This window comes from Camellia sinensis, chromosome 3 (genome assembly GCF_055761805.1).
Source record: "Camellia sinensis isolate YWXY chromosome 3, ASM5576180v1, whole genome shotgun sequence".
Classification (NCBI taxonomy): domain Eukaryota; kingdom Viridiplantae; phylum Streptophyta; class Magnoliopsida; order Ericales; family Theaceae; genus Camellia; species Camellia sinensis.
This window is the reverse complement of record NC_138963.1, coordinates 53,891,742-53,953,873: the sequence shown is the minus strand read 5'-3', so window position 1 is coordinate 53,953,873 and position 62,132 is coordinate 53,891,742. Positions and strand designations below refer to the sequence as shown.

At 34.2% G+C, this 62,132-nt stretch overlaps 5 protein-coding genes, 1 long non-coding RNA gene and 3 other non-coding genes across 15 annotated transcripts in view; 4 read left to right on the top strand and 5 right to left on the bottom strand.

Moving 5' to 3' along the window:
- Positions 1 to 3,279: 3,279 nt before the first annotated feature.
- On the bottom strand, positions 3,280 to 3,615 carry LOC145821527 (uncharacterized). The gene has a single exon (XM_082918048.1). The coding sequence runs from the start codon at positions 3,613 to 3,615 to the stop codon at positions 3,280 to 3,282; it is 336 nt and encodes a 111-aa protein (XP_082774174.1).
- Positions 3,616 to 12,001: 8,386 nt separating this feature from the next.
- Positions 12,002 to 19,018, bottom strand: LOC145820857 (uncharacterized). The gene is made up of 3 exons (XR_014362901.1): positions 18,574 to 19,018; positions 16,956 to 17,044; positions 12,002 to 12,298 (listed from the first exon to the last, which is right to left on the bottom strand). It is a non-coding gene; the product is annotated as an uncharacterized LOC145820857 (long non-coding RNA).
- Positions 19,019 to 21,141: 2,123 nt separating this feature from the next.
- On the bottom strand, positions 21,142 to 21,213 carry TRNAH-GUG (transfer RNA histidin (anticodon GUG)). The gene has a single exon. It is a non-coding gene; the product is annotated as a tRNA-His (tRNA).
- A 13,444-nt stretch (positions 21,214 to 34,657) lies between these two features.
- Positions 34,658 to 35,174, top strand: LOC114281320 (histone H4). Its single transcript, XM_028223775.2, has one exon. It carries the CDS (start codon positions 34,746 to 34,748, stop codon positions 35,055 to 35,057), a length of 312 nt encoding a protein of 103 aa, XP_028079576.1. The 5' UTR covers positions 34,658 to 34,745; the 3' UTR covers positions 35,058 to 35,174.
- A 1,791-nt stretch (positions 35,175 to 36,965) lies between these two features.
- On the top strand, positions 36,966 to 45,554 carry LOC114281341 (uncharacterized). 3 transcript variants are annotated; one of them, XM_082917477.1, is made up of 12 exons: positions 36,966 to 37,137; positions 37,215 to 37,293; positions 37,372 to 37,456; positions 38,751 to 38,944; positions 39,895 to 39,977; positions 41,517 to 41,562; positions 41,663 to 41,719; positions 41,826 to 41,880; positions 41,990 to 42,090; positions 42,204 to 42,267; positions 42,385 to 42,518; positions 45,189 to 45,554. In XM_082917477.1, exons 2-12 carry the CDS (start codon positions 37,216 to 37,218, stop codon positions 45,360 to 45,362), a joined length of 1,071 nt encoding a protein of 356 aa, XP_082773603.1. In that variant the 5' UTR covers positions 36,966 to 37,137; position 37,215; the 3' UTR covers positions 45,363 to 45,554. The 3 variants fall into 3 exon arrangements, with proteins under 3 accessions (XP_082773603.1, XP_082773602.1, XP_082773604.1); XM_082917476.1 differs by having other exon boundaries at positions 36,975 to 37,293; XM_082917478.1 differs by lacking the exon at positions 45,189 to 45,554 and adding an exon at positions 43,715 to 44,072 and having other exon boundaries at positions 36,975 to 37,293.
- A 3,138-nt stretch (positions 45,555 to 48,692) lies between these two features.
- On the bottom strand, positions 48,693 to 54,261 carry LOC114281319 (THO complex subunit 4A). Of its 5 annotated transcripts, none has more exons than XR_014362900.1 (4): positions 53,898 to 54,024; positions 53,626 to 53,774; positions 49,669 to 49,965; positions 48,693 to 49,499 (listed from the first exon to the last, which is right to left on the bottom strand). XR_014362900.1 is itself a non-coding variant. In XM_082917472.1 (4 exons), exons 1-3 carry the CDS (start codon positions 54,048 to 54,050, stop codon positions 49,691 to 49,693), a joined length of 447 nt encoding a protein of 148 aa, XP_082773598.1. In that variant the 5' UTR covers positions 54,051 to 54,261; the 3' UTR covers positions 48,693 to 49,499; positions 49,669 to 49,690. The 5 variants fall into 5 exon arrangements, 4 of the variants coding, with proteins under 4 accessions (XP_082773598.1, XP_082773600.1, XP_082773601.1 ...); XM_082917472.1 differs by lacking the exon at positions 53,898 to 54,024 and adding an exon at positions 54,028 to 54,261; XM_082917474.1 differs by lacking the exon at positions 53,898 to 54,024 and adding an exon at positions 54,028 to 54,247 and having other exon boundaries at positions 48,723 to 49,965; positions 53,626 to 53,782.
- A 1,211-nt stretch (positions 54,262 to 55,472) lies between these two features.
- TRNAV-AAC (transfer RNA valine (anticodon AAC)) lies at positions 55,473 to 55,546 on the top strand. Its single transcript has one exon. It is a non-coding gene; the product is annotated as a tRNA-Val (tRNA).
- A 2,191-nt stretch (positions 55,547 to 57,737) lies between these two features.
- TRNAC-GCA (transfer RNA cysteine (anticodon GCA)) lies at positions 57,738 to 57,809 on the bottom strand. The gene has a single exon. It is a non-coding gene; the product is annotated as a tRNA-Cys (tRNA).
- A 3,911-nt stretch (positions 57,810 to 61,720) lies between these two features.
- LOC145821526 (uncharacterized) overlaps positions 61,721 to 62,132 on the top strand; it is a 1,156-nt gene continuing 744 nt past the window's right edge. Inside the window, exon 1 of the mRNA XM_082918047.1 lies at positions 61,721 to 62,132. This exon is cut by the window's right edge and continues 30 nt beyond it. Coding sequence (XP_082774173.1) covers positions 61,721 to 62,132 — 412 coding nt within the window.

Sequence of the window (62,132 nt, the reverse complement as noted above, 5' to 3'; positions counted from 1 at the left end):
TGATAATAGTGGTTCTTCTAGTCTTTGGCCTAGTTGCATAAACATGCGTGACACCACACGTTTACAAACAAGGAAACAGAAGGAGAGAGAGGAACTAGTCGACGAATCTGTTGAGCTACCAGCGCTGACCACCGCCCTAGGTGACCACCGAAATACTCCCTTTGCCGTTTGCCGTCAACGTGTTTGTGTTTCTGTTCAACACCGAGATTTTTTCGAATTGAACAAGCAAGTACCCTCTTTTGTAACATGTATATACTAGCATATGCTCGTGCCTAAAGGCACGTGTAAATAATTTTAATATTAAAATGCAATTATAATTTATACATATTATGTTGAAATTTGTGTCATTTTTTAATAAAGATACTGAAAAAATATATTGAACAATTTTACTTGTATTACACGCACTACAAAACTCAAATAAAATAACAATCCCCCCTAATCTTAATGCAAATTAAGAAACAAACATATAAGATTTAAAGTTATATTGCATATCAAAATATAAAAGGCAGTAAAAAAATTGTAAACACTGAGCAAAAAACAGAAATTAAAGTTATATTGTCATACACCAAAAGAGTGGATTACATCTTTAAAAAAGGGGGGGGGTTAAAGCATTTCAAAATATGTATGTTTTACAAAAGATGTATCAATAACATGTCTTCAAATATGTGTTTGCCCAAACTTCCTCCTCATTACTTTTCAAAAAGTCTTTGTATCAATTTGTATATATCCTCAATGAGGAATATACACAACAATCTAGTAATTTGTGAAAACAAAAAAATATATAGATTAGTAAATTTATTGGAAATATACATGTCAAAATACTTTGAGATTGAAATTATCTTATTACATCCCCATCGAAGCAAGCTAGTCGTAATTCTCCTTTTAAGCTCTATAGGTTTTTCGGTCCAATCCTACAAAAGTCCAAATTTCAAATTATTATTAAATTGAAAATTTATAAAAAGTTATATAATCAATAGAAATAAATCTACATAGTTACCTTCTAATACTACAACAACACTTCAAGATAAACAATATTTGTAGTAGAATCAAAACTATCATTAGGGTGGAGAATACTTATACGATTAAAGGATGTACATCTAGACAATGCCACATATAATTGTCCATGGCTAAACACTGGTATACGCAAATCAACCCCAACAAATTTCACAGATTGTTCTTGAGATTTATTAGTGGTCAAGGCATATGCCAATCGGACTGGAAATTGACGTCTTATCATTTAGAAAGGCATTTCTGAAGAAGATGGTGTCAAAGATATCCTTGGTATGAATCCCAAATTGCCAAACTTTTCTCCAGTTAAAATTTGAGTTTCAATTATGCTAGTGCCACACCTAGTAACCATCAATCTTGTACCATTACATAGTCCATCTTTCGGTGCAATGTTTCTCAACAATATTATAGGACAACCCACTTTCAACTCTAACTTAAAAGTTGGCAGCCCAGGAGGATTCAATGAATTTAAATATTCATTAGGATATCTATTTGTAATGGTAGGATCAATTTCATTATTTTCTGACATTTTATCTGCTACAAGATAAGCATATAATCTCCCTGGAAAGATATTCAACGCAGTAGTATTAATGTCACTGACATCATCGTTACTCGCAGACAGAATTGTGCGTTCAGTTAAAAATGTTGAGGCTGACGTCTCTATCATATTCAATTGTGGATAAACTGTAGACAGTAATTCATTCAAATCTTGACATTTGTGTATTGTTGATGGAAGGTTAACGATTTCTTGAGGATTGGTCCCAATCTAAAAAAAAATGAAATCAATAAAAAAGTAAGAGTGTAAACACAATTTATTAATTTAAAATAATCTATATAATAAAGGTTAAAGTAGTGTTACCTCCATCAAGAAATTTGCAAAATTAACATTTTCATGGCCTTCATGATTCAAGCGCATATTCAAATCCAAAGTTAAGATATATACACGCTTCCATAGAACAGAGTGTCTTAATGATACATTCACAATATGCTCACGAACTCCTTTGGGTATAACTAGTAAGATTTATCGAAAGTCTCCACCAAGAATAACAGTAATACTTCCAAATGGCTTTTCACTATCACAAATATCCCTCAATGTACGATCAACCGCCTCAACACAATGTCTATGTTGCATAGGAACTTCATTCCAAATTATGAGTTTTGTTTCTCTAAATAACTCTGCTTGTAATGATTGTTTGCTAAACTCACAAAGTGAATTTTCCAAGACATCTAACGGAATGGAAAATGTTGAATGTGCAATGCGACCTCCTACTAGTAACAATGATGCAATTCCAGACGAAGCCACAGTAACAACGATATGCCTAAGGCTGCACAGTAACAACGATATGCCTAAGGCTGCAACATTATAATGCAATCGTATTGTACAGAAATGTTTTCCCTGTTCCAACACCCCATTCAGAAAGAAAACAATTCCTTTATTTTGAAAAACTGAAGAAGTGATTGTGTTATAAGCATTCCGCTGTCCATTATTGAGACAATCAATAGTAATTTGTGGATCTGCATGTTGTGCCTCGCTCTGCAGTTGTTGATGTTCGAATATCAATTGATTACCAACTACTGCACTCCAATTTGCAGTAGGTTGTGGCATGGGTGGGAAGTCAATTAAACTTTTGCCTGATTCATGAAGCATTTGATTCAAAAGATGGAGACCATAATCTACAATTTGAGCCTCAGTTGGTTTAGAAATGACAAACAATGTACGAATCTTATGTGTAAGATCATCACATATGTGCGTTGAAAATTGATTCCATAATGCACATGGATTTATAACGGGATGAGAATAATACTAAACAATCTCCTCAATTGATATCCAGTTTTTATAACTGTAGCCTCTTTCAAGCATTGTATCCATTCTTCATCATCTTCTAAAAGCCCCCTTGCAACACATGCTAATTTAAATATATCATGCACAACATTATCGATCGTGCGTAAAGACTGAAACGACTTTAGTCCTTTGACAACGGTTAGCAACAAACGCAGATAAAATCTTTTACCACAATTAGGGCTAGCAAAGTACATTCTACCAATTGCATATCCCCTTTCTCTTGATTTCCATATCTTTTCTGACTTGAGCCAAACAAAATGTTGTGGAAATTCTTGATAAATAAATGGACATTCATCTTCACTGGCAGGACAATATGCAAAGAAGCCAATAAGAGTTGACATTTGTTGACCAGCTCTAGATTGAATCGTTTCTAATGACTCTTCTGGGTTAAAAATAACGCGATGCATTCCAGGTAAATGAAGTGACAATCATACAACTGTTGGCATCTCTGCATGCAAAGGATGACCAAATATTCGCCAAGCAGCTTCTGGAGGTCCAATATACCTTGCATCGAGATATTGTTGAATCTCATTTATCATTCCTAACACCATCGTTGTACGATCATAACCCTTATAAATGTATTTATGTATATACTTGACACATCTCATTCCGGCACAAATTTCCACAGTTATATAACAGTTGAAAAGTTTTGAAAGATATGCATTGTATGGTACGACATCCCTGTTATCAACTTCTTGTCCCCTCACAATATGTACTTGACCACTATTGTGACGACGATAGATAGGGTATCCATCTTGATCCATAGTTATTGTTTCTGTGAAAGCTTGAGGGTATCTCTTAGTGCATCTACCATTTTTCATACATGGTGCTTGTGGATTTTGAGCATCACATGGTCCATGTACCATACAACATTTGATAGTTTCAAAAAGTATAGGATCATCTTTTGGGTTTGGAAATTCTGCACAGACCAATTTGTCTACTTGAGCACGTGTCCGAATTATGTCTGGACCATTGAGAAATAAAAGTGCATGCATATGAGGGAGGCCTCGTTTTTTAAATTCAATTGTAAAAACATGTGCAACTTTATTTCCAAACACTTTATTTGTTTCTATCTCCTTCATCAAACATTTTCTCTTCAACTAAAAAACACAGGCAATTAAATCATGACGATCAATAGGTTTTTGATATGGTAATATAATGCTGAAGTAATTTCTCGCCAATTGGGATTTGCAGTCATGGTAAGAAAAATATCTGGGTGTTGGTTGCATCGTGTGATAGCCATTGAATCTTGAAAGATTTCAAACATATGTCTAGGACTACTAGTACATGAAGATGGAAAAACAAACCTTTGACCAATTTGACCAGGTCACACATAATCTGGATCCATATCTGACAACTCTTGGTAAAGCTCAGCCCAAAGTTTCCCTTGATTAAGCTTATAGTATGTTAATCGATTTTGCTCAGTTGCAGCCCAAGCATCTACCAAAAACTCTTGAAATAGTTTCCCACCTCTCAAAATTGTTGAATACTCTGTGGGTCCTTCAAACAAACGATAACTATAAAAATCCATTTGAGTAAATCGATCAGCTGAAGGTCTATCATATTAAACGTTCCACAATTTCAACTCAAGTTCCCATCCAAGCTCACTATATGGAAATAATAAAACATAATGTAATGGCAAGTATGCTAGGTGACATTCATTAATTTGCATCAACTCATTATTTCCTTAAAAATGTAAGATAATATCTCTCATTTCATTTACCTTTGTTCCATCACCTGGTATTACAATTGCAATCTCATCTGTAGTTGGTAGGTTATACCGGCGTCGATCAGTTGTTGAATTGTAATGAAGATAAGCAGGTAGATTGTGTTATGCCGAGTCTAATTGATGTAAAATGGCATGAGCCTGGCGATATTTATCTACAAATGCATTGACTTGCAACCAACTATCCTGAATAGTTTTGAGAACATCCATTCTCAAGTTAGGATTTCTACGATTACGAATTTCTAAAGCTGAATAAGGATCATAGAAATACAGCTAAGCATAACTCGCATCCTGCCCTGATTGTGGTTGTAGTGATCCTGTTCGATGTCGCAACTCCCCATGAATTGTAAATGATGTAGGGCCCCTTCCACTGAGTACTCTAGGATCTAATGTAGCATCAAGACTCGTAAAAGCATTGGCTGCATTGTACACTCGAGTATAACTTCAAAAGGATTTTGATTGATCATTATTCCCATCATACAATGCCTGAAGTGGTGGAGGGGTGTAATAAGTAAAGGTAGCCTAACATTTCCTTCCAAACAGCAAGTTCCGAATAAGGGACGCTTCGTAGATGATTTTGTCAATTTTTCATCCATCCAATGTAAGGCTGAACAATAAGGACATAATACATCCATCTTGCCAAGATAATGGCGGCAAGAATCTTTACCGATTCCTTTGTGGAGCTAAAGATGTGCTTGGCATAGAAAACGAACATGTAGAATAACGGGTAACCCTTGTTCGTTTTTGTGCCGAATGAGAATCTTCAATTATTGTTTCCCACTCCAAGAGAGTGCGATCACGACGAATTGGTGTTAAAGAACATTGTCTTAGTTGAATACATTCTTCTAATCCCTCTTGTTCTCATTGTAAGCATTGAAATTCAAAGTATGACTTTTCAATTTTTTCATGCTCTCGCCGTGCACGTTAGGCCAATGCAGCTTTTGATATTACATTATCATTTTGTACCTAAAATGAAAATATTTTAGCATTGAAGCAAAATATGTGAATATTTTGTGCTTAAAATTAAACTATCTTCTTATTTCTTCCCTTTCTCTTAATTTTGTTTTCTATTTTATTTGTTTTATACTTTTAATAGTGTTATCTTTATTTCTTTCTTTCTTATTTCTTCCCTTTCCCTTTCTTTGTTTTCTATTTTATATATTAAATAAGAATTAAAAACCTATCTTATTTAGTTTCTTCTTTCTTTATATATTTTTTCTTTATTCCTTCGTTTCTTTTTTCCTATTCTCTTTATATAAGTAGCAACTTATGGATGATACATTATAAATGCACATGCATCCATGCAAAATAAAAATAAATAAATTTGAAAAACACATACAAATAATAGCAAGTTACAAGAAAATATATTGCAATCATTCTACAAAAATAACATAAAACAATAAATTCATTTTATACACTTATATCTTTTAACTATTCGAAATTTTGATTAGTTTTGCATCATATTTTTAAAAAAGAATATGTACCACTTGACATGCATTTGTTATTCTCTTGCCGGAAGGAGCCACCTTTTCTTTTCCTTTAGACATTGGGTTGACATTTTCTTTTTCTTTTGCCTAACAAATATAAATAAAATATTCAAAAAATTAAAAAAAATCTTATATAATCTTATATAAATAAAATACATACAATGTTTGACTTGATTTTGTACCTACCGTACAAACACAGATAACATTACGGTCGTGCTCATCACGGATGACCACACCAACATTTCTAGATGGGGTTGTAGGAGGAGGAGGCCTACATAAATGGATTGTGAACAAATTAAAATCTATATAATAAAGTGGTAATAGTAAGAGTATATATTTAAAGAATTAAACACAGTTGTTTGCCAATTTGGTGTTAAAGAAGGTTGTCTTGGATTAATACATTCCTTCGATTTTTCTCTTTCTCGTTCTCGTCGCAGGCGTTGTCCCAATTGATATGCAGTACATGGCTTTTGATTTTTTTCACGTTCTCGCCGTGCACGTTGGGCCAATGCAACTTTTGATAACACATTATCATTGTGTGCCTAAAATGGGAATATTATATAAGAAGGTGCATAAAATGTGAAGATTAACTAACTTTTCCTTTTCACTCGATTAAGTTGTTAGTCATATAAGAACCAATGCATGTATTGATGAAATTTAAAAAGGGAGGAAAAAATAATTTGAAAACACATTAAGCACACAAAACTGCAAACTCACTATGCACATACTTATTAGCTTAAAGACACTACCCATCTTTTTACAAAATGTATGTTGAAAAGGTAAATATTAGATCATTGGGTACGTAAAATGTGAATATTAGCGTGTAATGTTTTCTACTTTCCTTTTCACTCTTCTTGTTGTTTCTGTTATATTAAAATGCATTTTTGTCTTTTTCTTCTTTCCTTACGAACTTCTTATAAGAAAAATAAAAATTAAAAAAAATTATATTATGTAATTTCCTTTTCATCACATATTTGTTCATTCTTCTTCTTTTCCTTTTTTGTTTTCTTCTATTATATTTTTATTATGCTATGTTATAAATGCAACATGTGTTCATACAAATAGACAAACATATTAAAAATTCAAATTAATGTTCATACAAATGCATTAGCATGTTGTACAAATGCTTACTTTAACATGCTTTAGAAAAATATTTCACATCCAATAAAAAGAATTGAAAAAATATTTGAAAAAGAAACTTTTGAAAAATGTACATAAAAAATAGTATATGACACTATGCAATTCCTAAAAAAATCTATATGATATTCAAAATAAAATTTTTTTAAAAATTGTTGAGAAGCCATACAATGGGATGTGCATTTTCCTTTCCTTTGCCATAAGGAATAGCTTTTTTTGTTTCTTTTGATATTGTTTTGTCTTTTTCCTTTGTCTTTGCCTATAAAAAATAAGTAGAATATATTTATAAATTATTTTTAAAATGATAAGAAAATACATGTCCAATATTCAAGTGACTTTTAGGCTAACCTCATGAATGCGAATAGTATTAAGGTCACGCTCATCGCGAATAACAACATTAACATTTCTTTCTTAAAGAAATCGAACCTATACATATAAAAACTTTAGAGTGATAAATAAAACTTTATACATATAAATAAGAAAATTAGTAAAAGGAGGTGATATTACGGTTCGATGTAAGTCCCCATCCACCTGTAAAGTATGAGGGGGGAAAATTAGAATAGTGATATTGTCCATAATTGTTGTACTTAAATTTATAACAAAGGTACTTTAATTTATATGAAGAGAGAGAGAGAGAGAGAAAAAAAACAAAACTTACTTGACCAAAAATAGTGAAATTGTCCATAACTGTTGTACTTCAACCTAAAAATGTTTGGTTATATAATTTTAGACACCAAGAAAACAAAAAATTAGCAATAATAAAAGTTAACATGGATTTCATTGGCAATGAAGTGTTATTTCCAAATCTGTTGCTACCAAATCGAATAATAAAATTCAAAATTTTATTTAAATAAATAACTGTCATGAATAGAAAATACTTAACGGGTTACAATCAAGAGGAGAAGAAATAAATAAAAATATAAACATCTAAGAAAAAGAAAAAGGACAACCCAATGTTTAGAATAGATGTATTTTAACAATCACATGAAAATGATAAAATTAAAATCGAAGTACAACAAATGTCCAAATTTGAGCTCTTCTCTTTTCCAATTGACTTCAATTTTATAGAGATGAAATTAAAACCAAAATCAAAACCCGTTATAATCATAATCATAATCATAAATTTATGCCAAAAAAATAATTCAACAGATACCAAAGCCATTTTATAAGCAACTAAAGTAATACACACACATATACATTCACCAGAATTTTTGAAATACAACATAGAATATTATATTCCCTTAAAAAGATGCAAAAATAAATAAATAAATAAAATAAACTCCATTTCCATATTACACATAAATGTTAAAATGTCAAGTCTTCGAAATTTTTCTTTTAATTAGGAACTCTAGATGTTCAAAAAAAAATTAAATGAAAAATACAATCATTTTATTTTTAGAATCACACAACAAATATATTACATTTGAATGGTACAATTTTTTTATTAATAAAATGTGAAATACATTTTTTTGAGTGTGTGAGTTTAATTTTTTTGTTGTAAAAAGATCAACTAAATAAATCACCCTTACTTTCTTTTTAATTAGCTCCAAACAAACAATTCCTTCCCTCTCAGACTAATTTCTATAACACAAAGCACTAACCACAAACTAAGTCCCAAATAAATAAAAATATAAACATCTAAGAAAAAGAAAAAGGCTAACCCATTATTTAGAATAGATATATTTTAACAATGACATTAAAATGATAAAATTTAAATCGGAGCACAACAATTGTCGAAATTTGAACTCTTCTCTTTTCTAATTGACTTCAATTTTATAGAGATGAAATTAAAACCAAAGTCAAAATCCATTATAATCATACCCATAAATTTATGCCAAAAAAAATAATTCAACAAATTTTTTTTTTTATAACAAAATGTTAAATAAATTTTTTTGGGTTAAGTTAAATACTTGGTAAATTTGATTCAAAGCAAAACGGATTATGTTAAACACTCATAAGTTTAATACATTTTTTTTCATGAAGACAACTAAAGTAATACACACACATATACATTGACCAGAATTTTTGAAACACCACATAGAATATTATATTTCCTTAAAAAGGTGCCCAAAAAAAATAAATAAATAAATAAAAAAACATAAACTCTCCTGCCATATTACACATAAATGTTAAAATGCCAAGTCTTTCAAATTTTTCTTTTAATTGGGAACTCTAAATATTCAAAAAAAAAAAATTAAATGAAAAAAAACAGTCCCTTTCTTTTTAGAATCACACAACAAATATATTACATTTGAATGGTACAATTTTTTATTTATTTTTTTATAGTAAAATGTTAAATACATTTTTGTGGGTTAAGATAAATACTTGGTGAATTTGATTCAAAGCAAAACGGATTATGTTAAATACTTGGGTTAAGTTAAATACTTATAAGTTTAATACATTTTTTTTTTCATGAAGACAACTAAAGTAATACACACATAGATACATTCACCAGAATTTTTTGAAATACAATATAGAATACTATACTCCTTTAAAAAGGTGCCAAAATAAATAAATAAATAAACTCTCTTGCCATATTACACATAAATGTTAAAGTGCCAAGTCATTGAAATTTTTCTTTTAATTAAGAACTCTAGATATTCAAAAAAAATTGTATGAAAAATATTTATCATTTGTACATTAGAATCACACAGTAAATATATTACATTTGAATGGTACAACTAAATAAATATATTACACTGCAAATAAAATGTTAAATAATTTTTTTTGAGTGTGAATTTATTTTTTTTTGTTGCAGGAAGATCAACTAAATAAATCACCCTTACTTTCTTTTTAAATAGCTCCAAACAAACAGTTCCTTCCCTATCACACTAATTTCTACAACACAAAGCACTAACCACAAACCAAGTCCCAAATAACCTCTCTCTCTCTCTCTACATTCTTTGAGAAACCCATAATCAAACTCACATTTTCTGAGTCAACCCAGCGTTTAAAATAAATTTTTCTAACAATCACATTAAAATGATAAATTAAAACCAGAGCACAATAGTTGTCCGAATTTGAACTTTTCTCTTTCTTAAGTGACTTCAATTTTATAGAAATGAAATTAAAAACAAAATCAAAACCCATTATAATCATAAATATTTTGAAGTTCACCATTTATGACTTGGAAAGTCCAAACATAAATTTATGCCAAAAAAATAAATAAAAATCACCAGATAACAAAGCCATTTTATAAGTAATGATGAATAATTATTTAATGAAGCAACTAAAGTAATACACACATATACATTGACCAGAATTTTTGAAATACAACATAGAATATTATACTCCCTTAAAAAGGTAAAAAAAATAAATAAATAAAATAAACTCTCTTGCCATATTACACATAAATGTTAAAACGCCAAGTCTCCGAAATTTTTCTTTTAATTAGGAACTCTAGATATTCAAAAAAATATATATATGAAAAATACAGTCCCTTTACTTTTAGAATCACGCAACAAATATATTACATTTGGATGGTACAATTTTTTTATTAATAAAATGTGAAATACATTTTTTTGAGTGTGTGAGTTTAATTTTTTTGTTGTAGAAAGATCAACTAAATAACTCACTCTTACTTTCTTTTTAATTAGCTCCAAACAAACAATCACTTCCCTCTCCGACTAATTTCTACAACACAAAGCACTAACCACAAACCAAGTCCCAAATAAATAAAAATATAAACATTTAAGAAAAAGAAAAAGGCCAACCCATTGTTTAGAATAGATATATTTTAACAATGACATTAAAATGATAAAATTTAAATCGGAGCACAACAATTGTCCAAATTTGAACTCTTTTCTTTTCTAACTGACTTCAATTTTATAGAGATGAAATTAAAATTAAAATCAAAACCCGTTATAATCATAATCATAAATTTATGCCAAAAAAAATAATTCAACAATTTTTATTTTATTTTTTTATTTTTTATAACAAAATGTTAAATACATTTTTTTGGGTTAAGTTAAATATTTGGTAAATTTGATTCAAAGCAAAACAGATTGTGTTAAATACTTGTAAGTTTAATACATTTTTTTTTCATGAAGACAACTAAAGTAATACACACACATATACATTGACTAGAATTTTTGAAATACAACATAGAATATTATATTCCCTTAAAAAGGTGCCAAAAAAAAAAAAAAAACATAAAATGTGTGTGTATTACAAAAAAAAATGTATTACACTGCAAATAAAATGTTAAATAATTTTTTTTGAGTGTGAATTTATTTTCTTTGTTGCAAGAAGATCAACTAAATAAATCACCCTTACTTTCTTTTTAAATAGCTCCAAACAAACAGTTCCTTCCCTATCACACTAATTTCTACAACACAGAGCACTAACTACAAACCAAGTCCCAAATAACCTCTCTCTCTCTCTCTCTCTTCATTCTTTGAGAAACTCATAATCAAACTCACATTTTCTGAGTCAACCCAACGTTTAGAACAGATTTTTTTAACAATCACATTAAAATGATAAATTAAAACCGGAGCACAATAATTGTCCAAATTGGAACTTTTCTCTTTCTTAAGCAACTTCAATTTTATAGAAATGAAATTAAAAACAAAATCAAAACCCATTATAATCATAAATATTTTGAAGTTCACCATTTATGACTTGGAAAGTCCAAACATAAATTTATGCCAAAAAAAAAAAACAAAAATTCACCAGATAACAAAGCCATGTTATAAGCAATAATGAATAATTATTTAATGAAGCAACTAAAGTAATACACACATATACATTGACCAGAATTTTTGAAATACAACATAGAATATTATACTGTAACGCCCTCAAAATAATACATAATCAATCATTCACAAGATCCATAATTAATAAAAGAAACCTTTTAATTACATTCACCAGAGTGTTCTTTACAAAAGATGATTACATGTTATCAACAAAATAATTGCCCTACAGACTTACAACTTTCCAAGTCAGACACTTAGTTACAACAAAAGGAGAGTCATAACTCTTTTGCATATAAAGCCCTTCGCTTGAATTACATGTAATACAAAAAGGTAACAACAAAATTAAGCCTTCAACCTCTAAACCTTCCAAGCTACATCTTTGGAGGCGGCATGTCACCTGTACCTGAAAATGGTGTCTCAAATAGGGTGAGCCAAAGCCCAGTAGAGATATGCTAAACCAAATATGAGAAATAACTAAAACATTAGCATCTGATAAATGTTCAACACATGTACATCGCTTTACACCATGTCTATAACCCATCAACATTGATATTCATCTTTCAACCCAGTTTCGTTTCTATTTCCAATTCACTTTATTAACATGGCTCATTTATCCAAGTAATTCAACTGAGACTACAACTCATAAAAACAACACTTCAATTCATCGACTATTCAAAATGAGACTACAACTCATAAAAATAACAACACTTCAATTCATTGACAATTCAAAATGAGACTACAACTCATATTATCAACACTTCAATCATCAACATCATTCAGATGTATATAAGGTTTCAGGACTTTCACCCTGGACACTCCGGCCAACTTAATTATCAATGGAGTCCATCCCCTATCTCCTCCCAAACAATGGAGTACATCCCCTATCTCCTCCCAAACAAAGATACATATGCAATGTATTTAAACACTTCATCATATACAATGATCAATTAATGCACATATTCAATGTGTTATTCCAACTGTCATATTCAATGATATATTCCAATTGATTAGTTTCAGTTTGCCTAATCATCATGCCATTCTACAACAATCATATCTATTCTCCACCGATAGCCCAAAACAATTATCTCTAGACAGATAAACAAATCTATCAAACAGATAAATTATTACATTTTCCATGGGTGAGTGATTTATGAATCCAACTACACCACTTAATCACAATTTCCTACAATTTCATAATCTTCAAATCAATTTCATCAATTATACACAAATAGTTTATTTAATTTCCAACTAGGGAAAAACTTCTCCTTATCAAACATCAAGTCCCAAATACTCAATTTCATCAATTATACACAAATGGATCCAATCTCAAGACCTCTCATACACAAAGGAGCCCAAAGACATGAAAACCCTTCTTTTATAATTTCAAAACAAACCCTAACTTTACCCAAAACTCCCAAACACCACCATCTATACAAAATGACCCACATTTATGTCAAAACTCATAGTAAGGAGTAGATTATCCCTACCTCAAAGTTAGGAGCTCAAAAGAGAAGAAGAGTGAAACCCAAGATGTTCCAAATCCATAAATTTTTTGATCAATGGGAAGCCCAAGCCAAGCTCTAACTTTCTTACAAAGGGATTAGGGTAGAAAACTCCTAGAAAACATGGAGTATTTGTAGAGAGAGAGTGTATGTAGAGAGAGAGGCTGCCAGATCTAGAGTTTGAGAAGAAAAGGAGATGAAAAAGTGATGTATAAACCCGCTGCTGCAAACTGATATATACAGCGCTCGCTCGAGCGAAGAAGTGGTCGCTTGAACGGCCAGACACAACAAACATCTCGCTCGAGCACAAGAAGCCTCACCCGAGCGCACAATTCAAAGCTTCAGGTCTGCAACCCAAATGCACGCTCGAGCGTAAGAGTGCTCGCTCGAGCGAAGGAAGACAAAACATAGAGCTCGTTCGCTCGAGCGACAAAAATCTTGCTCGAGCGAAAAATACCAACCTTCAGGTTTTTCCAAGGCGTAGACGTACGCTCGAGCGCAGGAGTGCTCGCTCAAGCCAAGAGACACACCACATAAAGCTCGCTCGAGCGCAAGAACCTTCGCTCGAGCGAAGAAGCAAAAACCCAAGGCTCGCTCGAGCGCAAAAAGCCTCGCTCGAGCGAAGATGCCAAATTTTGGATAACAACCATTTGTTCCAACACCCAACCAACCTGTTCCAAACTTACCCAACACATCCCACAACTCAAATACAAAGAATTAAAGGATGGAAACAAGATATAGACAACATCAACCAACCACGGAACCTAAGTCCGAAACACATTATATGACGGGGAAAACCAGGATCGCTATATATACTCCCTTAAAAAGGTGAAATAAATAAATAAATAAATAAAATAAGCTCTCTAGCCATATTACACATAAATGTTAAAATGCTAAGTCTTCGAAATTTTTCTTTTAATTAGGAACTCTAGATATTCAAAAAAAAATTATATGAAAAATACAGTCCCTTTATTTTTAGAATCACACAACAAATATATTACATTTGAATGGTACAATTTTTTTATTAATAAAATGTGAAATACATTTTTTTGAGTGTGTGAGTTTACTTTTTTTTTTGTAGAAAGATCAACTAAATAAATCACCCTTACTTTCTTTTTAAATAGCTCCAAACAAACAGTTCCTTCCCTATCACACTAATTTCTACAACACATAGTACTAACCACAAACCAAGTCCCAAATAACCTCTCTTTCTGTCTCTCTCTCTCTCTACATTCTTTGAGAAACCCATAATAAAACTCACATTTTTTGAGTCAACCCAGCGTTTAGAATAGATTTTTTACACAAACACATTAAAATAATAAATTAAAACCGGAGCAAAATAATTGTCCAAATTTGAACTTTTCTCTTTCTTAACTGACTTCAATTTTATAGAGATGAAATTAAAAACAAAATCAAAACCCATTATAGTCATAAATATTTTGAAATTCACCATTTATGACTTGGAAAGTCAAAACATAAATTTATGCAAAAAAAAAAAACAAAACAAAAATTCACCAGATAACAAAGCCATGAAGCACATATACATTGACCAGAATTATTTCATGAATAATTATTTCATGAAGCAACTAAAGTAATACACACATATACATTGACCAGAATTTTTAAAAAACCTAGAATATTATACTCCCATGAAAAGGTGGAAAAAAAAAAACATAAACTCTCTTTTCATATTACACATAAATGTTAAAATGCCAAGCCTTTCAATTTTTTCTTTTAATTAGGAACTCTAGATATTCAAAATAAATAAATAAATAAATAAAACAGTCCCTTTCTTTTTAGAATCACACAACAAATATACTACATTTAAATGATACAATTTTATTTTATTTTTTTTATAAGAAAATGTTAAATACATTTTTTTGGATTAAGTTAAATACTTGGTGAATTTGATTCAAAGCAAAACGGATTATGTTAGAGCATCTCCAATCGTTTACCAAATTTTTCACTAAATTTGAGTTAAAAAAAACCCATTTTCTCATTTTGATACAGACTGCTCCAATGGTGGGCATCAAAACAGGGGTCGACCGATAAGGCATATTTTTTTTTATTTTTTTATTTTTTTACCTCTTTGAACCTTTTGACCTGTTTGAACCAAAATTTTTGTAAGGAATCGGTGGACCGATTGGTCAACCGGCTGGTCGACCAGTTGGTCTCCCCAATGGTCACGCACAGTGAAATGGTGAAAGTTACTGCCTGTTCTCACTTTGATGAATTTTTTGGATTTGATACCGATTTGGTGCAACCGTTGGAGCACCAAACAGTCACTTTTTCATCAAAATTCAAATTTGATGTCAAGTTTGGTGAACCGTTGGAGATTGTCTTAATTACTTGCGTTAAGTTAAATACTTGTAAGTTTAATACATTTTTTTTTTCATAAAGACAACTAAAGTAATAAAGATATATATACATTGTGCAGAATTTTTTGAAATACAACATAGAATACTATACTCCCTTAAAAAGGTGCCCAAAAAAAAAAAAACCCTAAACTCTCTTGCCATATTACACATAAATGTTAAAATGCGAAGTCTTTCAAATTTTTCATTTAATTAGGAACTTTAGATATTCAAAAAAAAAATTAAATGAAAAAAACAGTCCATTCCTTTTTAGAATCACACAACAAATATATTCTATTTGAATGGTACAATTTTTTATTTTTTATTTATAATAAAATGTTATAAAAAAAACAGATTATGTTAAATACTTGGGTTAAGTTAAATATTTGTAAGTTGAATACATTTTTTTTTTCATGAAGACAACATAGAATACTATACTCCTTAATTTCACATTGATACTATACACACATATATACTTTTATGAAGAGTGTGTTATTCCCTTAATTTCACATTGATACTACATGCCCCTATTTGAAATTCATATATTAAATCTGGTGCACTCTGTCACCCCCAAATGTGTTATTTCCTTAATTTCAACCTTCTCTTTATAATATATGAATTTAAACTGGACTCTACCATTGATACTATTCTTTATCTTCTTGGAGCAAAACGTATGAATACTATACCATAGAAACCCAAATCCTATATAGAAAAATATCAGTTTAGAGCAATCCAAATCTTGTATAGAAAAATATAGAGCAATCCAAAACATATCAGTTAGACCAATAGATATGTATAAACTATAAACTATCAGTTAGACCAATACATATAGAAATGAAAACATATTAGTTTAGAGCAATCCTAAAAATATAGAAACCCATAGCAGATATTACCAAACACAAACTCATGAATACAAATGAAAACAACCCCAGATATTAGATGAATGAATGAAAGAGAGAACCATAGTGTTAACCAATAGACTACACAACAACATGATTCCAAATTCTAACTCAAATTAGACCAACAATATATTAAACCAGATATTCTAACTCAAATTAGACCAATATGATTCCAATATATTTTAAGGGCCAAACTAAAATCAAACCCAGATCATAAAACTAAAAAAAATCCCCATCCCAACAAAGACATCAAACCCAAATCATAAAACTAAAATCACACCAAACTCATATTGTAATAAGCTTACCGGAGTGGTCAAAGTGAGTTCTGATTTTGCAACCGAGCTGCTGGAGTGAACGACAATCAAAGTGAACCGAGCTGTCGGAGAGAATTGAGCTGGGTTTTAGAGCAACATAAATAAATATCTATGTAAAAAAACAAATAAATAAACAGTAAACCAAATAGAAAAACATATAGAAATGAATATAGAAACCCATATCAGTTTAGAGTAAAACATATCAGTTTAGAGCAATCCAAATCCTATATAGAAAAATATAGACCAATACATAATGAAAACATATCAGTTTAGAGCAAACACAAATGAATACAAACACAAACACAAACTTGTGAATACAAATGAATACAAACTCCATAGCAGATATTACCACCAAATGAATACAAACCCAGACATAAGACTACACAACAACATGATTCCAATATATTAAACCAACGTGATTCCAAATTCTAACTCAAATTAGACCAATCCATAAACCCAGATATGTACCAACATGATTCCAATATATTTTGAGGTCCAAACTAAAATCAAACCCAGATTACATCAAACCCAAATCATAAAACTAAAATCACACCAAGCTTGCAGGAGTGGTCGAAATGAGCTCTAATTTTGCAACCAAGCTGCTAGAGTGAACGACGATCGGAATGAACCGAGCTGCCGGAGAGAACCAAGCTGCAGGTCGGAGTGATTTTGAACAACGGTCGGAGTAAGCTCTGATGAAGCCAGAGAGAAATGCGGAGGCAAAAGCTGAGAGAGAAATGGGTAGATAAAGAGTTTAAAATTTGAAATCAAGAAGAAGAGAGGGAGAAGAGGTAGGTGGGAAACAGACATTTGAGAGACAGAAGAAGAGGAGTGTTTGATACACTTGGGCAGGAATGAAAGGAATGTCTGAGAGACAGAAGAAGAGTGTTTGAGAGACAACCGTTAGATACAGAAGAAGAGTGTTTGAGAGACAACCGTTAGATGTTGATCAGGAAAGATCTCAACCATTGATACAAATGTATCTCTGATATATTTTCACACATCTTCAAAAACCTTTGTGCCTTATTATATAGATGTATATATATATATATATATGTGTGTGTGTGCATATTTGGATGTTGATGACGACAATAAATGATTGAGATTTTGGCTGCAATGCATGTGTAAATTTTTGCTAGGAATCTTGTAAATTTTTGGGGTTTTGTCAGGTATGTTGTAAATTTCTGGGGTTTAGTGGATTGCAAAAATTCTTGTACTATGTGATTCGGCAATGATTCAATTTATTGAAATATGAGGTTTTGCTTGTGATATACTATGTGATTTCTGATGATCCAAAATTTGATATACTTTGTGGTTCATAATCCCCAAAAAAAAAATTCATAGAATCCAGTTATACAATCCTAAATTCATAGAATGTAGATTCATAGAATCCAAGTCTCAAATCAAACTAATAATCCTTAATTTATAAGCCCCAAATTTTTTCCAAATAAATTGTAATATAATCTTGAAGGCAAAACACAAATTGATAGCAAAATCGTAACCCTAATATCAATTGAAGGCAAAACGCAAACCCAAACAGTCATAATTTATGAATCCGTACAAAAATTGATGCCAAAGCAAAACCCTAGTTTTGCAATGTCGGGTTTACCTAAGATTCTAGTCTTTCGATGCATGGTTAGAGGAGTTTCTAGCGTCGTTAGCGTATGAGAGGAGTCAACTCCAGTTTGTCTACCCAACACAAAGACGAGTGGGATGAAAGAGGGATGAGCGAGTAGGTTTTGAAGAGTTTAAATCGGCTCCGGTTTCTTTGCCCAACACAGAGGCGAGAGGGATGAGAAAGGGATCATTGACCAAAGTTTTGAAGAGTTGAATCGCAACTCTGGTTTCTTTACCTAACACAGAGACGAGAGGGATGGGCGAGAGAGTTTTGACGAGTTGAACCGTAGTTCCGGATGAGAGAGGGACGATTGAGGGTTTTCAAGAGTTTAGAGAGGAGAGAGATTGTTGGGTATGGGAAAGAGAGATACAGAAGAAGAGAAAAGGCAAATCGTATTTTTGATTGATGGAGAAAGGGAAAGTGTCAGCATTTTCAGGCCATTCAGGGAGAACATATCAAGCTACCCAGCTTTATTATAATAAATACATAAGGAGCTTAGGTCAAGTTTGGGGGAGGTAAAAAAAGTCAAAAAGTAAAAAAGTTATTCAAAAAGTTAAAAAGTTAACACTATTCACCAAAAGTCAACAATTATGATTGCACAACTTCTAATCTAATTTTCCTCTAAAAACCAATTTTTATAATTTTTTATTACACATTTTTTCATAAAAAGTCAAAAAGTTAACCCAAACATCTATATTTTTTCCATAAACTTTTTAGTCTAAAAAGACAAAAAGTACACTTATTTAGGACACCCCAAACAATCCCTTACTCATGTTTGGAAATGAAAAAAAAAAAAAAAACATGTAAGAAATAAATTATATATAACATTTTTTCTAAAATAATAAGACAAAGAAATATATAGTCATTTAAGAATTTTGCGGTAAACTAAGTGGTTATTTATGGGTCCTATATAATGGCATGTTTCGAATAATTTTAGCAAGTTTCTTGTTTTTTTGAAACATGATCTCCACCAATGTTATTTGGCATTTTATTTATCTAAAAATTATTAAAACAAATTATTATAATATATATTATGTACTAATTTTGGGTATTTATAATTTATATATTATGACATTATATAAATTATAAATACCCAAAATCTTTAAAATTATGCTACATCATCTGTTAGTATGCCAATTGGTACATATAGTTTTATTCTAATGTATATATGTTATTTGTCTATTCATTTTTTAATGTTTTTCACATTTTTTATTTTATTTTAGTTATTCATCCATATTCTACTACTCACTTAAATGTCAAATTAAGAACAAAGATGGACGGAAATGATCATAACGGTTAAACAGATTTTACCCTGACTTTAAGGCTAGCTATATTTAGCTAATGAATGTGAGTTGAGACAAAATACTTAATCAGGTACCTAGCATTTGAGTTGAAACAAATGAGCTATATAGGTATTTTAATTAACAGACATTAGATTTTAATAAGTTCGAACTTGAGTTCGAACTTAATGAAAATTTAATAAACCGAGCTCGAGCCTAGTTGGCTCAATCTTGACTCAAGCTCGAGCCTGTTTACGAGCCTTAACGAGCCAAATAGATTATAAATTTATATTTGTATATGAGACTAAAGTTACAATTGAAATTTTAATTATACAATTATATATACAATATATAGAAACTTAATAAAAGAAAAGTCAATATCTTACCAAAATAATAATATCTACCACTAATATTATATAAATATATTATCTATAGTTAGTTATTATTTACGTATAAATAAATTTAGCTATTATTTACATTATTTAAATATATAAATAACATATTTATCCTATTTTTTATACATAATTTTATATTATTTATTATATAATAATATATTTAGTTTATTATTTAAATAAATGTTAAACGGACAGTTAACGAACCCAGTTTTAGTATGTTTAGATTTATTAAAATTTTAACAATTTCGAACTCGAATTCAAATGCAATAAAAATTTAACGAATCGAATTTGAACAAGCCTTTACCGAACCGAACTTGAGTTTGTTAACGAACGATTCTATTCATTTACAACCCTAATGTCTAGTGGGTTGGAGATACTATTTAACCCATGTTATTGAGCAAAAATTATAAAATACAAGGCAATGGGCAGTATAATTTTTATGAAGTTAAAAATTAATAATTAAAATGTATACCATAAAAGTATCCAAAAAATCTGTAAATGGAAATTGCACAAATACTTGAAAAAACGTACCATTGCCCATAAATGTTGTATATGGAATTACTAATCAGCAAGATAAGAATAATGTTTGAGAGTCATAATTTGTGTGGCTCAAATGGTTTAAAATTATCAAAACGACGTCGTTTTGACAGTTTTGAGCGACAAAAATTGTGACCATTGCCCGCAAGATAAACGGTCATGCTTGAGGGCCCGAGATTTCGGGGCTCGAATGCCCCGAAATTCCATTTCAAGTAAAAAAAAAAAAAAAAAAAAAAAAGGAAAAAAAAAAGAAAAAAAAAAACAGTTTCCAAAAAAGGAAATTAGGGGTAATTTTTTTAGGGCCACCAATCATTTTCCCAAGATAAATAAATAAAATTTAATGAATTTGTGGCTGCTGGGATTCGAGCCCAGGTCTCCACGGCCACAACGTGGAATTCTCACCACTAAACTACAGCCACAAGGTGTCAAAGATTTCTCCCTTTAATACATGTATAGAAAAACAATTTGCGTTTAATTAGTTCAACCAATCCTTAATTAAAAGGGTAAATTACAATAATCTCTCCTAGGGTATCATGAAATTATAGAATAATTACACGGCATGGTTGTTTGGCTTCTTAGGTGGTTAGATTGGATTAATAATTTTGTGGATCCCATCAAACCCATGTTTGATTATGCTACACATTAAGAAACTATCAATCTTACTTGAGGACATGATTAGCATTCCCATGAAAAATTAAAATTATTCTTTATACATTAAATTTAATGAAGGTTGATAACTATGGCCCACCATTCAACTGGGCTTGTTTGACCTGTCCAACCCAACCTAACCTAATCCAAAGTTGACCTTCCACAAGAGAAACCAAAATCCAATACCACAAGCTAGCTTAGTCGGAGGTTTGACTCGGGGATCAAGGCTTGCAATCCCAAGTGTAAGGTCAATTATCCATTAAACCTTAACAGCGCCAAACGTGGCGATCATACAATGCCAAAGTTCTGGAGCTCTACTTACAACTTGACCCCACAAGAATGTTAGGGCATAGTCTCCGAAACAAATACACCATGTCACCTTCCAAAAAGGGCACCACAGATTCATTGAGGTAACAAGTAAGAAACCCTACCTACACGACATGATAATCATCCATCTCTTTCAAATAAGACATCTAACTTCTGAATCGGAGGGCCTAAAGGGTACACACCTACTAGTGAAACTCTATAGGCTTGTTTTGCAAGTTAATGGCAACTAGGAGCGGATTTGAAATATGTAAATCAACTTTCCACTCAACTATTGGGCTATTGGAGGACTGATATCTAATCACTTTATTTGGTTTCAGTTTTAAGAACTTATTTTATAAAAAAAATTATTTTTTCATTTTTCGTATTTTTTTTGTTTTCATTAATTTTTTTTAATATTTTAAGTAATTTTTAAAATTTTTAGGCATACTTAACATAAATACACTTAAAAAGTATAATATTTGTAAAAAAAAAAAATTAAAAATTCACTAAATATAAAAAAAAAACGAAAATTCAATACATTTTTCATTTTTTTTGTGTATTTATTAATTTTTAAATTTTTTTTATAAATATTTTACTATTTAAATACATCTAAGTAAGATGCATCTAACAAAGTAAAAAAATTGCTTAAAATTTTAAAAATATTCACTAAAAATGAAAAAAACAAAAACGAAAAATAAAAAACTCAATTTCTAGAAAACTGAAACAAAACACACTGAATCATACTTCAAAATTATTTGATTTGAATTCAATTTACACAATAACTCCTAATAATAATGGGGAAATTGTTTGTAATTAAAAATAGGAAAAATTAGTCTAAAGTTACTATTCCATTTTTAGCAATTAAAGGGATCCACAATATTATTTTGTGATATCTCCCTCAATCCAACACCCATATATCATAGAGAAATTTGACATATCTCTGACACCCTGAATGTTTAATTAAATACTACATAAATATTTATAGCTATATATATATATAAATATAATTATGGTTATATATGATAATATATTATTAAAAAAATAAATAAATAACTAAATAAATAAATAGTATATAATTATTTGAAGAATTGAACCAAAGTAAAATGGCACCAAAAGTTAAATAAATAAATATAAAAGTAATGATAAACAAATATAAAAGTAATAATCATAATAATAATAATAATAACAATAATAACAAGATAGTTATCCAATCAAAATAGCAAATTTGTGAGTTAATTAGGATGAAAGGTGGCATTTGTGGGTTAAGTCACCTGTACAGAATATATAAATTTGGATCTATTCATCATTATGAAGATATTCACCAGATGGTGAGTCATCGCGAGCCTTGTGTATATAAGGCAAGCCGAGGCAACGGAACTAGAGGTACCAAAAGAAGGAAAATCATGGGAGGTATTGCAAAGAAAGAAGTCTCGAAAAGGTAGGAAAAATATGAAGAAATAGGAGAAAATAATCTTAAGGTGAGTTATATTATATCTTGAGTCACCATAATATATTTTACATATGTTTTGAGTTACCATAATTTATTTTACGCAATTTATATTTTATAAATTATATTAATATTTTGATTACGTTGATTATTTTTTGAACTCTTTTTACTTAAATTGAAACCTATGAACATGTTTGTTTAAATTTTAGAAATTATTTGACAATGATTTTATAAGCAATTATTTTCTGTAAGTATCACTACGGGAGTCTCATGCCTTAGGGGATTTAAATAAACCATTGGCCTTTGATTGGTCACCTTGTGACCCTCTGTTTGTCATGAATCCATTGACCTTTGTTCTGTTTTGTACCGTGGTTATGGTTATTTATTTACATAATTTTTGTATTTTAGTTTCTGCCACTTTACTAATTTGTTTATTCAAATTAAGTTATGTTAATGTTTTAGCTTAAATAACTATCCATTGTTATTTTGTGTCTCCTATACTCTTGGTATAATATTTCTTACTCTGCTATATGCTTATAACTGTTATCATTTCAGGTGATGAGATATAAAGAAGACCCATAATCTCGTGTAGTGGAATCCGCATAAGAATTTAATATTGATCTGTTATTTTATTTTTCTTTTATTTTCTCCCTTTTGTTTTTTTGGCTGGTCACTGAATAATAAAATAATAAAAGCCTTATAGATATATTTTCTTTTATCAAAACAGTAGAATGAAGTTAATTTTCTGGTTCATTATTTTCTTTCCACCACTTTGCCTCTACCTCTACCTCCGCCTGCGCCATTTAATTTGTTAAGATTAGAATTAATTAATAAATTGCGACTCTAGCCCTAAGCCCCTAGGGTTAGGTCGTGACAAGGTGGTATTAGAGCAATGGTTAGAAATAATACATAAAATAAAGAAATAAATATTTACCTGCAATGTTAGTCCTTTTATGTAAACTCTTATGTTTGTACTATGACTAATTCTGGTGATGTAGGAATGTCCGAGTTTAACCTTGATGAGGCATTTTGGGAGGAGCTCGGGGCTATAAATTTGGAGGACATCTTAGCAGAGCACCACGCCCCCGACTCACCAAAAGGATGGGTTGACTCAAAAGATATAATTAGGAGACTACATCCAGGGCTTGCCCATTTGATGGGTCGGCCAATATATATACAGATTGATCTGACTGATGTAGCATATTTATCATGGAGATAGAGCCGCCCAACACGCGCGAACGATATCTCGGACCCACCCACATACTCGTCCTGGCCCTAGGATATGACCGCCCACAATATATCATTGGCCTCTATCCGCAGATTTTGTTGCACGAAGACGAAACATTTACCCCAAGCACCACATATTCACCAACATCCCTAACTCTTCGGAAATTATTAATATTCCGAATGTTAATTTTAGTAATGGCTTATCATACATCGAGATACCTGGATGGATTGTTGATCGAGCATTTTAGGGATACATACAATCTTTTCCCATTTACACAGTCCAAGCAACATGGGTTTGTTTTGGTGTGGTATAGTTAGGGTGGGAGGTTGAGTTTTTTATGCAACACTACTTCCCGTGGTTGTTTGACCCGTCGATCTAGATTTTGTAGAAGAAAATTCTTTTGTAAGCTAACCATGATGAGTTCCCTATTTTGTTTTTGTACCACAGAGATGAGACACTAACATAATTTTTGGGACAAGGATGTACTATTATATTTGCAAAAATAGTAAAGTTGGTATTTTATATATATGCTATGTTATGAATGTAATGCCTTGTTTATTACTATGTAGAATGACCAATAATAGTAATGGAAGCGAGTCATCAGTTAGTGGCATTGAATCGATGGAAAGAATCATGGAAAGGGTGCCTACTAGCTTTTTGCAAGCCTTGCAGACCAACATAAACAATGGGATGCCGGAGAGGCGAAAAGAGCCGGTTACAATCAAACAATTTCAGGTTCTGAAACGCACCACATTTACCAGCGGTCTAGACCCAATGGTAACAGACGCTTAGGTTAAAGACATGGAAAAGTTTTTTTGCACCTTAACCATCAAGACACAAGAGAATGCTTTAAAATGAGGTCAAGTTGGCTACTTACTGAGGGATTGTCCAAAGCTTACCAATCGTACAGCCGGCCCCTTTGAACCAGTCAGAAAACCTACAGGCTTGAAGGAGAGAAAAAGGACCAAAAAGGCCAAGGAAGGGCTTTTGCCTTGGTACTTGGAAGACCGGAAGTTACCGAAAACGTGGTGTTAGGTATACTTTCTGTCTGTGATCATTTAGCTCATGTTCTCTTTGACTCGGGTTTAACTCATGCTTTTATTACGCCACACTTTGCTACCAAGTTGACATCAACACCCAAACCCTTAGGATATAGCTTGTTTGTGTCTTTTCCTTCTGGTAATTTTGCCCTTAGTGCTAATGTGTATAAATCTTATTCTATATCCCTAAAAGGCAAAACCTTATACATAGACTTGATGCTCTTTTGTATTGGGAACTTTGATGTGATCTTACAGATAGATTGGCTAGCTGCTAACCACGCCTCTATTAATTGTGAAGCGAAAAAGGTCTCCTTCCACCTACCTACCTACCAAACCACATCGAGCTTGTCTTTGATAGAACTAGAATTTCCACCCCTTCCTGTCTTATATCCTCCATGACAACCCAACGACTTCTCAGAAAGGGTTGTTATAATTGCATCTGTTATGTGATCGATACACAAAAAAGGGCCCTCACCGTTAATGCAATCCCTGTGGTTAGGGGTGTTCGCAGTTCGGATTTGGACGGTTTGCAGATCGGTTTGGACTCGCCTGTATCTATGCAGTTTGGGGAAAAGACAACCTGCAACCGCCCGCAGTGCGGTTTATGGTTTGCGCGGATAGGGTTCACGGATGTGCGGGCGGTTTACGGATTGGACTTTTTTTTTCAAAAATTTATTTTTGAGCCTTTTTTTTTTTCATTTTGTAAGTATTTATTTTGGGCCATTTTCTCCCAATTTTCTAAAATGTTCCAACATTAATAATTAATGAATTAAAACTTATAAAATTAAAACACAACAAAATCAATTCGTAACACAAACAAATCATTCAAAATCTTAAATCAAATCATAAACTAACATAAGCACATATTTCAAAATCCTAAACTAGAATTCCATATTTATTAAGGAATTTAAAATTCCAAATCACACTTTATTCGGGACAAGTTCAGTTATGTAACAATAATAATATGATTAGTATTTATTCAGTTTCAGTTGATATAATACTATTAGCAAATGTAATGCTAGAGTAAGTTCAAAGAATAAAGGGTGTTTTGTTTTTGGAAAAAATATCTAGGTAGGATATAGGAATAAAATCAATGGTTAACATAAAAAAATAAATAAATAAATAAATATTTTTTTAAAAAAAAAGTGCGGGGCGGGTTTTTGTGGGTACGGGTTAAACCCGCAACCCGCCCGCAACCTGCAAGCATGTCATATTTCAAACCGCATCCGCCTATATTATGTTTGCGAAATCGCCCATTTGTATACGGGTTGGGCAAATTGGGTGGTTTTTGCGAATCGGATAAACCGTTGCCCACCCCTACCTGTGGTTAGAGAATTCCCAAATGTCATTCCTGAAGACCAACCTGGTACCCCAATTGACTAGGAAATCGAGTTCACCATTGAAACCCAACCTGGTACACAACCGATATCGAAATCTCCTTACCGCATGTCAATGACAGAATTAAAAGAACTGGAGACTTAACTCTAGGAACTACTGGACAAAAGCTTTATTCGACCTAGTGCCTCGCCCTGGGAGTTCTAGTATTGTTCGTGAAGAAAAATGATGGCACAATGAGGTTATGCATTGATTACCGGGAGTTGAACATGGTCACCATCAACAATCGATACCCTCAGCCACGAATTGATGATTTGTTCGATCAACTTCAAGGTGCCCAAGTATTCTAAAAAATTGACTTGCATTCTGGCTACCATCAACTAAAAGTCAAAACAGAAAGCATCAAAAAGACTACCTTCAGAACCTGTTACGGGCACTACGAGTTTCTCGTCATGCCATTTGGGGTCGCAAATGCTCCAGTGGCCTTCATGGATCTCATGAACCGAGTGTTTAAACCCTATCTTGACGAGTTCGTTATTGTCTTCATTCATGACATTCTCATATACTCCAAGTCACCGAAAGACCATGAGCAGCACTTGCGAACGGTTTTACAAACACTATGTGATCACAAACTTGATGCCAAGTTAAAGAAATGCGAATTTTGGATCACTAGTGTACACTTCCTCGGTCACGTCATTAACAAATGGCATCTCAGTTGACCCCCAAAAAACTGCAGCAATCGTGGACTGGCCACGACCTACTAATGTGTTAGAAATTCGAAATTTCTTAGGTCTAGCTGGTTATTACTGACGCTTTGTGCAAGATTTTTTTTGAATATAGCATCACCCTTGACCCAGCTAACTCAAAAAAAGACACCATTTGAAAAAGCAGACTTGTGTCGGCTCCTATACTAGCACTCTTCGCAGGAACAAATGGGTTTGTAATTTATAGTGATGCCTCATATAATGGTTTGGGTTGCGTTCTTATGCAAAATGGAAAAGTCATTACTTATGCCTCACGTTAATTAAAGACTCACGAGAGAAACTACCCAACCTATGATCTAGAATTGGCTGTGATGATCTTTGCCCTTAAGATCTGGTGTCATTATCTCTATGGTGCAACCTGTAAGATTTACACTGATCATAAGAGTCTTAAATATCTGTTTACACAGAAAGAACTGAATATGAGGCAACGACGGTGGCTAGAATTTATGAAAGACTATAATGTATAGATCTATCACCATCCAAGTAAAGCTAACGTGGTGGTAGATGCACTAAGCCGAAAGACGACCAGAAGTTTGGCGTGCACTCTCGTTTCCCGCAAGATCAATGGTTTGCTCGCCAATATAACTGTGGAACCCATTTTGATTGAAGAAATTAAAGCACGTCAATATGAAGATAAACTTTTGAAGAAAAAGTATGAGGAGCAAAGAAGTACGCTCGATCCTGACTTCACTATAAGCAATGAGATGCTGAAATTTTGAAATTGAATTTGCGTACCCAACATTTCAGAACTCAAGAAGAATATATTGGTAAAAGCTTATAGCTCGAGGTTTGCAGTCCACCCTGGCAATATGAAGATGTATCATAATATGAAGGAACACTACTAGTGGACATGAATGAAAATAGACATAGTAAGCTATGTCTCCAGATATCTACATTGTCAGCATGTTAAAATGGAACATCAAAAACCTGCAAGAATATTGCAATCACTCCCTATACTTGAGTAGAACTAGGAACACATCACTATGGGCTTCATGGTCAGGCTACCTTAGTTAATCTCAAAGAATGATGCAATTGGGTTATAGTAGACTGATTGATGAAGTCAGCACATTTTTTGCCAATTAAAATCAAGTACTCTTTTAATAAGTTTGTCACTTTATACATCAAGGAAATCATATGGTTGCATAGTACCCCAGTTTTAATCGTGTCTGACTGAGATCCCCACTTCGTGTCTCACTTCTAGAACAAATTGCAAGAGGCTTTGGCAACTACATTGAAGTGTAGCACTGTTTATCACTCACAAACTGATGGATAATCTGAAAGAACAGTCCAGACCTTGGAGGATATGTTACCCGTGTGCGTGTTGGACATCAAAGGTAATTAGGATGAGCGTCTACCTTTAGTGGAATTCACTTATAACAACAGCTACCAAGCAAGCATTGGAATGGCACTGTACGAAGCACTGTTTGGAATGAGGTGTCGATCACCTCTGTGTTGGACGACAATCAGAGACAGGAAACTGTTAGGCCCCGAGATTGTGCAAATAACAAGTAATAAAATTCAACTCATCCAACAGCGAATTCGCACTGTCCAAAGCTGCCAAAAAAGTTATGCAGATACACGGAGACGGGACTTATAATTTCAAATAGGGGATCATGTGTTTGCCAAGATCTCACCAACAAAAAGGAGTTATCTGATTTGGAAAGCGATGGAAGTTAAACCTATGTTACATTGGGCCATTCGAGATACTAGAAAGGATCAGTCTTGTGGCATATCGCCTTGCACTGCCACCTGAACTGTCTAATGTCTATAATGTGTTTCACGTTTCGATGTTTCGACGGTATCTTTGAGATCCAGAGCATATTTTCAATTATGAGAACTTAGAAGTTTAAGAGAATCTCTCTTATGAAGAGCGGCCAGTGCAAATTCTCGATCGTCGTGATCAAGTTCTCTGGAACAAGACTACCTCTTGTAAAAGTCTTGTGGAGAAATCATCGAATCAAAAAAGCGACATGGGAAACTGAAAGTCAAATGTGGGCCAAATGCCCACACATCTTCGAACACCAAGGTATGTTAAGTTTGGGAACAAACTTTTATTTATGAGGGGAGAAATGTGACACCCTAAATGTTTAATTAAAGACCACATAAATGTTTATAGCTATATATATAATTATGGTTGTATGTGATAATATATTATTAAAAAAATAAATAAATAACTAAATAAATAATATATAATTATTTGAAGAATGGAACCAAAGTAAAATGGCACCAAAATTTAAATGAATAAATATAAAAGTAATAATAATAATAATAATAATAATAATAATAATAATAATAATAATAAGATAGTTATCCAATCAAAATAGCAAATCTATGAGTTAATTATGATGAAAGGTGGCATTTGTAGGTTAAGCCACCTGTACAAAATATATAATTTTGGATCTATTCATCATTATAAAGATACACACCAGATGGTGAGTCATCACGGGCCTTGTGTATATAAGGCAAGCCGAGGCAACGAAACTAGAGGTACCAAAAGAAGGAAAATCAGGGGAGGTACTGCAAAGAAAGGAGTCTCGAAAAGATAAGAAAAATAGGAAGAAAATATAAGGAAATAATCTTAAGGTGAGTTATATTATATCTTGAGTTATCATAATATATTTTACATATGTTTTGAGTTACCATAATTTATTTTACGCAATTTATATTTTATAAATTATATTAATATTTCGATTACGTTGATTATTTTTTGAACTCTTTTTATTTAATTGAAACTCATGGATATGTTTGTTTAAATTTTAAAAATTATTTGACAACGATTTTATAAGTAATTATTTTTTGTGAGTACCACCACGGGAGTCCCATGCATTGAGGGACTTAAATAAATCATTGTCCTCTGATTGGTTATCTTGTGACCCTCTATTTGTCATGGATCCATTGACCTCTGTTCTGACTGTCACTACAGTGACCTCTGTTCTGTTTTGTACCGTGATTATGGTTATTTATTTACATAATTTCTGTATTTTAGTTTCTGCCACTTTACTATTTTGTTTATTCAAATTAAGTTAAGTTATTGTTTTAGCTTAAATAACTATCCATGGTTATTTTGTGTCCCATATACTCTTGGTATAATATTTCTTACTTTGCTGTATGCTTATAGCTGCTACCCTTTTAGGCGATGAGAACTAAAGAAGACCCATAATCTCGTGTAGTGGAATCCACACAAGAATTTAATGATGATCTGCTATTTTGTTTTTCTTTTATTTTCTCCCTCTTGTTTTGTTTTTTTATTTTATTTTTACTGTTGGCTGGTCACTAGATAATAAAATAATAAAAACCCTATAGATATATTTTCTTTTATCAAAATAGTAGAATGAAGTTAAATTTCTGTTTCATTATTTTCTTTCCTCCACTTTGCCTACGCCTGCGCCTACGCCATTTAATATGTTAAGATTATAATTAATTAGTAAGTTACGATTCTAGTTCTAGCCCCTGGGGTTGGGTCATGACAATACCATAAAGCTGCTCTCCTTCCATGTCTCTCTTTCTACAACACTTTCTCTTTTTTTCTTTCTCTCTCTCTCTCTCTCTCTCTATCTATCTATCTATACACAAACTATGTCGATCCTCTCTTCCTTGCTTCATAGATACGTCTTCTCCACCACTATTAGGGTTTCTTCGTCATCTTCAGTCTCCTCGTCTTCCAAGCTCATCTTGATCTCTTGCTCATTGCTTCTTCTATCGAGCGTTCACAAGTTTCTGTGCTTCATGCTTTGCTACTCTCCAAAGGCTAGAGGAATGGTGGAGATGGTACAAGACAAGGAGTCTACGGTAGCCGTCGCCGCCTCCAGCTCCGTAGCGGACCTTAGCCGTAAATAATTGATAGGTATGTGAAGAATCGTTGTTAGAGTTGCACAGATTGTTACAGGTGAGTTTATATATTGTGTTTGAAGATATATTCGTAATGGGTGAATAACAGATTGAGCTAAGAGATCTGAAAGTGAATAAAAAAGGCATGATTGAGCTTTTAAAGTTATAAACTCATCTTGACCACAGAAAGTGTAATTGTCTTCATGAGTTTTTTTGGATTTAATTATATGGATTATTCTCTGTTCTTTCATCTCACATTTCTCTACAATTAATTGGATTTCTTTCATTTCTTTGTTTTTTCTCCATCCGAATTATAATCTTGATTTTTCTTGTTCTTGGCAGAGAAATTTTCTAGTTTGAACCTAGAAAAATTCATGTGAAAACCAGAGAAATTCTCTTTTTAGTGAGTCTCTCTCTCTCTCTCTCTATATATATATATATGTATATTGATTGTTGTTGTTACTTATTTAGGTGATCGATTTATGTATTCCACATCGTGATTGGGAAGGCAATCCAAATAAAATCTCTAAATTAGAATCCAAAGAATTTCTCTGGAGAGAAATTCTCTAGAAAGTCCAGAGAAATTCTTTGGATATATATATTGGTTGTTGTCATTGCTTATTTGGGTGATCGATTTGTGTATTATACATCGTGGTTGGGAAGGTATCGAAATTTTCTAGTTTGAACCTAGAGAATTATTGTGAAAACTAAAGAAATTCTCTAAAAATCTATAGACTGGAATCAATTTTTCTGGAGAGAAATTTTATGGAAAGTCCAGAGAAATCAGAGAAAATTACATACTAAAGGGAGTAATTTTCTCTAGCTGGTGAATTTCTTTATATATTAAGGGACCTTCAATATTATAAAAATATTAAATATCCTTTATATTATAAAACCTTAATAACAGAAACCTTTTAAAAAAATCTCCATAAAAATATTATTAGACTTAAAAATCTTATTTTACACACAATTTCACCCTAACAAAAAGATCAATTTGACGGGCCTGGGCCTTCCCCCACCCAGACTCTAATGAAAATGGCCCTCAGCCGAAAAGAAGTGGTGTTGCGTTCCGCTAATAAGGCTTGGTTTGGGGTACATTAAGGCCTAGTTTGGAAAAACTAAATAAGTATATTTTTTGATTTTTTTTGTATTATGTGTAGAAAAAGTAGAGAGAAGATGTTGATTGATGTGACCTAAAAAAGATAAAAAGATGAAATAAGTGCACTTTTTCCTTTGTAGCCAAACTTGGCCTAAATAATACAAAAAGTTAAAATGTTATTATCTTATTTAAGTCATATTATCTTATTTAAATCACACCATCTTTTTAATACATCACATCAAATTTAACCCAAATCCAATCCATATAAATTAATAAATCAAAAAGTATACTTTTTAAAATATCTCAAACCAACCCTAAGGTCAAGTTTGGGAAGACTAAATAAGTGCACTTTTTGACTTTTTATGAAATATAGGTTGGATTTGGGTTAGGTTTGAAGTGATGTATTAGAGAAGTGATGTGACTTAAATGAGATGATGTGACTTAAATAAGATAGTGACTTAAATAAGATAGTGACTTTTTAACTTTTTGAATTTTTTAAAAAATGCCAAACTTGAACTAAATTTCAATGAAAACATTTTCGCTGTATTTGGTAACGTTTACGTTTTCAGTTTATATTTACAAAAATTTTATAAACTGGTTTTTGTTTATTTTTTGTTTATTTTTAGAAAAACATAAACTATAAACGTGTTTGATAATTGACAAAATGTTTAAAAATTTTAAAATATATAAAAAAGAGTGAAAAATGGCAAGTGGCAGCGAAAGACGGTGGTAGAAAGTGGTGACGGTGGGTGGTGGGTAACTGGTGGTGGGTGACGGTAGTAGGTGGGTGGGTGATGGTGGCGGGTGGTAGCGAGTGGGTGGTGGTGGCGGTGGCGGTGGCGGTGGCGGTGGTAGTGGCAGTGGCGGTGGCAGGTGGTGGTGACAGGTGGGTGGCGGATGGCGGGTGGTGGTAGGTGGTGGCGGGTAGGTGGCAGGTGGTGGTAGTGGGTGGGTGGGTGACGGTAGCGGGTGGCGGGTGGTGATGAGTAGGTGGTGGTGGCGGGTGGTGGGTGGTTGCGGTAGGTGGGTGGCGGATGGCGGGTGGTGGGTGGTGGCGAGTGGGTGGCGGATGGCGGGTGGTGGCGGGTGGGTGGTGGATGGCGGGTGGTGGCGGGTGGGTGGTGGGTGGTGATGGTGGTTAGGTGGGTGACAGTGGCGGGTGGTGGGTGGTAGCGAGTGGGTAGTGGTAGCGGTGGCGGCGGCAGGTGTTGGTGGCAAGTGAGTGGTGGTAGGTAGGTGGGTGGGTGGGTGGGTGGGTGGGTGACGGTGGCGGGTGGTAGGTGATAGTGAGTGGGTGGTGGTGAGTAGTGGTGGTAGGTAGGTGGCGGGTGGGTGATGGTGGTGGTGGTGGTAGTGGTGGTGGTGGGTGGTTGGTGGTGGTGGTGGTGGTGGGTGGTGGTGGCAGGTGGATGGTGAGTGGTGATGGCAAGTAGGTGGCGGGTGGTGGTGGCGGGCGGTGGATGGTAATGGCGAGTGGTGGGTAGTGGATGGCAGGTGGGTGGTGGGTGGTGGGTGGTGGTGGTGGTGGTGGCAAGGGGTAGGTGGTGGTGATAGTGGCGAGTGGGTGACAGGTGGGTGGTGGTGGCGGGTGGTGGCAGGTGGGTGGTGAGTGGTGGTGGAGGGTGGGTGGTGGTGAAAAATGGTGGCAGGTGGTGGGTAGTGGCGGCGGAAGACGGTGGTGGAAAATGGTGGCGGGTGGTGGCTAGTGTTGGGTGGTAAAAAAAAAAAAAACTGAAAACTCAAAATGAAAACACATTTTTTGTGTTTTCATTTTTTGGCCAAATTTATAAACTGAGACCACTGATTTATAAACCAAAAATTTTACCAAATAAATTTTTATTCGAGTTTTTTAAATTTTTATAAATATAAACAGAAAATTAAAAATGTTACCAAACATCACATTTGAAATCAAATTCGTTCCATTTTTCAAAGCCGCCAAAACCATCTTTCCTCTCTCTCTCTGTAATAAAAAATAAAAAAACACAATCCGTTTTGCGATCATTAAAACGCTTTTCACCGTCGATTGACACGTAATCAACGACTCATATCAAATTTACCCATGTGACGCGGATCGACCTTTTAACCCGTGCGATCAAATCTAAAACCAACGGCCACAATCACCCCTTCCAGTATTCCAAATTCCCCGAAATCCACTATAAAAGTACCCACACACTTCCATTTTTATTCCACCAAAAAAACTCAAATCAAGCATTCAAATTCATTTCACTTTCATTTCAAAACCCTAGATTTCAGAAAATGTCTGGTCGTGGAAAAGGAGGCAAGGGCCTGGGAAAGGGAGGTGCGAAGAGGCACAGGAAAGTCCTCAGAGACAACATTCAAGGCATCACGAAGCCTGCGATTCGCAGACTTGCGAGGAGAGGTGGTGTGAAGAGAATTTCGGGGCTGATCTATGAGGAGACTCGCGGTGTTCTCAAGATTTTCCTGGAAAATGTGATTCGTGATGCTGTGACTTACACGGAGCATGCTAGGAGGAAGACGGTGACGGCCATGGATGTGGTCTATGCTCTCAAGAGGCAAGGAAGGACTCTCTATGGATTTGGTGGTTAGATTGTCTGTTGCAAGCGAACCGATTGTAGATGTTATTTCTTCTTCCTCACTCGATCAATCTTATGTAATTCTGTTTTTTTTTGAATCTCAAGTAATGGAGCTTTATTTTGTTGCAAAGTTTGGATTTTGTTTTTGGTTTTGGTTTTGCAATATTGGATTCTATTTGGGTGCAAGAGAAAAGAGCTTTGAATTATAGGTTAGCAATATTTGAATGTTTGTCTTTATAGAAATGTATTTCAGTGCTTGAACATGTACTCTGTTTCATCTGGATCGGAGCTCCTGTATTTTGGAAAATTGAGATGAGTGGCCCAAGAATCTTCGAGCCTATAGGGTTGGTTTTTGTTTGTTTTAAAAAATAGAATAATAAAATATAATTTTAAGAATGATTATTTATTTTTTTTATAATGTAAGTTTAATTAAAAAATTTAATTATTTATTGATATTTGATTATTTTGAATTTTTTTGATATAAATATGTAATTAAATGAAATGAAAATTTAATCAAAATTTTAAGAGTGGATTAAATTCAAATATTGTTTGGATAGAGTTTTTAATTTTTATTGAATTCACCATAAATTCAAATATATAATTTTTTAAATGTAAAGATATGTATTAAATTTAAATTTAGGGATTGGAAAGTATAATTTACCCTAAAATTTAGGTTGTTTGGAAGAATTTTTAAATTATAATTTTACCTACACATTCTAATATTGTTTGGATAGAGTTTTTAAATTATATTTCTACAATAAACATGAGTAGTGTATTTTTTTATTTTTTTTTGTAATTGATACATGTTAATTATTATATATTAAAAAAAATATTTTTTGAATTTTTAAAATTTGTGTGAGTTTTAATAAAATTTTAAGTTGTGTGTTTAGTTATGAATTGTAAGTTTTTATATTAAATATTATATGTCATATTAAAAATTTTCTATTTATTCAAAACTTATTCACTAAACAAATTTTTTATACTCAAATTATAATTTTAAAATTCACAAATTTAAAATATAACTTTTATTTTTAAATCATATTTAAAAATTTTTACCCAATGTTACCTTAATTTCTTCTTTCTGATGGGCTTTTGCTTATTTTGAAAGTACATTGGACTAGTCTCACCAAATTTTGATTGTTTTTAAGGTCTTGTTTATTTTTAGAGGTAGAATGGAAATGATTGATAGTGAAGGGATTAAGTAAAATTATGTTTGTTTTGATAATAGTTGTTAGTGTAAGAATTGTTAAATTATTTTTATATATAAAAAAAAATATTAAACATTAATGTTTTTATAAAAAAATGCCTAACATGTAAAAGATTTTTAAAAAAGTAAAAATAAAATAAAAAATTTTCAGGAAAAAAAAATAATGATTTTTACTTAATAAAAAATACAAAAAATTAAATATTAATGTTAAAAAAAAATGTTTGACATGTAAAAAATAAAAATAAAAAATTTCAAGTTGTGAAAGCTCATTCGAACCCCTTTGGAGAGGTCTATCCTAATTTGAAGTTCACTATTAATTTCCTTTCCATCTCTCGAAAAAAATATAATTAGCATGCTTGGTTATTATTTTTCAAAAATACTTTTTAAAAAATTATACTTTTTTATTTTTTGTATTTTTTTATTTTTACTGAATTTTTTTTAATATTTTGAGCAATTTTTTTAATTTTTAGACATACCTAACATAAATATACTTAAAAAATAAAAAAATAAAAAAATACTTTTTAAAAATTAACTAAATTTCAAAAATATAAAAAATACAAAAATTTAATATATTTTTTATATTTATTAACTTTTAAAAATACTTTTTCATAAAATTTTTACTTTTTAAAAAAATTTACTAAATATAAAAAAAAAACACAAAAATTAAAAAACTCAATTTTTTTAACAAAATTCAAACGAAACCCACTAAATATTAGGTCCCAGCTCACGACTAATCTCAATCCCCGGTCTGACTGTCCAAGCAAACGGGCCTAAAGAAGAAGGCCGTTCAAAAGCTAAAGCTTGTCGGTGGAATTGCTTCTGCCACTCCCGCGGTTGGGGTCGTTTTGCGTACAGTGGCGGTAAACTAAAGGAGCAGGGATGGTCGGTTCGTAATTAGGGTTAGGGTTTTGCGTTTTTCCATTATCTAATAAATGCTCTGTAATAACTGTGAAATTCCATCAGAATGCCACCGGTTCAGTCTCTCCGAACCTCCGCTTATCTCTTCGCCCTCTCTCAAGAGATCGAGAAAAAGCTCCAACGAGTTCGTTTCCTAATTTTTTTTTTTTTACACCTAATTGATCGGGAATCGAAGTTAGTTTTTGTGTTGTATTTGTTGCAGGCACTAGCGTTGCCGTCGCAGAGACGCAACTTGTTGCAAGAGCTATTCGCCGACATAGCTTTGAAGGTCGATGACCGAGCTAGAGGTTTTTCATCACTTCACTTGGTCTTTAACTTGCTCTCAAAGATGAATATTGCTAATTTTTAATCTACAACGTCGGGAGTTCTCCACTCTTTTTGTTCAATTGTACAAGCTCTTTTTATTTTTTATTTTTATTTTTTCAGTTCTAGATTTGGATCCTTAATTTTACATATATGAAACATTTATGTCATGGTGTTTCGTGGAAATTTAGCGTCTTGCATTTGACGCAGCATTTAAAGAATGTCATTTCATCAAAATTTGGTGATAAGTCATTTTTCATCAGTTTTGAATATGTTGGCAGTCACAATTGAATGCATGGTACGATGGCTGAAATCAATGTTGAACGAAAACACCAGATATATAGCGGCACCGTTAAGTTTGCAATGACATGATTCAATTCGTGATTTCTGAAATTTGTGCAATTGAGGAAATCTTTAATGAATATTGATGATGGTTGCAATAAATATATAAATATATATATGTATATATAACCCAGTTTCCACCAGAATCAGCATAATATTCATTTATGATATGTAAATAATATGGTGAAGTGTGAAATACTTTTTATTGGGTAAGGTAGCTTTTGAAATTTCTTGCACCACAGATATTAGTTCTGTTTCACGTTGAAATGCACCTCATATGGAATGAAAACATTCCATTTGTTGATGAGGTGAGTATGTTTCCATTTGCTTGACGGTTCCCCTAAAAAAGCACTTAGAACCCTTTACTATATAAATTAGCCACCTTAATCAATGCTTGAACATGATTGCAACATAGGCAACCTGTTATTGTGCATGTTGTTTTTAGTTTCAGCACTATGAGATCTCGAAGAGCATAGTGGTTTATGCCTAGCCAATATCGTGGCGAGACATGATACTCAACCTCGCCTTTTGACCTTGGATTTATAATCTCTTCCTATTTTGATGAAACCACCTCTGAAGATCAATCCAATGAGTGACAGAGTGGTAGCTGTTTCTTTCAAGGATAATTTGTCCAACTCACATTAAAAAAAAATTGTAACTTGTAAGAAATGGAAGAATGTCATTTGTAAGTTTAAAAGTGTCTAACAAAGAATTATGAGAGTCATAATGGTATCCAATAGAATTTGCATTTCAATAATCCCCTTTGTTTTTATTTTTTATTTTGTGTGTGTGTGTGTTAGTTTATGGCATTTTGATTAATCATAATCTCCAAGTATCAACTCTTGTTATTTATTAGCAATTCTGATTTCTGGCCTAATTGCTACTTTATAGCCCTATTTCTTTGTGTTCTCATTTACTGCATTTTAATTGAAACAGATATAATTCTCAGCAGGGAAGATCTAATTTCCCCATCCGAGGATGGGACTGAGGGCCCGTTATGTTTTTACTATGTGCTTGCTGATTATTTTGTGTGTGAGCCTGAGAATGGAAATCCAATTATTGATTTGATAGTCCAACTCTGGAGCCAATCATTTGTGTCTCATATTTTCTCACTTCTGTTCCACAAATGGGTATGTAGCAACTTTTTTTAGTATTGTATCTGTTGTATAAGTTTTCCTTCTAATTGTGTGTTGAATGTGGTTTGTTTAACAATGGAAACCAAGTTTCTACGTTCCTCCTTGTTCTCATTTTTATTATTTGAGGCACTAATACTAGTGCTTCATCTGGTAAGAAGGAATGGGAGGAAGGGAAGGATGGAGAGGAGAAAGGAGGAGATGGAGAGTATCCACCGTTTGCTATGATGGAAAGTGGAAGAGAAAGGAAAGAGAAAGGGGTAGTTGCTCCTCAGGGTACATAAGTAACTTTCTGCCCAAGGAAGATCAGATTTGAGTTTTTTCTTTGATTTTTTCCCCTTATCCTTTTACCTTTTGAGTGAAATTGCTATCATTCTTGCAATTATTGTTAAGGGAATGAATGAAAACAAAACGGACAAGAGTCAATTTTATGGTTGTTGCCAATTAGTATTGAAAGAAATTTATAATATATGTATATTTGTGAATTGCTTACATATACATAATAATTTATGTGAAGGGTAAACAAAGTAAAATATGTTGTTAGTATAAGTAATTTCATTGAGGAAAAAATAAATGGAATATCAATAATAAGAAATCAAAATGGAAAATAATTGAAGTTGCACAAAGATATGAAAAAAAAGGGTGGGAAAAATAAAATTGGAATATAAATTCGTTTACCTTTTGAGTTATAAACTTATACTTTTAGAAAAAGTTATAAATGAAACAAAATTTGTGTAGATACAATTTTCATTTTATGTCCTTACACTCCCTGTAATTCCACAAATACCCTCTTCCCTATCCTCCCAATTTCTCATTGCATCCCTATTCTTTCAAACCCTAATTGTACACCACCTCTAACCACCGCCTTTGGCCGTCAAGGGATACACGTTTCTGCTACTGTGGCTTTCCTCTGATGTTGACTGTATATACTTGAATTCATTTTGCAGTTGTTTGAAGTTCAACTTGATAATTCTGAAGTCCTCCTCCGTTATTCTTCAGCTCTTGTTCAAGGTGCTACAAATGTCTTTTGGTATGTATGTTTGCAATTCTGTTTTGATCGTAGTCATTAATTGGTAAATTGGTAAATATTTATTGCTTTAGGCATGGTTTGGTATATAATCTCCCTGTAGATCCACTGGTATCTGTTTTTCAAGTGTATTATAGTTTCTATAGCCATTTCCTTTGTGATCCATTTGACTAAACAAAATAATGGAGGGAAGAAAATATTTATGGTAGCATCACCTTTTTTGAGTCTGATTGTTGTAGGATAACAAATTACAGTATCACTGCTGAAATATTTTTGAACATATTGGCGTTGTTCATACCGGCTTGAAACCAGATCAAGATGATCTCCTCATTGTACCATAGGGTTTTGTCCCCTGTCAATCTGGTAGGTTTCCTGTGATTCAAACTAGTGGTGGGAGAGAGCTGGACCTGCAGAAGGGGAAAGAGAGTGGCGAGCTATTCAAGATTGCCAGAATGAAAAGGCATTATTGGTTAACACAGTGGGAACATTGAGTAAATTTTTATATCTGATATGCTGATTGCTTCAGTTATGGTGACGCAAAGATGTTGAAGGAGGAGGCGAGCTTCTATTTACACAACCATTTTGTCTCCTTACATCCATTTTCTAATTACACCATCCTCTAAAATTCAAAATTATCATTTTATCTCATTCCACCCTCTATAATCGCAAATGAATACTCCACCCTAACCTCTCATCCTCTCTTTAAACCACTAACATTTCAAACCCTGACTCTACACCACCTCCACTACGACCCAACCTTTCCACCACTGTGACCAGCCCATCAACCCCATCCTCCTACCCCCACCACCAGACCCAACACCCTCAGCCTCACTACTGTAACGTGCCTCCCCACCACTGATAGAACGAGTGAGAGAGAAATAGATCTAGGGTTTACGAAGAAGAAAAGTGGTGACGGGCAAAGAAAAGGGTTGCAGATGGCGGAGGGAAGGGGAGGGTCTGGAGGTGGCTGTTCGTGGTGGAAGATAGGGTGACAGGGAGGAGAGGGGTGGTGGAGGCAGGCAGCAATGGTGGTGGTCCAGTGGAGAAGGGGGTGGGTGGAAGGAGAATTAGGTTTTTGTATTTTAGGGTTTGAGTATTTATTTTGGTAATTTTAGTTAAAGAATAAAATTGTAATAAAATGAAAATGAAAATTTAAGGATGTAAGTAGTTTTATGGTGTAAATGAAGCTCCCAAAGGAAGGAGGAGCATTACCATAATCTGATGAATGGGTTGATAGCTTGTGGCTCCTATTTTTGAGGGGTTTAGAGGGAAAGGACTGTTGGGAATGAAGAGAGGGTCACATATTTTACCTGTAACTTCATGGTCGGTCAGATGCTGGATTGCCTATGTTCCATCCAGTAGGAAAACGACAGGGTGCCCAATCTGGTGTCAACAATGCTGTCCTTGAATGTTTCCTTTCCTTTCCCCTTACTATTTGTAGTAAGCATCTCTTATAATATGTGCATATTGCAAAAACTAAAAAAAATATGAAAATAATAAAAAATTTGCTTTTTTCATAGCATAATATATACTTACATGCAGGATCGACATCCAAACAAACACAAGACATTTCCAATCTCTCTTCTGGGTACGATTTCTTTTTGTGATGAGATATTTTCTAACAATGTTATATTGTTTGAAAGATGTGGTTGAAGATATTTCACTCTCATCCTCTCACCTTGATTCAGTATCTTCTGGAGGAGGTTGCATTGGTGCCCGAGCGATTAAAGAAAATCCCGTTGCAGGTCAGACATTGATCCAGCCCATATATTTTCCACATGCTATCTTGTGCAGTGTGAATCATTATTAAGTGGAAGAGAGTTAATCTGGAAATCCTTTACTATTTGTCAGGCCCAACGAGATCTATTTCTTCTAATATCAAGGTTCATATTCTTTTACAGCTTAGGTAAGCCCTGTCAGTTCTTCAACTTTGTTGTTGAAGTCAAGATATGGATCCTTCAGAATTTGACCTTATTTATCTCTGTGTAACTTGACTTACAATTTTCATTTTACAGCTGACAAGCTTGAAAGCTTCTTGAAGCAATTTCCTGATTTTCCAACTGCTTTCTTTGTTGGTGGTCCAGCAGATATTTTTGTTATTGAACTCACTGATCAGGTAAGAGTTCAAAGTTGAAAAACTCTGAAAAGACTGCATCGCTTGATGGGTTCAATGTTGGTTCTTATTGTGAAGCCTTTTAATATGGTTTTGTATTTTTTCAACTTGATCAGCTTCAGAAATTGAAGGTGGAGCCAGTACTGTTACATTACCTTTCTCAGATTAAAAATCTCCAGGGTATATTATTTCAAGATACATGGATGACATAAGCTTTGAAGTTTATGAGCTGTTTCTACGTAATATGATTTAGACTAGATTATTTCTGATCAATTCGGCATGACTTATTTACTGCAGGTCTGGAACTGAGAATGATGACAAGTACAAGATTGAAAACTTGCTTGTATAGCTTCACTTCTCCCGGTGGTCCAATGTATCCAACAAGAGTTGTTCGTCATGCAGCCTGGGATGCATTGGATTTCCTTTTTCCTGTGAGTAAATTATTTCATCACTTTCAGCTGCATTACAAATATTACTAACGCAAATGAGTAGTTGATCATGTTTTGTTGATATTGACATCACGTTTTTGCAATCAATGTGCACAAAATTACTTCGGTTTGCTATGCGTCAAATATTATTTCATTCCAAACTTTTATACCCGAGTAAATGCTTCATACAAGAATTCTACCTTTTGTGTTGGAAGTGTTGCTTGTCTTCTTTTTAATAGGAGAGTTAATAAGAGAAAAGCTGGATGATCACTTACATTGATATTTGAGACAAGAAATGAGAAACCAAAATGGACTTTGTGTCAAGTCAAGACCAGTAGGACACTCATAAAAACATGTTCTTTTTTCACTCTCTTGGGTGATTATCCATGATATGTTCCGAAAAGATTTTAAAACATACGAGACGAACAAATGATGTATGAATGATGCAATAATTTAAATCCTAATTCACCATCGGTACTTTTTAATGTTAAAAGTTTTCATTGTTCTTTTCATTTGAAAAATAGTAATATACTTCTATGGCTTCGAATTTCTGTGTCATGTCTTTTACTATGTCGTTTTTACTTTCTGACATGATTTTCCTTGGACCTCTTGCGAATGTCTTTCTTTTTGTCTTATCTGTTTGTGTAGTTTGTTACCTCTGTAGTAAAACCTACATGTTTCCATCCAATTCAGTGGTGTGCAGCTTCTACATTTCCAAAAGAGTATGAATAAATAAAATCTGCAGGTAAAACAGAAAAGCACTACAGTCAACTAAAATCATGTAAAAAGTGAAATCTTTAAATTCTAGAATGAGACTATTTGCATTCACTAAACACACACACACACACAACATTTAAGCTTGACTGAGTGACTAATGTTAATGGCATTTGCAAGTAACTATTGTTAATGGCAATTGCTTATAATTGATCACAGTATTATTAACCTGTCTGATAATCTTGAAAATGTTACTTGTTTTCACCTTCCTCTCTCATTTTAAGTAGATAAGTTACTGATTTGCTGAGTTAATTTTTATTTGTTACTCAAGAAAGAATACTTGTCAATATATACTCATATATATATAGTGTTATTAGGAAGGCAACCCAAGAGGGGGGGTGAATTGGGTAGTTAAAAATTTGGTTTGAAAATAAATTTGCAAAGACTAAGTGTTTAACAGTTGATGACAATAAATGAATGCACAGAAAATAAAAGGAAAGGAAAGAAGAGCTTGACACAAATGATTTATAGTGGTTCGGCTCAACGGCTTACGTCCACTCCTCAAGATACTTTTTTGAGAATTTCTTTACTATAAATAGATGTATCATCAAGCTTCATCTAGCTTGTGAATTTTTATAAGGACTTACTTCAATCTGTTGAGAACCTCTCAACTAAATGTCTCACTTTACAAGTGTGTCACTCAGAAAATAAGGAATAAGAATAAGAGGTACAACTTTTCTCTTTTACAAATGTTCTCTCACAAAAGATGGATATGAAAGTGTAAGAAGTAATTTAAGACTCACTCAATTATGAAAATGGAAGTACAAATGGAGTATATTAAAAGCTCTTGATTGCTCTTGAATGCTCTAGGCTTGTTGTATCAAAGAAGTGTATTGAATGAACAAGGAGACCTCCATATTTATAATATTGATGGCTTCTAGCTGTTAGAGAGAGAGAGAGGAGATTTGAATCTCTTATCCGTTGGAGAAGATCATGAAGGATTTGCTCCAGTTGTGTTTGATCAGAATAAGAAGGCAGACTGTAGGCAGGTCTTGGGAAGAGAGGTTTCATTAAATGGATAAGCTTTTTATTTAATGTTCAACCTCATAAGTCAACTTCTTGGAGATGATATGGTGCTAGAGGATCTGTTCTGTGGTCAGAAGATATGACTTATTTTGCACACAAATTTGAAAAAGGCTGAGAAATGATCTGTAACAGTCTGGATCTGATTTGGCAAGTGGAATTTTTTAAACCCAGATTTACAGGTGTCAATCCTTGCAGATTGGGTGTTGACCCTTTGCTTTATTTTCTTCTTTGAGTTGATTTTCGGGTATTCCAGGTGTCGACCATCATCATTCTTGGTGCTGACCTTTGCTGCTGGATTGCATTTTGAAATTTGGTGTCGATCTTTGCTGTTTTTGGTGTCGACCCTTGCTGCTGGATTGCATTCTAAAATTTGGTGTCGACCCTTGCTGTTCTTGGTGTTGACCCTTGCTGTTGGATTGCACACTGAATTTTGGTATCGACCCTTGCTGTTTTGGTGTCGTCCCTTGCAGCTGGAACACTTAGGCATTTTAAACTTCACTCTGGTGTTGACCCTTGCTGTCTTGGTGTCGACTCGTAGACCTATTTTAAGCATGGATAGAGTTTTGCAAACAATTGCTAATCTTATGCTTTGAAGGGTCAAAAATCATTGAAAAATAACACTTCTAGAATCATATATCTTCTAGCACAATTTGTATACTATTTTTTTGAAAACTTTTAATAATAAATTAAATAAAGAAAATTTTCAATAATCAAAATCAATTTGAATAACCTTGGGGCTAACATATAGTATGCTCAACTGTAATTTCTTTCAATTCATCGTCAGCTTGGTAACCAGATTATTGAGGTGTTCAACTTGTTCCTGACGTGTTGTGGCGATCTTTATAGCATGACATTGATGCTTGTTTATTTCAGGTTGGACAATACCCTCGGCATCTGATAAGTTTGTTTTTCCGGTTGCTATATCCATGGTACTGGCCCTCCTCTTGTTGGAACTTCATGATGTCTTGCATACAAGCCATATTGTATTCTATTTTCAGTGTTATCTTTTCTGTTTGGGAGAAGTTGATAAAACCTAAGAAGTCCTAATATGTACATTCCTGAATTTGCATGTCCAAACTTTTATGTAAAGTTTAAAGATGAAATTGTGTGAAGATTTGCATACATTTGTCTAGTGTATGCTTCTATAGGACAATGCTTTTTGCTCTTGTTTTGCTTATTGATACGTGGATCGTTCTCTTATTATTCTTACAATACATTAATTCGCATGTTATTTATTTATTTATTTATTTTTTGAGGACGATGAAATCACTATATATTAATAAGCAGAATAACAACATTACAAGTTATAATAATCATGAGTACAAATAAAACTAGAATAAACAAGCACCAACAAAAGAGTCTCCTAGCCTAGTCCAAAAGCTCGACGCCGAGGTGGCTTGAAAAGACTGGGATCAGAGTAGGAATCTTCAATCCGTGGCTCCCGCTTGAGTTTACCAGCAGTAATGTCAAAGATCAATTTAGAGGATTTAGGACAATGAAGTATGGAAGCACGAATTCTTTTTGACCGGCCTGCATAACAAAACATAAAATTATCAGATAATGAAGCTTTTCCAGTAGTCGGTGCTTGCTCCTCCATTTCACAATCACTAAGAACCGGGGAGGACGGTTGTAGAGTTGGCGAATTGGGTGGTGACGGTTGTAGTGTCTCTTCACAGGATTGGGAAGAAGTAGGTAGAATGTTCAGGGATGGGGCCTCTATCTCAATATCCACTACTGCATCTTGCAGAATTGGGTCAGAGTGCCCACGAATTCAAACTTCAAAAACCGACAAACTCTGTCGGTGTAAAAACTGAAAGGATCCACCGGATTGAAGAGCCTGACACGAGTTACGATCAATGAGGATGAAGTCCTTGCCCAAATACACTCTTTTGGGACGCTTGACCTTCTGCGTGGGTTTATCATCCTTGCTGAGTGAAGTACCAGACATATCAACCTCACTATTCTTATTGCAACCAAGCCCACTGTGAGGCCCCTCTCTGATGACAGTGCCACAATCCCACCCTGCTCCGATTCCTGCTCTAATATCCTTACTCGGAGACTGACCACTCGGTTCAAAAGCAACACCAGTATGAACCATAGAATTAGAGGACCCAGGTTGTTCACGGCCTTTTGACAGTGGAAAGTTTGTATCATCCAAGCCCACTTTAGACTGTATATGTTCCAAAGCAGCATCCCAATCAAATTGAAAATCATCACCCAGAGAATCCTGAATCAGAGCCATGTCCAACCGGTCCAAAACGGAAAATAAGTCAGGGTATAAGGAACCCTGCAACTTATCCTGTGCAACTTATCTTGAGCACAAGCCCCTGACATGACGATGCCTTTGCCTTTCTCTTCTTTAGAAAGACGTTTGGGAACCACTTTAGAGTTAAGAAGAAAGCCTTTCTTGAGCATTGTTCCAAACAACCAAAAAGTGCAAGATCAGGAAGGGTAACTGGAAGCTCACCAAAAAAACACTGGAAAACGAGTTGTCTCGCCGTAAAATACCTGGTCCACAGAGCGGAAGTAAGCCGTAGAGATCGTCGGAAAACAGAACAGAGAACAACAACCAAACCACCGGAAAACACCTTGAAAAGCAGATGGAACCCAGATCTATTGAATGAGACCGAGGGGAGGGGAAACCGAGGGAAGGGGAAACCGAGTCAAAGCCGGAAAAGAAACCCAGATCGATTGGAGTGAAGCACTGCCGGCAAAGAAAGCGACCTTCAATAGGTCCCCCTCCCCCCAACACTGAAAGATCGGAAAAAAAGAAAAGAGAAAAACAAGTTTTAAGGCTCGTCGGAAATTGCCGGAACAATCGTTGGAAATCGCCAAACTTGCTCGACTCTATTCATTTATTCGCATGTTATTAATGGTGTTAAATTTTAGCGCTATGCTGTCTATCATGTCAAATTTATCGTGATATGAGCATTGTGTTATATTTTAGAAGGTGAATATTTGATCAAACATTTTTATATTTTTATATTTAGGGTGAATTATACCGACCTCTTTTAAAGTTGGAAAAAAATACAAGTAATTTTATAATTTAACATAATTATATTGAATTCTTTTAAAATTTTAGTTAATATGACATTTAGTTTTTTTTCATGAATAAATCATTAGTCATATAATGATGTTATCATATTTTTTATAGTGAAAATTTTATTTTTTCTTGTTTATATTTGTGCTTGCACACTATTTTTAGTAGTTTTTATTAGGGGTGCAACTTGGGCGGGCTCAACCCGAGCAACCCGAGCCCAGTTCGAATTTTTTTAGGGCTTGGATAATATATTTTCAAATTCGGTATGGGTTTGGACAAAAATTCATCCGCCCGAATTAAATTCGGGCGGGCTTGGACAAAGATGTCAAACAACCCGAGCAACCCGAAGTCCGAATTATACATATATAGATATATAAAAATATTAAATATAAATATAAATTATTTGTCATTACATGATATTAAAATAATTTATATTATTAAATCATATTGAATATATATTATATATACAAATAACATAAAATCTTATTTTTTTGTCTTTTTATTTTTACTTATAAATTGTAAGGATTACTATAGTGGCATCTCTCTTACATTGTATAAATTATTTGTTTTGATGGTATTAATGATTTTCTATAAATTAAAAAAATAATAATAATAATAATAAAAATTGAAATTCATTTACAATTCGGGTAACTCGGGCAATTCGGGTTTAGCTTGGGTCGGGCTTGAACAGACAACCTCGGGTTACAATTCGGGCTTGGGCGGGCTTGGGCAAGTCTCAGCACAACTTGGGCTGAGCTTGGACAACCTCCCAACTCGATCGAACCGCCCGAGTTGCACCCCTAGTTTTTATCCCTTTGCTTTGCTAAAAGGAATGTGAATATATTTACAACAATGATTTAGACCACTAAAAAATACATCACTAATAGCACTAATACATTGGAAATGACAAAGAAAAATAATAAAAAAATAAAAACAAGACATAGAAAATGGACGGGACCCACTGCCACATCATTAGTGCTCCCTTTAGTGATCTCCTTTTAGTGCTCCCAAGCATTTTTCATATATTTATGCCAAAATTATAGAACCAGTTTTTTTTTCTCTAATTTACCATAAAAAAGTCCCGTTCACGTATTTATACTTAAAAAAATGTGATGCCATGTCATGTTTTTTTATTATAAAAAAACTCATTTATTAACTGTCAATAAAATAATGTTGATACAAAAAACAATTTGAAGACATTTTATTTATCAGAAAATACTAATTATCAAATTTGTTTTATCTATAAACATATTATTTTTGAGAAAACACTTATGTTTGAATTAATCTAATATTAATTATTGAATTATTGATTGTTAAATATAAAGATATTTTAAATGCATATAAATACATACACTAGTATAATCTTATAAAAATTGCATCACGATAAAAAATTAAAAAAATAAAATAAAATCTACACTTAGAACAAGTCTCTTATGCACTTCGAATAAGCTCAAGTCCAGCCAGAAAGTCTCTCTTTGCCTAAACCTTCACCTCACGCAATTAATAAGTCCCATGTTTGATACTCTGACCAACACAGGCCAGTATAGTTGTTATATAAAGCAGAAATCAATCTTTTCAATTAAGTTTGCGGAGCCGCAATCAACATTCAATATGTCCACCAGTCAGGAAGAGCTAAAGCATTGGCTGCAGTTCCAATCCAGTTCTTACAGAGCCACACCGGCACAAGACTCCTCTTTCACAAATCATCAATTGACTAAGTCGTACACCTAGGAACAGATAACAAAATACCACTTCAGATTATCACGGGACATCAATTTTATCGAACCTGTTTACCCCAACATCGTATCAACTGGTCACGTCAAGCAAGGAGATTTCATGTGAATTCACCATGATTTGAGTGTCACATAATGCACTAGCATTTCCGTTGAGAGAATCAGAGGAAAAGGTGCAACTCAGAACAGCTAAACACCTAAAAGCTCATCAAACCAAGAAATAGGGACAGAACTTTAAGACAGAACAATAGTCCACAGACAAGGTAAAAACAAAATATAGAAAACTACCTCAATTTGATATCTCTGCCGTTCAGCGATACGAAAAACAATCCCCAGCACTTGAAAGCAGTGGATAGTGATGTGAGTAACTCAGATGCATTGGCTGAATAGAAGAGATATAGTCGCCTCTATCTGCATCCACACATGGAATGAATGAAGGACGACTGACATAGCTAAATGAAGTCAAAAAGTTGGGATGAATAAATACCAACATTGACCCGCCTAAAATACCCAGACGAATAGAATAAAATGTAAAAGCCCAAGCTCCATTAACCAACGTTCTATTGTTCTCAGTACCAACCAGTATTTCTTTTCCAAACACTCTAAAGAGTTGGCTGATTGTAATACACAGCTAGTTGAGGTTCTTGCATGATCAAGCACACAATGGCTATGTCAGGTGTAAAGAGACAAGATAAACATGAGATTCTGTCAATTGATCTGCATTGCCTCTGAGTGATACTTCTCCAAATCTGCATCAAGATCTGCTGCCAATAACTTCTCGCCACAGCCTCTTCCCCGCCCACGCCCCCTTCCAAATCCATGGCCTCCATTACCACCACTACGAGTCCTTCCCAGTGCACCACCTCTTCGTTGTCCACTAACATATCAGAAACACATTAATCAGGAAAGGTGCAATATTTTGTTGTAGTTGTGCACAAATTATTTTCTTCACAATGCATAGAAGGATCACAATGGCTTGCACAGAAACATACCAGAAGTAAGCATCATACGAATTTTAGAAAAGGAAATTATCAAGGATAAACTTGCAAAGCAAAATTTCAGGATGCTCCTGAAGCGTGGCCTAGGACACATAATACATTCAAAGCCCAGATAAAGGGTCAGATAAAGGTTGCGGGTTGTGTTAGGTAAGCCTAACAACTAGCAAGGAAAACCCCATCGGATCCATCATGACCATGAATCTGAACATAAATAAAACAAGTATTTAAGAAATATTAAATCTAATTGTGTGAAGAGGTGTCCTTGAACATGAGAATTAAATGAATACGACAAATACATAACCGCATTAGACCTCCAACAAGAAATTATTTTTCCCACATATGAAACCATGCCAAACACTAAGATGATTCCCACTTTCCCTTGCCAACTTCCACACACAATACCATTCAACAGTCACCTTTTACCTGTTTGTCATATTGTCAATGGTAAGAATGGCCTCGAAAGCAATCCACCCAAAAAAATAAAATAAAAGAAACCTTAGGAGGAACCGAATATAGCTTTCCAAGGATGGAAACCAAATCTCCCCCCATCATTCAAATCCTGGTAGGAGGGAACTAAGAACACCCCGCCCTTTGACATGTCGCTATATGCCAAACAAAGTTATCCAGACTGTAGATTTCAATCTTAAATAATAACCAAAAAAAAACCTCCATAAAAACTGGATTTCCAATTTTCTTATGCTCTACTAAACTGTGGATTCCGCACAACCCCGTTATTAGAAACCACCAAACAATCCTGCCATTTAGCATTCTTAACCAAAGCCAATGAGAACAAATTAGGACACACGTCCCTCAAAGGTTTTATGCCCACACCATAAATCAAGCCAAAACTTCACCCTACCCTTATTACTCACCTTATACACAATTCTATTGGCAAACTCATCAAAATCCCACACTCTATGGTCAATTAATCCACAAACAACCATACTTTCTACCATTTTTCTCCACAACCACTCTTCTGCCACGGCAAACCTCCATTATTGTTTACCTACTAGCAAGGTTGCTAAACACTTCTAACATATGAATCTCTAAACCTCCCCCATGAAAAGACATACCAATCTTATCCAAATTCACCAGGTGATACTTGAACTGAACTGCCCTCCCCTCCCCTCCACTCCACTCCACTCCAGAACAAAAAATCATTCTCCAACTTCACCACCTCCTAGCCACTGAGTTAGGAACAGATAAAACAGACATCAAGTAGGTAGGCATATTAGAAAGAATGCTTTTGATCAAAGTCAACCTACCCCTTGAGGTAAGTAGCCAACTTCTTTGCAAACATATCAACCACCCTGTCTCACACTACCTTAGCCTTAAATGAGGGCCCAAGAGGCAAACACAAATACGCACCTCTTCCATACTACACCTCAAAATCTGAACCATAACATCCATGTTATCCACCTCCCCTACCATGATAATTGAACTCTTAGCCAAGTTAACATGAAGCCCAAAAACTTTGTCAAAACACACCTCAGCCACCTCAACTCCTCTGCTTCCCAAAAAGTAGAATATCATCAGCAAACAACAGATGGGTCATTGAAATATGAGATCCACCCTATCCCCAATGTCAAATTCATGAATAAAACCTCCCCCTACCCATCCTTTCCAGAATGCGGTGACAAGGATCACTAGATTATCCCTTATTTTTGAAATATATGCTTCTTTTGATTTTAATCTTTAGCAAACTGCTTTAATTTTTTACACCTGCCTAGGACCTAGATGTGTGTTTACATATCTATACAAGTAGACACACCCCTTGCACATCTAGTTTAGAAAAATAAAAAAAAAATAAATGGAAACATTTAAACATGTGTCTAAAAGTGTCTAATGAGTGCCAACGTTATACATGTGCTTGGTATGGAAATGGATGTGCCACTCTAAGAGGGGTCTCCATCGTACCTAGGTCTTAGCAAAGTAGATCTTCACAAATCTTGTACCAATCTTGCTTATGGTAAAACCCTTAGATTATAAATCATCCTCCTTAGATGTTACTAAGAATCCTCCCACACCTTAGTTTGTCAATTGAAAGCATACACCATCCAACATACACCCAAAAAACACCTCCAAAAAATATGTTGCAAGTTTTCTAATTAAATCATATCAATAAGGATTCTCAATTCCTGCTAAAATAGATCCACTTCCCACCCCAAGTTTTTCTGGGTAGTCAACAGCACCACTAACATGTTTGGTTGATTATCATTTTGGGTTCAAGATTGGAGGATGTCTTTGGTTGGGGAGTGCCCTATGGATGGGAAGGTCAATCCGTTTTCACCGGATCCGTTTTCACTAAATCTTTTTCCCCAAATCTTTTTCCCCAAAAAAATAAATAAAATTGATGACATCTTTCCAAGCTTCACTTTTCAAGTAACTGCTGGAACAATTTTGGAGCCAATTCTCCAATAATTATAACTTATAAGTGGTTCTAGGGGAAAGATCATCAAGAACCATGTTGCTTTATTTGTATATTTTAGGAAGAGAGGTTTACTTTTGAAGAATCCTTGCAAACATTCAAACTAAAAAAATTTGATTACCACTACACAATGGGTATCAATCTCCTGGTGTTTTTAAAAGGATTCAATGAGCTTCAAAATTGCATTACCATCTTATACAACCAGGGACCACAAGTATTCAAGACAATATTTATGGACACTCTTCTCTAGGCTTATCACATTAGCCATTCACTGAACTATCAATCTAGGAATTTTAATAGAAACTCACCCTTAATGATAGTAGTAATGCACGAAGTGGCATGCTTTTAATTTGTCGTGCAATCAATAAAGTCTTCAAATTGCATAAAAAGGGACAAGAATTCTGTAACAATGATGTTTAAGAAGCAGAAATTAGCAATTGAATGTTTTGCAGTTGTTAGTAGGAATTTGGTCAATGTTGATAGTACAAAAAGCTTGGGAAGAAACTATGACAAACAATCAGTTGAGCAGTCCTAACTGATGTGTTGTGGAGCATCACGAATACCCAAAAAAAAAGAAGTTGAAGTGGCATCAAAAAAATTAAGAAATTGTTTTTCCTCAAGAAGTATGAATTAAAGATAGAGTTTATACAAGCACCAGGTGCTCCATTCAATCAAATTCCCAATATAGCTGACATAGTGCATACCAAAAAAGAGCTAATTTAAGGGCTAAATCTTCCACGTACCATAGCATCCATAGTTTGACAAACAAATGATAACTCAAAAGAAGCATTTAGACGCATCAGCTATCCATCAAAATCTGGCGAACCCTAAGACCAGCAGTTATAAGATCACCAATTTGAACAAACTATAAAAATTAATATGCTTATGAAAACATTATCCTTTGTGATTTTAGCAAATGAAATTTTAGCAGGGTTTTAATTCATTTATGAAAAATTATAAATAATATGGCCATCAACTAACAATGCATCAAAACCTCACAATATTTTCATAATTTGAACAGTATGAAGCAGTTTTGAAAGTATTTGCAAGTCGTGACACTATTCAATTTAACAAAACACAACATGTTTAGACATTAAAACAAAGATAGTACCTTCTTGGAACCCCATGTAAATTTCCAAAAGAACCATTTGCAGCTGGAGGCATGGCAGGAGTCGCAATATTTGTTCCCACAATCTCAATTTCCACTGGCTTCCCATCAAGCTGCACATTGTTGTACCTCTTGACAGCTGACATAACATCCTGTCATCCTGAGAAGACAACTTCAGTTTGGTTGGGGATTTGAAGAAGGATTTAGAAAAAGAAAAGAACAAAATATGTGAAACTATGTGAAATTTAGTTATATTTTATTCATATTTTATTTACTTTATCCCTTCCCTTTCCTAATCCACTCTCAAATCCCCAACCAAATACAGCTAAAATGTTTTTTATCCCTAAAACACAGTCGGACAAAGATTCTTCAGAAGACCATGTCATGCCAAACTTGATAAAATACCTTTGATCTTCCACTCCTATCATAATGTATTGAATATCGCTTCAGGTCACCAACCTCTGAAAAGAGTTGCTGCGCACATTTAATTCTATTAATAAAGCCAAGCAAGTGTATTGGGCTGGGCAGACCTTTGAGCCAGTCAGCCCAACCCCTAATCCAAGGTCACCATGAGACATATAACTGTCATACACACAGGGAAAGCAAATTCATAGGGAAGCACTATAAAAGAAAATTGTCACTTTGAGAAAATAGAGTTCGCTGTTAGTGGTCAAATATCAATAAATTCATAATGCTCTATAAGGTGGTCAGAAAATTTATTAAAACAATGGAATTGAGGGGTACCATATACAAATCCTATGTTCATATATCGAGTCTAAATAACCGTATTTTGATTTCTAAAAAATACTGTTTACTGATCAAGTCTAATTTTTTGGCTACCAAATAATGTCTACAGATAACCCGCAAGGGTAGCCCAGTTGGTTGAGGGAGGAAAACTGTGGGACGAGTCATAAACCCCAGACGTCTTGAATTCGATTCCCACCCCTAGCTGGATTACTAGCAGGCCATTGTGTCTTTGCCTGGTCGATCGGCTCATGGCTCCGAAATTAGTTGAGGTGCGAGTCCTAAAAAACGCTAGCTCAGATGCTCGGTTATCAAAAAAATAACAATAAAAAATAAATAACGTCTACTGATCAAGTCCAGATTTACCAACATTCTCCAGATTTCTACCTATGCAGAGATTTTGCATGAGGTGAGAATTACAGAAGTCAAATAATAAAGGACAGAAAGTATCGCTATGAAAAAATATCAACCAAGCAAATTATAACTTACATGCGTTGTGCAAAAAAAGCCTAGTAACTGCTATGCATTAACCTGAATGTTTTCATATGCAAGACTAAGTGGTGTTTTGGGAAGCTGGTAAGAGTTAATTTTTTGACTTTTTGATTTTTTGAGTGACTTTTTTAGCAAAAAGCTGAGTTGTTTTGGGATAAAAAAGCCGGCTTTTTTGACTAAAAAAACTAGAAAGCCAAAAAAACTTACTTTTTACCATTGTTGGCAAAAGACTTCCATTACAAACAGCAGTGCATATATTCAAATAGATACCCAAAGCAAAATTTCTACAAAAAGAAAACCAAAGGAGAAAAAAAGGAATAAAACTAGCAGTGCATCTTAACAACCTTTGGTTCACAAACCTTGCGATAATTTATTAGTTATTACCATTTTCCAACGACCTAGAAACCATTACAAAACCTGACTGCAACACTTCTGCCTTTAAAACATGAAAGTAGTAGTAACAAAAGAAACTAGACAAAAGTATTACCTTGATTGATGTCCTCGTTCGTGACGCCATAATCTAAGTTCGACAAGTAAAGCTTCGTTCCGGTTTCGATAGACGAGGCTCGTCCTGAATGTTTTAATTAATTTTATGTCGTACAAAAGAATAATAGGGTGTCGTGGTGTAGTTGGTTATCACGTCAGTCTAACACACTGAAGGTCTCCGGTTCGAACCCGGGCGACGCCATTTATTTAACATTTTTTTTCCCCCCATTTTAGTCTCTTTTTGTTTTTTGTACTTCAAAAGTTTTTGATGAAATCTAAAAACGTGGTAAATTTTTGTATTTATTGAATTTTGTAAAGATGTTTTTCACAAATTTTGTATTTTTTTAAGTGTTTCTACATCTATAAAAAAAAATAAAAAAATTAAGTACTAGAAAAATTAATAAAAACAAATCAAAAATTGTTTTTAAAAATTCTAAAATCAAAAAAAAATTTATTTTAACTTTTCCTTTTATCTATTTTCAATTTTTTTTTTCCAAGTAAGCAAATTATGTAGTGGATTTGAGAGCAAGAGCATTAATTTTCAAAATTAAGAATGCTTTGATAGTGTTTATATTATTTGTTTTTATATTTTAATATAATTAAAAATATCATTTTAAATATTATTTTTGTTTAATATATCATGTTATTTTATATTTATATCATTTTTGTGCTATATTATATGAATTTTGGATTATGTGATTCGTTGTGTCATGTAAACAAAATTAGTCTTCAATCAACACAATAATACCAAAATTAAATTTGTCACTCCATCTAAAATACAGCAACTTTGCCGTGTCAAAACATACACGATAAATCAATTTTTTTTATTAAAACATTGTATCAAACGAGCCCATCCATCAACTGTAAAAAGATAAATTATAAATACACCTCTTCAGATTTATTTAAAATATATATTGTTCTTTGTGATTTGAAAAATTACAAATATCTTATTGTCAATTTTTTTTTTATTTAATAGAATTAACTAAAAAAATAAAATTCATAATTATTCTCTTATACAATAATAAAATTACTTAAATTATTAATTGAAACATATTTATAATATCATTAAAAACTGTTAATTGATTTGATGATTTATTAATAAAATGACCAATTTGTTATAAAATTAAAAATATCAAAAGGTGGAATGTAATTTCCCGAATCATAGAAAACGATTCATATTTTAATCAAATCTTAGAACTTGTATTTATAATTTACCCACCGTAAAATTATCCTTGCTAAAATTTTAAACCTTTCCTTAGATACCAATGATAACTTTGTGTGGCGTGTATGGCAAGAGTAACGTTCATACATACAAATATCATTTTTATTTATCTTCCATTTTGCTTTTAAAAAAAATCAATGTGCAAGACGGGAGAAAACCCGTGCAGAAAGAAGAAATTGTTATCCTTAAGAAAGACCCTTAGTTATTAAAGCAACTTCCAACAATATAGTCAAATTATAATTTTTAAAATTTCACTTTTTTATTTTAGCTACACAACTGTTTTTGATATTTTAACCATTACAAATCTTTCCGTTTTATGGTGAGCTCATGTAGTTCAAATTAGTACAACCTCCAATTCATTGTAGTGAACTCATTAAGAACTCAACTCATCTTACTCAATTAATTAAAAAAATTAAAAAACATGCTTTAAACAAGTTAAACTTTTGTTTTATTTAATATTAATATATATAAGTTATGTATTTCGTTCAATATAAATGAAATAGTTTAGGATGATTAGTAATACAACAAGTCTAGATTTTGGACTTGAGAGTGTTGTTTGGATTCGTGAGGTATACTGCGGGACTTATTTTGATTATTCAAATTATTTATTTTATCGGACACTTTGTATTTTTCATCCACTAAAAAAATTAAGTTGATCCGATAATTGTAATTTGTTCAAATTTTCACTAAAAAAAATAGACAACAATTTTGTTTTTGAAAATAAATTGTACATTTTTTTAGTGACAAATGCAATAAATTAAATAAGTTACAGTTATCGGATCAACCTAATTTTTTGTGTAAAAATACACGAAGTGCATGATAAAATGAATGATTCAGATTATCAAAACGGGATTCATGGTGAACCCCACGAACCCAAATAGTACCCCCATCCAAAATATCAATTGGAGGGGATGCATCAATTAATTTACACATTAGTATACCAACTAATATTATGCCATTATTACTGACTCCACTTATTATATAAATTACAAATATTCAAAACTTCTAAAATTATATCAAATCATCCATTAATATACTAACTAATACATTAATTAATATATATAATATTATTCTTTAATATATATAAGTTTTGTATTTCGTTCAAAATAAGTAAAAGGTTAAAAGTAATAAGGACGATTAGGAATACAAAAAATATTATATATATTAAAATAGGGCCCAACCGGGTTCGAACCGGTGACCTCTTGATCTGCAGTCAAATGCTCTACCACTGAGCTATGGACCCCTTCCTGTTCATTAAAGGCAAAACATAGTTATATAAAGTATAAAAACAAAATTGTTTGGATCATAGGACTTGCTCCAGAGAGTAGTATACCGAAAGAATTGGACAAGAATTTGAAAATAAAAAAGAAAATGAAGAAAAAAATTTAATTCATATTTTATAATTTTTTTCTCTTTTCATTTTTAAATTCATGATCCAAACGCAACATTAAAATTAAGTTTTATAGGGCATTTTAGTACTCACAAAATTAATGTAATTAAATCTTCATCAAATGACACAATTTTAGGGCCAACAATTTTGTACTACCACAATTTGACTGATAATAAGATTTCACGATTCAACAATTTTATCGTTATAGGAAAAATATGTGATAAGTTATATATCTGTAAAGGGTCAGAAATTGAACCCCAAGCTAAATATGGACTCAAGCACTAAGATCACCCTGAGAAGGCGACCAAGGATAAGAGAGGAGGGTGGGCCAACAAGTGGGCCGAGGCAGGTCCGACCCACCAAGGCTCCAGATGAACTTAGCGAGGAAAAATGCCTAAGTCAAGTTGCGGAGGCAACACCTGCAGCGGTGAAGTTGCCAAGGGGACATGTGCAGCGGCAGAGTTGCTGAGGCACTTTGTCTTAGCGTCGCCATTCCTATTAACTTCGGTTCCGCCGCCATTGGAAGTTGCCAAGGGAACATGTGTAGTGGCAGAGTCGCTCAGGCACTTTGTCTTAGCGTTGTTAGTCCAAGCATCTTCGGTGCCGCCGCCATTCTAAGTAATGTCAGTGTCACAATCATCTGGAGTTGCCGAAGGAAAGAGAAGACCGAGGCAACTAAGTCGCTGAGGCAATACTTGCAGCGCCCAAGTTGCGGAGGCATTCTGTCGGCGCCGCCATCTCTAATATCTTCAGTCATGTTGTCTGAACTTGCCAAGGGAAACGACTACCGCAGCAACTAAGTTGCAGAGGGAATACCCTGCCAAGGTGATAGCAGCCTTTGAGAGAGGTTTCCTTCTACAAGTAGAGGCTAATGCTTGGCGCCGATAGCAGGTCTCAAGGCATTACTAGCCTAGGGTTGATAGCAGGCCCAGAAATACCAGTTTACCGCGGCAACCTCGCGAAGATAAGAGCAGGGTAGCCCGAACATAAGGGACTCTATTTCCATTACCCAGGTCATGGACCTGCCTTAGTTGCACAGGCAGGACTAAGGAAGCCCCCTCGGGCTTGGTATTAAGGCATAGCATGGCTGATAGCAGGCTTGGTTGTGGCCTTTGTCCTGGAAAGTTGGGGGAATTTGTGGTTAGGTGGCTAAGGGTGGAGGTTTCGCTAAGGTGAGTGCGAACATAGTCGATAGCAGACTAATGGAGTCCTGACAATGAATTTACTGGCCAAGTAGAACTGAGAAGGCAAGTGCAGCGGTGAGGTTCACCGCTGCAAGTGCACTTGCTGAGGTTCAAGTTGAGAAGGCAAGTGCAGAGGCAAGCACTCCCGCCGCAACTGCACTTGTTGAGGCTCGAAAGGGAGTTGCAACGCCAAACACTCTCGTTGCAACTACACTTGCCGAGGCTCCAAAAAAGTAGTTGCGGAGGCAAACAGATAGTACACAGTACATGCAGAGGGACACGTGGCACCTTCAGCCTGGTGGCTCAAGGCAGAATATTCCATGTGATCTTCTAGGACATATGTCTTTTCTCTATTTGGCCACTTGGTGTCTTCTTGGCACTAAGGAAAAGCCTATAAATAGGACCCATTTCCCAAGGTTTAGGAGAGGAATTTTGAGGATTTGGGGGAAATGCTGCCCAATTTGGTACTGCCATATACTTCTTCTTAAGCCATTTGTTTCACCCTCACCCAGCTACACACTCTTTAACTCCCAGATAATTATTGTTGTTCATTCTCAAGCCACTTCTTTCATCAGTGGATCATTAGCATAGTTTTGCCTCTCTAATCACCTCTCTACCCTCGAACCCCCCTTATATTTCTAGCGACTCCACTGGAGAGGCTGCTTTGTTGATGGTTCATACCCGCAGTGGCTTACACACTTCACTGGAAAAAATGGCAGAAAATGAAGTTCAACAACTCCCACGGCAACAAGGCTCTTCCAATGGCGGAGTATCGCATACGGAAGACCATGACCACATTGTCGTGGTTGAAGCAGTTCAGTCCCTCCAGGATATGCAAAGGGAGATCCTGGCAGCTTTGCAAACTCTCACTGAGGCTATTATGGCCATGGCTTCTAAACCAGCTCCAGTGCACGCATCCCCACTTGTAGCAGTTCCAAACCCAACACCTAACTTGTTTCCTGAGGTTCGGGCTCCAATCTAGGTGCCTCTGGTGGTACCTCAGGCGAACAGTACAACCGCTAGTTCAGCTATCCAGGAGCAGACTGGACCATTCCAACCCACTCACTTTGTTACTTTAGCCGATGTACAAGCTATGCTTGAGCAAGAGAGTAGCAAGAAGCAATTGCCATCTCTCCCAGACCCAGATGTGAAGCCCCCATACTCTCAAGAGATATTGGCCATGCCCTACCCCACTGGGTATATGGTGCCCAAGTTTATTAAGTTTGATGGAAAGTAAGGCAATGCCAGAGAACATGTGGTCAGGTTCATTGAAACTCTTGGTGTCTATGGCAGTGACCACTCTCTGCGCCTTCGGGAGTTCTCCAAATCACTTACTGAAAGAGCTTACAGTTGGTATGTGAACTTGGCTCCCAACTCGATCAAGAGTTGGGAGGAGATGGTGAACAAGTTCCACACAAAGTTCTTCTAAGTCCAAGAAAAAGTTACAACCCTCACACTTGGGCGAGACGTCCAAAAAGAAGGCGAAGATATACTGGACTATGTTAAGCGATTCCAAGACAAGGCGATTGACTGTCATGAACTAGTGGATGAAGCTCACTTAGTTAGCATATTTGTGGAAGGTGCCATACGTGACTACAAGATTTTCTTGGTGAACCATAATCTGCCTACCTTTTCAGCCTTGATTGAGGCAGTTAGAAATCTTAGTACCACTGGTCCTTGATACAGATCTCGTGACAGCCACCGCTACTCCCGCAGTAGTAGAGTTTCTACGGTAACATCCATAGGGCCGAGCCGCTCGCAAGCAGAGGCTTCGTCCTCTCGAAAGAGGAAGAGTTATGAAGACAGGAATCCATATCCCTACAGCCTTGAGAATGTTAAGGCCTTAGTTAAAGAATGGGTCGCTGATGGTGAACTTAATTTACCACCGGTTGAGGTTACTCCAACCAAAAAGGATAAAGAAAGCCCAGATTATTATGTTTATCACAGAACCACTAGACACCCTACCAGGGACTGTTGGACGTTAAAAAATATCTTCAAAAAGAAAGTTGACGCGAATGAGCTGAAGTTCAAAAATGCCATTAATCATGACATACGAAAAGACCCTATCCTAACCACAAGGAGAAGGGGAAAAATGTACACATGATCAGTTACCTTGGGCCAGTGCGCGATCAAGTGCACATGGTGTCCTACTATGATGAGTTAGAAGAAATTGCAACTGGCCAACTCCTTGAAACAGCACCTGCAGAGGTGAAATTTGCAAAGGATACTCATGCTCAAACCTTGCAAAATTTTGTTAAGTTTCGCACTTTCTTTGACCAATTAGGGCTGAGCCAAGCTGCCAGGATGGAAGCAACAAAGGCATTCATCAACATTTCTGAAGTGCACCACACTGAAGTTGCTGAGGCTAAGGAATATGTGCCTTAGCGCATCCAAGAAGATTATGGGGCCATTACTTTTTCAGAGGCGGACAGAGCATACCCATTTCCCCATAACCGGCCTCTTTTTGTCACAGCTTATTTTAATGATGTGGAGTTCAAGCGTGTTTTCCTCAATGGTGGGGCGTCCATAAACATTATTACTACTGACACCTTCGCAAAGGCTGGCACCCCCGAGTCTAGAATGGTTCGCCAACCCATTACTGTAACCGATTTTGGTGGTGAGAAAAAGGTCACTAAGGGCCATGTTGTGGTGGACTTAGCAGTTGGTGAGATTCGTTCCGTAACCAAATTCTATGTGATTGAAGCAGATACAAACTACCACATGATACTTGGCAGAGCCTGGATGCACCGATATGGGGCTATCCCGTCCAGCTATCACCAATGTGTGAAGGCAAAGTTGGGAAAGCGCACAGTTACCATAAACGCGTTTGAAAAGCCATTCGGAGTGGAAGAGGCACACTACTCGGATGCAGTTTTCTTTACTGAGTTGTCCACGGATGAAGCTCCAAGGACTGGTAAAATTGCCAAAGTAGGAAGACATTCGAGATGCAGAGGCTGCTCCAAAATGCAATGGACGGAAAAGGGGCAGCAAA

What these genes read in the sequence shown, in the direction of transcription:
- LOC114281320 (XM_028223775.2), top strand. Translation starts at nt 34,746, where the DNA reads ATGTCTGGTCGTGGAAAAGGAGGCAAGGGCCTGGGAAAGGGAGGTGCG.
- LOC145821527 (XM_082918048.1), bottom strand. Translation starts at nt 3,615, where the DNA reads ATGGATCAAGATGGATACCCTATCTATCGTCGTCACAATAGTGGTCAA.
- LOC114281341 (XM_082917477.1), top strand. Translation starts at nt 37,216, where the DNA reads ATGCCACCGGTTCAGTCTCTCCGAACCTCCGCTTATCTCTTCGCCCTC. An exon ending in TCGAGAAAAAGCTCCAACGA is followed by an intron (nt 37,294 to 37,371) that starts GTTCGTTTCCTA and finishes TATTTGTTGCAG; the next exon opens with GCACTAGCGTTGCCGTCGCA. An exon ending in TTATTGAACTCACTGATCAG is followed by an intron (nt 42,091 to 42,203) that starts GTAAGAGTTCAA and finishes CAACTTGATCAG; the next exon opens with CTTCAGAAATTGAAGGTGGA.
- LOC114281319 (XM_082917472.1), bottom strand. Translation starts at nt 54,050, where the DNA reads ATGATAGGAGTGGAAGATCAAAG. An exon ending in ATAGGAGTGGAAGATCAAAG is followed by an intron (nt 53,775 to 54,027) that starts GTATTTTATCAA and finishes TCAGGATGACAG; the next exon opens with GATGTTATGTCAGCTGTCAA. An exon ending in TTACATGGGGTTCCAAGAAG is followed by an intron (nt 49,966 to 53,625) that starts GTACTATCTTTG and finishes CTGATATGTTAG; the next exon opens with TGGACAACGAAGAGGTGGTG.